Genomic DNA, 66,668 nt, shown 5'->3' with positions numbered 1-66,668 from the left:
CATGCTCAGCATGTCCTGCAGGAACATCATGGCTTCCTTTTTACCTCACTGTCAGAACACAGTCCAAGAATGTGAGAATTCTGAGCGCTTGTGAGAAAACTCCAAGAAAACAACAACAGTCTTGCGACCCCAGTTTCTTGCACACGTGGATTGGTCTGGAATGTGCTTTCGTGTTCCTCCCAGGGTTAGAGGATAGGAGTGAGTTTACTCAGCTGTAATTCATGTCCCCCTATGGAAACATGTGTGGCCACGTGTGTCCTCCGGATTATACAAAGTACTCAAGTCAGTCTTCTTAACCCTCAGAGTATAAATTGTCCGATGCTCTGAATAAAGTTTCCTATTGCATGAGATTTTAGTTGGCCTCATTTTTAGAGCCCACTCTTGCTGTTTCATACCGCCAACGACAGCGGTAAACACTGCACCTTGAATCTTTCCGCTTCTCTCCATTTATATTCATTCACACCAGAAAAGCTTTCATTACTCTCTCAATTATAGGCTTATATTTTATTTTAAAAACTATGTATATGCCTAGCATATAATTCTTTCTAATACAATGTTTTAAATTATGTTCTTTGCTTTAAAAAAAAAATCTGTTACCTTAGTGAGTTAGCCAGAGTTACATAGAGAGACCCTATTTCAAAATAAATCATTTTTTAAAAATCTGTTAGAATGTTTTGTTAATCATACACTATCAGTCTTTTAACTTGGCAATTTAGGTCTTCTAGAAACTTTGATATATTTTAAAAACGTGTTTAGTTCACTAGTAATCCATAGGCTCATCTAAAGACATGGGCTCGTCTAAAACAGCTGTCAAGATGGCTCAGCAGGTAGAACACCTGCTGAATAAGCATGGATGCCCCGGACCCACGTAAATGTGGAAGGAGAGACCAGCACACGGACTTGTCCTCTGTCTTCCTAACTCTTGCCATGGCCTATGGACACCCAATCCACATCCACATAGCACAAACACAAACCAAATTATCATCACCACGGTCACCACCGTCCTCCTCCTCATCATCTTCATCATCATTATTGAGGCTGGGTCCCAATAATGATATCATAGGCCTCCCATCTCTGCCTCCCATCTCTGCCTCCCAAATGTTGCAGTGTCTCCTTCAAATCCCATCATACCTTAGTTGAGCATTTTCTTCATATAAACAGATTTAGGAAATTTAAAATGTCTTCTTTTTAAAGAGTGGTACACTTATGTTGTGAGCATTTTTTCTTAACAAAAAAAAATTGAGGACACTTCCTTAGGAAATATCTGCATCTTAAGAGTGATTCCATGGTTATTCCTTAATATTTAAATTTATCATATTTTATTTAATCAATTGCTTGTGATAGTTTGAAATTTTCAAAGTTTTATGATAAGCAACACTGCAATAAATATTTGTATACATTTGCTTTCTGAATTGTTTGAATTATGTTCAATTCATACCATTTAGATTTTGAGTTACTGGGTGAAAACCTGCAATCCTACTAGGCTCGGGCTGTCAAGAAAGGAAGACTCTAAGATGCAGAAATTGAGATCAGGAACGAAGCTGTGTTCTCTGGACCTGGCAGGATTGCCGCACTCTCAAAGCCCGCAGCTGTGCTTGCCTGCACAAAACCTGTGCAAGACCAAGCCAGTCGGCTTCCCACACAAAGGAAGAGGGGTTCACAAGCTCCCACCCTGGCTACAGAGGACAGTTGATGTTTTCTGGGGAGAGGAAATTCACTTCTCTTTAAGGATATGGCCTTGGATGACTATACTTCACTGCCTGACCCCACACTCATGAGTATACGGTCAGCACAAGATGGATATGGGCAATTGTCTGTCTGTCTGTCTGTCTGTCTGTCTGTCTATATCTATTTATTTGAGACAGGGTCTCTCTATGTAGCTGGCTGTCCTAGAACTCACTATGTAAGCCAGGCTGGCCTCAAAGTCAGAGACCTATCAGCCTACCTCTACATCCTGAGTACTGAGATTTAAGGCCTGTGCCACTACGCCCAAGTGGTGGATGATTGTTTAGAAATGCAAGGTTTAGTATGGTGGTACAGGGCTTTAATCTTGGCACTCAGGAGATAGAGGCACATGGAACTCTGTGAACTTGAAGCCAGCCTGGTCTACTTTCCAAGACCAGCAGAGCTACCTATCGACGACAAGCAAACAAACAAGTCGGGAGTCAACGGATATGGGGTGATGGGATACATCTTCGAGGAGTTAGCGGGAGAAGTGAAGGGTGAATAGGTCCAATATACTGTATGCACTTATGAAATAAAAATTAAGTTTTTTGTTTTTAATAAAAAAATAAAGTCTTGGGTTCAGTCACAAATTAAAAGCAAAACCCTCCATGAAAAGCTACACTGTAGTGTTTGCTTAGTGTGATTGTTAATATAAACTCTGAATTTGACAGGGTAGAAAATCACCTAAGGAGCTAGCCTCTGGGCACACCTGTGGGGGATTATCATGATGCAGTTAACTGATGTGGAAAGATCCATCCTGACTGTACGAAAAATTATTTTCTGGAGATAGGATCCTGGACCATATAAGAAACCTAGTTCTGCAGAAGCTTCCTGATTGCAGATGTGATGTGTATGACGAGATGATGATGATGATGAGGAGGAGGAGGAGGAGGAGGAGGAGGAGGGGGGAGGAGGAGGAGGGGGGAGGAGGAGGAAGGGGGAGGAGGAGGAGGAAACACCAGAGTGCATGGCACATACCTGCAGGTCCCTGGGGCTTGCTGACCACCCTGCCTCAGCTAATTGTGCAGCTCCAGGTCCCAGTGTCTCAAAACACAAGCTTCTGAGGAAAGATGAGGCTTTAGTCAAAGATAGATTGCATAAGCACTGGGGGTCCTGCAGGGTAATGGAATTGAAAAATTCCATTGACCCAGTGACATCACACCAGTTGCAATACTGTATTGTGACACAGTCTTCATGTGTTTGCACTGATGCTGTGTAAACAAACCTATGGGCTGTGGATCATATAGAAACACACTTACATCAGTGTATAGAGTACCTAATACTTAGCAATGTGGCTTTGTAATGGGACTGTATAGGCACTGTACTTCCTATCACTGGATTAGAATGTACTCCTACTTATAAAACAAACTCAGCTAAGCTGTAATGCCAGCACTCAAAAGGCTGAGGCAGGAGGATATCAAATCCAGCTGAGCTAGATTGCAAGAAACTCCATTCCAATTAAACGGGGCAGGGTGCTGGGGAAAGAACTGGTGGTAAAGTTCTTACTGAGCACCCATGGAATCATCGTTTGATCTTCAGTACTGAGACAAAACTATTTTTTTAAAAACTTCTAAAATAGCCCTCAGGTTCATCCTCCATCAAAGATCTTAGAAGAACATGTTGTCCTGCTAGGACAAGACACCTCTGTAAATGTTGCTGCCCCTGATCCAGGGATATCTTCCAGTAGGTTGAGGTGCAGAGGTGGTAGGCAAGGAACCTGATAATCCTGACCCTGTACAGGCCTAGGCCTCTGTGTGTGCATGTGCTTGAGTGTTTGTGTGTATGTATTGAGTTTTTAAGTTTAAGGAGGACATAAAAGATTATAGAATAAAGATGTAAGCAATTTTGTACAAATGTACAATGTGTTTGAGTCTTAAGGTATCACTCCACGTTTCTTAAGGGCTGGAGCAGTGGCTCTGTAGGTAAGAGCCCTTGCTGCTCTTCCAGAGGACCTGGGTTCAGTTTTCAGCACACACATAATGACTCACAACTGTCTGTAACTCTAGTCCCCAAGGGTAAGATGGCCTCTCCTGGCCTCCTTGGGCAGCACTAACACGGTACACAGAAGTACATGCAGGCAAAACATTAATATACACAACAATAAGTAAACAAACTTTTTTTTTTATTAACTTGAGTATTTCTTATATACATTTCGAGTGTCATTCCCTTTCCCGGTTTCCGGGCAAACATCCCCCTCCCACCTCCCCTTCCTTTTGGGTGTTCCCCTCCCCATCCTCGCCCCCTTGCCACCCTCCCCCCAACAATCTAGTTCACTGGGGGTTCAGTCTTAGCAGGACCCAGGGCTTCCCCTTCCACTGGTGCTCTTACTAGGATATTCATTGCTACCTATGGGGTCAGAGTCCAGGGTCAGTCCATGTATAGTCTTTAGGTAGTGGCTTAGTCCCTGGAAGCTCTGGTTGCTTGGCATTGTTGTACATATGGGGTCTCGAGCCCCTTCAAGCTCTTCCAGTTCTTTCTCTGATTCCTTCAGCGGGGGTCCTATTCTCAGTTCAGTGGTTTGCTGCTGGCATACGCCTCTGTGTTTGCTGTATTCTGGCTGTGTCTCTCGGGAGAGATCTACATCCAGCTCCTGTCGGCCTGCACTTCTTTGCTTCATCCATCTTGTCTAATTGGATGGCTGTATATGTATGGGCCACATGTGGGGCAGGCTCTGAATGGGTGTTCCTTCTGTGTCTGTTTTAATCTTTGCCTCTCTCTTCCCTGCCAAGGGTATTCTTGTCCCCCTTTTAAAGAAGGAGTGAAGCATTCACATTTTGATCATCCGTCTTGAGTTTCATTTGTTCTAGGCATCTAGGGTAAATCAAGCATTTGGGTTAATAGCCACTAATCAATGAGTGCATACCATGTGTGTTTTTCTGTGATTGGGTTACCTCACTCAGGATGATATTTTCCAGTTCCGACCATTTGCCTACAAAATTTCATAAAGTCATTGTTTTTGATAGCTGAGTAATATTCCATTGTGTAGATATACCACATTTTCTGTATCCATTCCTCTGTTGAAGGGCATCTGGGTTCTTTCCAGCTTCTGGCTATTATAAATAAGGCTGCGATGAACATAGTGGAGCACGTGTCTTTTTTATATGTTGGGGCATCTTTTGGGTATATGCCCAAGAGAGGTATAGCTGGATCCTCAGGCAGTTCAATGTCCAATTTTCTGAGGAACCTCCAGACTGATTTCCAGAATGGTTGTACCAGTCCGCAATCCCACCAAAAATGGAGGAGTGTTCCTCTTTCTCCGCATCCTCGCCAGTATCTGCTGTCACCTGAGTTTTTGATCTTAGCCATTCTCACTGGTGTGAGGTGAAATCTCAGGGTTGTTTTGATTTGCATTTCCCTTATGACTAAAGATGTTGAACATTTCTTTAGGTGTGTCTCAGCCATTCGGCATTCCTCAGCTGTGAATTCTTTGTTTAGCTCTGAACCCCATTTTTAATAGGGTTATTTGTCTCCCTGCGGTCTAACTTCTTGAGTTCTTTGTATATTTTGGATATAAGGCCTCTATCTGTTGTAGGATTGGTAAAGATCTTTTCCCAATCTGTTGGTTGCCGTTTTGTCCTAACCACAGTGTCCTTTGCCTTACAGAAGCTTTGCAGTTTTATGAGATCCCATTTGTCGATTCTTGATCTTAGAGCATAAGCCATTGGTGTTTTGTTCAGGAAATTTTTTCCAGTGCCCATGTGTTCGAGATGCTGCCCTAGTTTTTTCTTCTATTAGTTTGAGTGTATCTGGTTTGATGTGGAGGTCCTTGATCCACTTGGACTTAAGCTTTGTACAGGGTGATAAGCATGGATCGATCTGCATTCTTCTACATGTTGACCTCCAGTTGAACCAGCACCATTTGCTGAAAATGCTATCTTTTTTCCATTTGATGGTTTTGGCTCCTTTGTCAAAAATCAAGTGACCATAGGTGTGTGGGTTCATTTCTGGGTCTTCAATTCTGTTCCATTGGTCTATCTGTCTGTCTCTGTACCAATACCATGCAGTTTTTATCACTATTGCTCTGTAATACTGCTTGAGTTCAGGGATAGTGATTCCCCCTGAAGTCCTTTTATTGTTGAGGATAGTTTTAGCTATCCTGGGTTTTTTGTTATTCCAGATGAATTTGCAAATTGTTCTGTCTAACTCTTTGAAGAATTGGATTGGTATTTTGATGGGGATTGCATTGAATCTGTAGATCGCTTTTGGTAAAATGGCCATTTTTACTATATTAATCCTGCCAATCCATGAGCATGGGAGATCTTTCCATCTTCTGAAGTCTTCTTCAATTTCTTTCTTCAGAGTCTTGAAGTTCTTATTGTACAAATCTTTTACTTGCTTGGTTAAAGTCACACCGAGGTACTTTATATTATTTGGGTCTATTATGAAGGGTGTCGTTTCCCTAATTTCTTTCTCGGCTTGTAAACAAACTTTCTAGGCTTTTAAAAATTGACCTTATAAAAGATAGCGAAGTTAAACAGATGCAGCATAGTCTGCTCCCTCCACTGGTCTGCAGCTAGAGAGCAGTCCCACGGGTACCACATCCCACTAACCAAGGGCAAACATGGCCTGGAAACGTCAGGAATAAAGACATAGGCAAGTACTCGTCACTCGCCTCAGAACAATCTTTCTTTCCCAGCTAGTTTCCCATTTGTACCAGTTTGCCAAGTCTTAGATGGCTTCAAGGACTAAGCTGGCTAAGGGATGTGCGAGAATAAAAGACAGACAGACAGACAGCTGGGGTTGGTGGTCTAGGCCTCTAGTTGGAGAAGCAGCATCATGGAGGAACTTCTGTGTGCCTATTCCACAGAGCTGAGTAGATGTGTCTAGCTAATCTCATTAGGTGCAGTCTCTGTAAGGGAATGGCTTTTTTAAGTTTAAGAAAGACTCAAAAAGATTATGGGGTAGGTAGAAGGGTCACCTGGGTATTTAGCCAACTTTCAAAGCAGTTATATACAATTCTGCCCTAATTGTACTTGGCCTTGGGAGAATCTCAGGGAAGGGCTAGAGGAGGGGGCTCCGTCTGTGCAGCCACAGGGAAGCCATTGCACCTGCTAGTGCAGACTTTCCAGGGTGACTGTTTTAAGGTCGCCTATACCCCTGCCCATAATCCCTCACCCAGTGCTCTGCAATAAACTCATGAACTCTGGTGAAACTGAACTTTGGTTTGTCATTGTGGTCTTATTTGAGCTGGACATCGTCCAGCCCTCCCCAAAGGGCAAATATTTCTCCAATAGATGACTAAGTAGGTTTTTGTCACTAAGCCTGATCACCTGAGTTTGATCCCTGGAATCCATGTGGTAAAAGTTGAGAGCTGGTTCCGCAAGTTCTCTTCTGACCTCTGTGCTGTGGAGGGAAAAATATGAACTCACGTGCATCTTGAAATCAAATTCAAAAGACCAGGCCAGTGAACTTACTGCATATGCCAAACCAAAGAAGGACGCAGTGCTCTTGCCAGACCTCATAAAGAGGAGGACACCGAGTGCTGTAACAGCAAAGGCTACAACCAACTGACCAACTGGCTTGTGCATCAACAGAAGGAGAAACAGAAACTCTCAACTGCCCCTTGGACTCAGCTCAGCCACAGCTGTGGACACAGTACAGTTAAATCCCATCTGCACATCTGTTTATCCATCTGGACAGTTCCTGTACCCCCCCTCCTTGGTCCTGTACTCCACTATCTTGGCACCTGATATCACTGCCACATTTTGATTCAATCCTAAGGCCCAGCTCAACTTTGCAACTCTGCCTGATTCTTTCTGAGATAGTCCCAGCATCCCTCCAATGGGGTTCATTACCCAGCAGTGACTGCTCCTGAGACGTTGCAGACAGGAGTCTTGGTGCTCTGACGCTGTCTCTCTCTGCTCTCTCTGACCCTTTTTTTCCTGGTCTCCTCCCCAGCGACTCTGGGTTTTACCCAGTACTGTGCTTCTGAGTTCTCAGAAACATTTAAGACCTAGGCTCCTGTGCTCAGGTCCTCTGTCTATCTTCCCTTCACCAACCCAGTTCCAACACCTCTCATGCCAGAACCTTCCAGTGGCACAGAAGCTGCACACTTGACTTTTCCTTGAGCTACCAAGTGTTGAGGGACCAGGGAGTGCATCAGGCTGACCTCCAGCAAGATGCTCAGCCTGATCTCCCTGCTACAAGGATGGCAACTCCAAATTTATTCTCATAGACCATCCCCTGGGAGCACTTCATGAATGCCTGCTATTTCTCCAGCTTTGATTTCTTGTAGATTTTACACAGAATTCATTCCTACTTGGGTCTTCCCAGGCCTAAGAAACAAGATATCTTCACTCCTAGTTGTTTTCTAGTTAGAGGCAATAGGACCTAGAGAGCCAATAAATGAGGTGGACAAAAGTCTCACACAGTAGCCAGGTTTATTCAGAGCATCAGACAATTTATACTTTGAGGGGTAAGTAGGGTCCCATGAGTAGATCATACAATCACAAGAACAAGCTTCAAGTGGTGAGTAAGCAGCCTGCAGAAGACCACACATGTGGTGGACAAGCTACAGGTGGAAGTCACGTGAGGCAAAAACCACGTTTTCCCCTAGAGGCAAATAACTCCAATAGCCAGCTGTAACAAGTAATCAGAAGTAAACTCGATCCTACCCTCATATCCAGAAGGAACACAAGCACATTCCAAGAACAATTTCATGTTTTTGAAGAAACTCAGGTCATAAGACTCATGTTGGAGTTTTCTCACAAGTACTCAGAATTCTCATATGACTCCATTCTTGGACTATGTAGGCTGTGGACACCCAGGCCTCAGTCTTTGCAGACATTCAACTTGGCAGAGTCAACTCTGAGACTTGGGTTTTTAAAAAAGTGTTTGGTGCTGTATTTGTTGCTTCTGTTGTTACTATGTCCATATATTTGAGGAAAGGAGAGCCAAGAAACGAAGGGTGTGGCCTGGCTTACAGTCGAAGGAGAGACAGTCTATCACCCCTGTGTTCTGGTTGGCTGTTCTGTTGCTGTGATAGTCATGACCAAGTGCATCTGGGGAGTAAGGGACTATTTGGCTTACATGCTACAGTCTGTCACTGAGGGAAACTGGAACAGGAACTGAATGAAGCAAGGACCAGAGGAGCTCTGCTTACTGCCTTGCTCGGTTTAGGTTTTTATCCCACCCAGAGCCTCCTGCCCAGGATGGCACTGCCAACAGTGGCTGAGCTCTCCCACACCAATCATCAATCATCAATCAACAAAATGCCCCACGGACTTGCCCACAGACTTAACTGATGAAGACAATTCCTCAGCTGAGTCTCTTCCCAAACGACTCCAGCCTATGTCAAGTTGAAAATACAAAACGAAACAATACAAAAAATAAAAAACAAAAACAAATACAACAGCCAGCACATACATTTGTTTGTTTGTTTGTTTGTTTGTTTATTTGGCTCACCATTCCAGGTTATAGTCCATCATGGTAGGGAGCTCATCAAGGCCAAGCTTGAGGGAGCTGGTCACTTTGCATCAGTAGTTAAGAAGCAGAGAGTGCCCAGTTCATGCTTCCTAGTGGTCAGCAGCCTCTTTTCACTTCTGACAGTTGTGGGGAGGTTCCTAGCCACATAAGGGTACTATCCACACTTCATAGGTCTTTCCACCTTACTCAACCATCAAAATGCCCCCTCTCCAGGCATGCTCAGGGGCCCATCCCCCAGGTGATTCTAGATCTTACCATATTGATAACAAACACTAACCTTCCCATGGTTCTTATGTACCTATGTTGGCCAGTGTGTATCCCCAGGTAACACCAATCTAAAGGCTACGTACTTGTAGTCATAGACTTCTGCTCCCACAAAGCCCCTTGGAGTCACCCCCTCACCTAGGTGTCTCATGACTGCTCTGGATTTTCTTGTAGGCAAATAGGCAAATGCTTTCTGGCTGAGCTTGAAGGGGATGGAGGATGGGGGGGGGGGTTGCTGCTTCCAGACACTCAGGTGGATACTTTTCCGCTTCTCTAGTCAAAAGTCAGCAAAGGCTGATCTTAAAGCCACTCAGGATACACATCCCACAAGGTGCCTCCTTAGGCTTCCAGACAGTTCTGGCCAAGACCCTCCACATAGCCCACAAGGGTATCCAAACTTTCCTGCAGGCCTACCTCTGTGCACTCCTGAGAACTTCCTTCAGTTCTCTCCTTTGTATGTAGCCTGCCAAACCTCTACTTCCTATCAGTTCTTCCCCTCTACTGAAGCTGCTACATCCTGTGGAAAAAGATGTAGTGAAAAGATTGCTTGGTAAAGCATTTGGGAGACCGAGGCAGGAGCGTTGTGTTTTATAAAAAGATAAGAAACCAGAGATATGTTTGGTGGTGGCTCAGTATGGTGTGGGGGAAGGGCGTGCCTCTGCGGGTCCATGCTGAGGTATCCCTTCCCCCAGAGGGACTAGCCATACAGCAGCGGTATAGTATAGAATAGAGTTTATTTAGGGCATGGGAAGGAGAGTTGAGGGAGTAGAGAAAGGCAAAGAGAGTTGGGAGGAGAGAGAGAGAGAGAGAGAGAGAGAGAGAGAGAGAGAGAGAGAGGAGAGAGAGAGAGAGAGAGAGGAGAGAAGAGAGTGAAGAGTAGAAGCCAACCATGAGCACGTGAAGAGAGAGGGAAAAGGGAATGGGAGACAGGGGGTAAGGGCCAAGAGGACAGAGCAAGAAAGAGAGAAGGGAACAAGCAGCCCCTTTTATAGTGAATCAGGTACATCTGGCTATCACCATGTAACTGTGGGGTGGAGCCTAGACTAAATGCCAACAGGAGGATCACCACAGATTCAAGGCCAGCCTAAGCTACATGAGTGCCAAGTCAGCCTCCACTATAGGGTCAGGCTGTCTCAAAACCAAAACCAAAAAAGCCAAGAAACCAGGAACCTGCCTTTTCCCAGTGAGGAGCACCATGGTTCAAGCCATCGAGTGTTGCCTGGTTCCCTGGGTCTATCTCCTCTTTCCTCGTCTCTACCAGGTGCCCTTCCCCACTGCCTCTGATCAGGTCCCATTCCTGCATATAAGTCACTCTAGACTTTCAGAGACATCTATTCCATAACTAGCCCATCTCTCCCAATAGCTCGAATGGGCAATGAGGCAGCATAGCTTGGTTGAATAATATTAGTAAAGCGTTCTCTTTATCTTAAAAAAAAAGTGTCACCGACAGAATATTGGCACACACACTATTCTCACGTGGGAAAAGGGGTAAATGTGGACGCATAAAACTGTGTTTCCTCTTTGTGCCCGCAAGTATTACATTTGTTTCAAATACCAAGCTTATAGTCTCTCTACTTGCAGAGAACTGGTCTATGCAGTCCAGCTGGAAGCACACGCAGTTCCGCTGCGAGGTAGGTTGACTGGATGTAGGAGGGCACTTTGCTTGGAGTCTCCTAAAGCAGGCTCCCGGGAAAACCTGCGCCCTGTGACCAGGTGAGGTACTAGACAGGCGCCTGGGGAATCCAGCCTGGACTCCTCGCTGGGGCTTGGCTCCTCAGGTCATCATCTAATACCCTACCCTCTTTAGAGGTGTCTCCCAGGGATCAAGCCAGGCTGCCAACGGTTCCTTTTTTGTTTCTCACCTTTGCCAGGGACGAAGTAACTAGCGATGTCCGGAAGGTGGCGCTGGGCGCACGGGGACGCGTGCTGTGCGGCAGCAATAGCAGCAGCAGTTTAGACGGGTGCAGATGCTTCCTGGGATTCCTGGTGTCCGTGCGTCCAAAGTTAGGTTAATTCAGCAGTTTTGTCCGTGCGTCCAAAGTTAGGTTAATTCAGCAGTTCCTCGGAAAGGGACTCTCGGCAGGAAACTCCAAGGCTGAAGTTTTGCAGGTGGAGCGGACTCACCTTCAAGGCCAAGTAGACCCAAAGCAGGTCCCATAGCTTCCGGGGATACCTACTCCTGGGGTACTGTCTGATGGGCTGAAACAAAGCTCAGACAATGAATCAGATGACGTGGATACTGGTTTCTCATCCGTTCTATTCATGTCTGTGAGTTCTACCACAGAACGCTGAGATCAAAGGAAGGCCTCCCCTTCTCTTTTTAATACCAGTGCAACTAGATTAACTGGGAAACTTCAAGTTCTGGAATCCAAGAAAGACACTGACAGGGAGGGGACACCACCATGGTGGCAGGGAAGCAAAGGAAGGAGAGACATATCCTCCTGCTACCTGGGCACCCTGTCCCTTTCTCAGAACACCTGCTCACCTAATTCTAGCCTGCCTAACCCCTGCCATCATCCGGAGGAAACTCCAAAGCACACACATAGATATTGCTGCCCCATGCTAAAGCCTGGTCAATACAAACTCTGTTGATACTGGGCCTATTCAGGACACAACTCTTGAGTGTCTGCCTATTCTTGGGTGCATGTGAGGGGTTATCTGACTGGACTAAGACTGTTCCTGGTTGTGGACTTCCTGCCATGGGGACAAGGGTTCTAGTTAAATAAGCCTGTAGGAGGAGCAGGTACTGAGAGTGCACACTTTGAGACCCTCAGGATTTTTTAACCAGTGGGAAGCCCCTTAAGACTCAGGAAATAAACAAATCAGTAGCTTCAGGAAGTCCCTGAAACTGAACAGATTCACTAGGCCCTTCCCTCCTAAACCTAATATAAACAGTGGGGAATTATTAAAAGACACTCTCAGACTAGACCAGCTTCCCAGAAGAGGCTAAATCAAGCCGAGCTACCAGAAAAAAAACTCTCTCCAACCTCTCTAGCTGCCTGCAAGTTGAGCAATGAATTCCATGAGCTGTCAGAATGTACTTTTTTTTTTAAAGATTTATTTATTTATTATATATAAGTACACTGTAGCTGTCTTCAGATACACCAGAAGAGAGCATCAGAACTCTTTACAGATGGTTGTGAGCCACCATGTGGTTGCTGGGAATTGAACTCGTGACCTCTGGAAGAGCAGTCAGGTGCTCTTAACCGCTGAGCCATCTCTCCAGCCCCCGGAATGTACTTTTGATAATGCATCTACCTTTGAGTCATTTCTGCTCCTGTAGGATCTCTCCCCACCCCCATATCCTATAACCCCAGTGAAATTCATTGGTTCAAGTTGGACTTTGGTAGTACTCTTACCTTGCTTTGTCATTGATTCCCTGTTTGGCATGAATAGAGAGTTGTTCACATTTTCCCAAGTATACATCACATAGCAGTGTGAGACACTCCCTCTTCCCACCAACTTCAAGTTTATATAGGAATCCTGCTGGCTCATCCACTATCTTACTCATTTTAGGAAGCCTTTTTCGTTTCTTTTAGGATTTTTGCCTGGGCTCCATTCTCTTCCACACTTTGTACAAGGTCAATGCCTTTTAACATTGAAGAGATGTCCCGTGTATCCCTTTCCTCCTACATGGCTCAAGTGAGAAAATCTCAAGTCCTTCTCTTACTTGCTAACACAGGCAGCCTTTCTGCAGAAGGAGAATTGCATATCGTATCTCCCTCCTATCTTTCTTCCCACAGTACGAGTGAATCACACCAGATTCAGTTCCACAAAGGTCATAATAGAAGTTTCTTCCTGCGAGGGAAGATGGGAAGCAAAGGTGTATCTGTTGGGCTGGAGAGGTGGCTGAGGGGTTAAGAGCACAGGCTGTTCTTCAGAGGACCAGGATTTGATTCTCAGCACCCACATGCTGGCTCGTACCATCTGAAACTCCAGTTCCAGGGGCTCCAATTGTAGATTGGTGTCTATATGCAGGTGGGGGCAGGCACAAGATAAGGCGAGGCCTGTGATTGGGCAGTGAAAAGGTAAGGTGGGCACAGAGTTTTGGAGAGAGGAGAGAGGGGAGAGAGAGGAGGAGGGAGGAGGAAGGATCAAGATGGAGGCAGAGGATGACCCAGATCCGTGTGGCTTTAAATGGCCACAGGTAAATGGCCACAGGTAAATGGCCACAGGTAAAAATGAATATTTCATAAGGGAATGGTTCTTACAGGACAGTTTGTCTTATCTAGGTGGGCAGTTTACATCATTATCAATTGGCTCTGAGTTTATTGTGTGGACGTTTTGTGGGGTGAGAATTTATTGATATAAACATGATTGATAAATTACAAGCTTCTAGAGTTTTGATTTTACTGGGATACCGGGAATTGTGACAATAACCACAGGGGGCACATGCTGGGAATGTGAGCAAAGTTCTCAACAAGAGAGCCACGAGACAGTGGTTTCTGTATGCGACTGGTGTGACAGCAACCCACCTTGGGAACTAGACGGATGCCAGCTGGAGAGACCGCCAGAGATAGAGAGTAACAGGAGGTAGCCTGGTGTGGCGCTTGGTGCCCTTGCTCCATTTTAATAAATATTGGCTACAACATCCAATGACCGCTTCTGGCCTCTGAGGGCACTGCATGTATGTGATGCATAGACAGACAGTCACAACACACGCATGCCTGGGCACCTGCACACACATACACAATTAATCAATTAAAGTTAAATCTAGGTGTAACTGGGTCTGGGGAAGCCAGGTGTGTCAGTCTAGGTGGACAATGCCTTAGTGTTTCTCATGTAATAGGACATTACTCACTATCATTCTGAGAATTTTTGTCTATTATTATACTTTGCTTATTGGAAATATGAGTTCTGTGTGTTTTTTTATAACTTCCTGGCAGAAGGCAATGAAGTGGCTTGTTCTTAAGAGAGTTAGTGATTTTCGTTTTGTTTTTGCTTGGTTTTTAAAAGATTTATTTGTTTGTTTGTTTAATGTGAGTATGCTGTCTACATGGACACCCACGTGCCACAAGGGGGCATCAGACTCCATTGTAGATGGTTGTGAGCCACCATGTGGTTGCTGGGAATCGAACTCATTACCTCTGGAAGAGCAGCCAGAGCTTTTAATCACTGAGTCATCTCTCCAGCTCCAGGTTTTGGTTATTTTGAGACTGGGTATCACTATGCATTCCTGGATGGTTTGAACTTGCTATGTAGAGCAAGCAGTCTTGAACTCACAGAGATTCACCTGCCTCTGCCTTCTGAGTGCTAAGATTAAAAGCATGTAGTTTCGTGTATTTTGTTGTGCTTCTATGCAAAGGAAAACCATCCATAGTCAAAACCAACAGAAGATATAATAGCACTTAAAAAATGAATTCTGGACAAGAAGTTTGTTTTTCTTTTTAGTGACAGGATCTAACTATGTAGCCTGGGCTGACCTAGAATTTAATATGTAGATGAGGCTGACCTCAAACTCACAGAGATCCACTTGCCTCTGCCTCCTGAGTTCTGGAATTAAAAACGCGTGCCACTATGCCCAGCTAAGAAACTGCTTTTCTAGTCCTTACTTATATTGACAGGTAAGTATGTATTTCAAAACTCTGTGTGTGTGTGTGTGTGTGTGTGTGTGTGTGTGTGTGCGCGCGCGCGCACGAGTGTGCATGATAGGGCATGGTGTGTGCCATGGTGCATGGTGTGCATGGTGGGGGTCAGGGGGAACTTTGTAGAATCCAGTCTAGTCTCTCTTTCTGTCTATGCCTGGGTTCTGGTATCAATCTCATGTTGTCAGGCTTGCATGGAAAACTTCTTTACCTGCCAAACCATCTTACTACCTGGCAAATATATAATTAAAATAAAAATCAAAGGCCTACTGTTAGCTATGCACTTGGTAATTTAGTATTTCCTACACCTTTGATAGAATGCTCTGTGTGCTGTATGCAAAAGGTATTACCAAGTGTTGAATTGAAGTCTACAAAAATTTTATTGTGAATCATTATCAAGCAATTCACAGAACAAATTATGTAATCACAAATAAGAAATTAGCAATTGATGATATACCTGTATAATACAAAATGCTCATTATTATTATTGTCCTGCTATTAACAATATCCACTGTTTATTAATTAATTGTGTAATCATTACCATGTTATTAAATTAAACATTTTGTATATTATGTACATGTAAGTTCTCAGATAAAATGCTATCTACTCTGTTTTGTTGTTCTGAGACTCAGATCTTTTTAAATTAATTTCAGAATCAGATAAGAGAGGAATAAATGAAAAAATAACAAACTAAACCATTGGCTACAATTTTTCAGAAAATGGGTGGGATGGGAGGCAAAGAGTACTGAGCTAGGAGAGGATTGGCTGCTAGCGTTTGTGCCAAGTATAACTTAAGAGAAAGCAGGAAAGCAAGCAGCCGACTGGATTTCTTTCTGCACAAGTACTTAACAATTGAGTTTATCTATAAAACATTGTCTCTGAAATGTAAGCCTTTGAGGCTGGGGCTGTGGTTCAGTTAGTAAAATGTTTGCCTGGAATGCATGAAGCCCTAGATTTGATCCTTGCCATCAAATAAATCAGATGCAGTAGCCCACTAACTGAAAATTGCATGCCTGTTATTCAGGGTGGAGGCAGGGGGATCAAAAGTTGGAGGTCATCTTCAGCAATGTATGGAGTTGAAGGCCACCCTGGGCTAAATAAGATCTTGTCAGAGAGACTTGTCAGAGAGAGAGAGAGAGAGAGAGAGAGAGAGAGAGAGAGAGAGAGAGAGAGGCAGGCAGACAGACTTAATTTTTCATCAAACTTATAGTCTTCAAATTTAACTACTATGAGTACAAGGCATTCGTAATTCTTACCACTGTGAAACACTTCTCCCATTATCATTTGACCTTAATAATTACTCTATATGTTCTCTATATTCTAAAGTCTCTAGGATAGAAAAATCTATCAACTAAAGAAACAACAGTAAGGCCTGGCAGTATTTATCACACAGTAGATAAACAGCAGGCAAGGAGCATCCCAATGGCATGTAAAGAAATCAAGGTTGAAATATGACATAATATTCATAGATAGGGACAAACATAATAGATGTGGGAATGAGAAATGGCATCGTGGGCACATCAGACATGATTCAGCGTCGACAAGGAAACCTCTAGGGAGAAGATTATCCAGGAAGCAGGACAGTGGTGCACATTGTCTTCTTTTATGACACCCATCCAACATTTGACAACATAATGGCACATTGACACCAATGAATACTACATTCATTTTTTATTTTTATTTTTTCATCTAATGTATATGGAAGTTTTACCTACCTGCATGTCTGTGCACCATGTATGTGCCTGGTACCCACAGACGTCAGAGGAGAACATCATATCCCTTGGAACTGGAGTTACAGACTTTTTAAGCTGCCATGTGGGTGCTGGGAATCAAATGTGGATCCATTGAAAGAGCAGTCAACGCTCTTAGCAACTGAGCCATCTCTTCAGCCCCTACACTGCACATTTTAAAGGATTGAAATATAAAAACAGATTATGGCAGAGGCAATACAATACAGAAGCGAATTTTGAAAATGGCAAGAAATGCTACGTTATTCTTAATTATTTTAGACCTGCATCCTGGGGGAAACCATATAAAATATAAAACTATGACACTTGTGAGCAGGACACAATGGTACACACTGTAATACCAGCACCTTCTCCCCAGAGGAAGGAGGGTAGAGAGTTTGAGTCCAGTCTCAAAACAAGAATGAGAATGGCCCCCGAGGCTCCTGTGTTTGAGTGCTTGGTGGAACTGTTTGGAAAGGATTAGGAGGTGTGTCACTGGGGGCAGGCTTGGCGTTTTCCAATGCCCACAACAGCTTTCCCTTGGCCTCGCTCATGTTTATGGATCAAGACATGAGCCCTCAGCTGTAGGGGGTTGAGATCTAGGGTGGAGTGGTCATTGGCCACTTTCTCAACTGGCTCTGGGGTGGCAGCCAAGAGCTTAGAGGCCCAACTGAGCTGAGAACAGATTTAGGGTGCTGAGCTAGGACTAAAGGTAACTAAACAACTGAGCTGTCAGCAGAATTAGAGGTGTTGAGCTGGGAGTGAGAAGGGCAGGCTAGCCTAGAGATGTTGGGAGCGATACCCTTGAAGCCCTCCATTATTGATGTTATTATTATGGTTAGAATTAAGTATGACTGGTCTCATGGAAAATCCCCAGCCAGCTGCAGAAGACTAATTCAAATCTGGTGGTAAAGATGAATAATAATATGATAAAGTTCTCTTGCTGAGAAATATATCTGACGTCAAGACACCCAATGTGATGATCTATAACCTTTCTGAAAAACCAACATCCTGCTGACTAATAGATATGACAAACCCGTGACCTTTCTGACATCCTGTCAACATCAGCCTATTCCCTGACCACACGAATATCGTGTCCTTGGCCTGCTAAATGTTTCTTACTTCCCCCTTACCCCTGTTATGGTATAAATTCAGCCTTGGAGAAAAATAAAATTGTCGCCTTGAACAGACTCTTGTCTTGGCGTCCTTCTTCGTGTCTCTTGTCCCCCATTCTCTTCCAGGTACACCCAGCACCCTGTTGTTGACATAGAGAGGCTTGGAAGAGCCTGGCCACTGAGCTAAAGTACATTAAAAATAAGTTAATGATTGTGTGTCTTTCATCCACTGATTAGAGGGAGCCTGGTCAAGGCTCTGTCCACCTGGAGCTTAAAGTGGGGTAGTAGGAACTACATGCTACACTCAACTACTGCTCCAGCACCATGCCTGTCTGCCACCTGCCATGCTCCCCATGTACCCTAACTCTGTGATACCAAAAGTTCCAGATTAAATCATTTCTTTTATAGGTTGCCTCAGTCATAGTATTTTTTATCATGGCAACAGAAAAGTAACTAAAACAGATGGTCAAGTGCTCACTGCACAATAAGAGGTCATCCGTTTGATCTTCAGAACCCATGTGGGGTGGGGCGCACGTGCAATCGTAGTGCTTCTATGACAAAAGGTGAAGAAATGAGACCTCTGGAAGCTCAGGGACCAGGTAGCCTGACCCTGTCGTAAACAAGAAGGCAAAGACTGAAGCTTGAAGTTGTTCTCTGAGCTCCACATTCATACCACTATGGCGTATGTATGTCCCCATTCTCATGCACGCCCGCGTACACACGCACACGCACACACACACACACACACGCACATACAGAGAGAGAGAGAACAAAACAGCCAAAATGAACAAAAACAAAGCAGTAGAATTGTGAAGCCCATTTGTGGGAAAGAGATGACATGGTAAATAAAAGAGTATAGACAAATGTTTAGAAAACTTGCAGAAATGCATCTAAAACCAAAGTTACATACAGCAACACCACACATATGGCAAATAAGGTAAGAGACTGCAGCAGACGAGCTTTTAAGACTCCAGGCTATTCTGGGGAGGGGGGCTACTGGGAGGAGACGAGGGAGGGGAAACTGCAGTCAAGATGTTAAAAAGATAATTAAAAAAATTAAAAAGAAAATTCTAGGCTATTCTATACTTCCTGTTTCAGTCTTTAAATTTGGTATTAGATGATGTAGCAAAATTATATTTTGGTAATAATGATTTTTTTATACCATCCAAGAAATTATATGACAACTCTTTTTTGCTGCAGCCAAATGTTGTAGTATATTGGAAAGGCATTATGGAACATAAAATTTTAAGTCACTGTTAGGCACAGGCTGGGAGAATTGAGTGGATGCCATCTTGCTGGTAAAACGCAATTAGTGGGAGTATGCATGCATGCTGATGATAGAAAAATACAGCCTCCAAAATGGAAAGTCAGAGGCACACTTCTGAAAAATGTTCCCCTTAAAGGGCCTTGCTCAGTACTGATGAAGAGTGATTGTAAAATTAATGTTTTGAGCAAAATTGGAAACACAAAGTGAGCGTATGGCATTCCCTTGAAAACCCAATGGTTTAGAAACACACAAAAAATTAACTTACGGTAACTACAAAAAGATCCCTTGCTGAACAAATTGCTAGGGTTCTTGACGCTGGAGCTGGAGAGCTGGCTCAGTTGTTCCGTGAGCTTGCTGCTCTTTCAGAGAACAGAGGTCCCATGTCAAGCAGTTCACAGCTGCCTGCAACTTGGGCTGCTGAGGACCTGTCACCTCTGACCTCCCAGTCACCTCCAAGGGCCCCTGCATTCACATGCACATGCCCCCCTCATAGACACACAAGTACACGTAATTTTTTAAAATGAAAACAAATCTTTAAAAAAAAACTAAACAAAACAGATTCTTAACCCAACTTCTCTAGCATCAAATCTCCAGAGAGAAAGGGAGGAACATTTTAGGTATTATTCCATGCTCCGTCTATCAAAAGCTAGAAGTCTAGAATCCTTGCTCTCAAATGGCCTTTCAGCCTCAGCTTTCTGAGGAGCTGGGATGGCAGTTGAGTACTCCCTCACTGACTTGAAAAGAAAATATTTTTATGGCTGCCAGAAGCTTGTACCCTCTCCAATATCTTTGATCAATATTTCTCAAATTCCCATGTTGTATGAAGAGCACGGGGCATCCACTAAGTGCAAAACCTGACTGATGGCCTGACGGCCCGCTGCCCAATGCTCGCAGTAGTAACATTCTAACTATGTCACATACACAAGGGATTACTCTCATTACCTGCCAGTGGCAGGTCAAAATGCACAGTTTAGGGGACTGGTTTGTAGCTCAGTGGTAAAGCACCTGCCTAACACAAGAATAAGGTTCATACACCATCCAGCAGCCCGCAATGCCCTAAGAACTTAAAGCTTACCTTTAAGAATGTAAGATCTAAAAAAAAAAAAAGAAAAGTAGTATCTAGGACTGGAGAGGACTGAGTAGTTAAGAACACTGGCTGACTGCTCTCCCAGAAGACCTGAGTTCAATTCCCAGAACCCAGACGAATCTGACAGTCTCTCCCAGCCTCTGTGGGCATCAGGCATGCATTTGATGCAAATATGTTCATGTAGACAATACACCCATACACATAAAGTAAATGAATAATTTTTAAAAATATAATATCCTCCTGTCAGAATACTATATTTTGTGACAATAATTTATCAGTTCAGTTTCCAAATAACTTTATACCTTCCCAGGTACAACTAAATTTTTCAGTATCTTACCAGTGAAAAACGTAGCTTATCGCCTTGTCTCCCTTGCAGTTGGTTTTCTTTGCAGCAGCACCTACCCCCTTTCTCTGCCGAATCGCCATGGCGGATGGGGCTCTGTACACAGACTCTGAAAACTGCAGGGTCTTCCACTTCCACTTTGGCCAAACCAACCGCATCCCTGAATTTCTTCAAAAATTTCCTGCCAGCAAGGTTCCAGCATTTGAGGGTGATGACAGATTCTGTGTGTTTGAGAGCAATGCCATGGCCTATTATATAGGCAACGAGGAGCTGCAGGGAAGTACGCCAGAGGCAACAGCTTACGTGGTGCAGTGGGTAAGCTTTGCTGACAGTGACATCGTCCCTCCAGCTAGCACCTGGGTGTTCCCCACCTTAGGCATTGTGCACCATAACAAACAGGCCACTGAAAACGCAAATGAGGAGGTGAAGTGAATCTTGGGGCTGCTGGACACTCACCTGAAGACACGGACTATCTGAAAAATTAAAATTAAATCCATTAAAGCCAAGCCTGGGGATATAGGTTAAAGGTAAAACTCTCACCTGGTATATACGAAGACCTAGGCTCAATGCCCAGTACTGACATAAACACAATGGTTTGTCAGGTGGTGCTGAGTTACTACCTGTCCATTGCTTCTTCATATGAACTCAATAGGTCTGTTTTCTTACTATAAATAGACAAATAAATAAATAAATAAATAAATAAATAAAGGTCAGTGAGATGGCTCAGTGGGTTAAAGTAGTTGTCACCAACTCTGACAACCTGAGTTCTATCCCTGCGACCCACATTGCGGAAGGCGAGAACTGTCTTTTCTGCAAGCTGTCATCTGACCTCCACAGGCATGCACCACACATGCACGCATAATAAATAAAACCATTGTAAGGAAACAAAAATAATTTGATTTTCTTGAGGATATATGTCCATTTATTGTACGGCATGTAGTAGCTACAAGTGACTCTGAATTTTAACACTAGAGTAAATCACTTAAATTGTCCATTATTTAAAAATGAATTATCTATTTGTATAATTTAATATTAAAGTGTTGTCTTTTTTCCTTATTTTAAAAAAATTTTTTTTTACATTTTTATTTATTTATGTTTGCGTGCACACCAGAAGAGGGCACCGGTTCCCATTATAGATGGTTGTGAGACACCATGTGGTTGTAGGGAATTGAACTACTCTGGAAGAGCAGTCAACGCTCTTAACTGCTAAGCCACCTCTCCAGCCCCTAAGGGATGTCTTTTTAAAAAGATTGTTTTTATTTCTTGTCTACATATGTGTATGTGCACTATGTGTGTGCACCGTGTGTGCACCATGTGTGTGCCTGGTGCCCAGTGAGGCCAGAGCAGGGCGTCTGATGCCTGTGACAGAGTTAGAGACAGTGGTAAGCTGACATGGGTGCTGGGGATCCAAGCCCCAGTCTCTGCAAAAGGAGCGAGTGATGTAAACCACTGTGCAGTCTCACCAGCCCAATCTTTATATTTTTAAATCATGTATGTGTGAGGGGATATGTGCATGTAAGTCCAGGTGTCTGTGGTTGCCAGGGCATCTCTTGCAGCTAGAATTGCAGGTGGTTATTAACTGTCTAACTTGGCTGCAGGGAGCCAAACTCCTGTCTTCCATAAAAACAGTACAGGCTCTTAGGACTAAGCCATCTCTCCAGTCTGTAACAGTGATGTCTTTCGCAATTGTGTGTGTAAATTTAAGAAATAAATAATATGGGTAACTTTTATCAAATTTATACAGAACACCACAGGGCTGATGGTAGCCCTGGGTTACATGATATACTTAAAAGGGGTATAAAATTACCCCTGGGAACCTGTGGTAATTTTACCTGATTTGGGGCTCTTGGTATGTTGAAAGCCCTGTTTCATGCCGTGGTCTGAGTCTGGAGGAGATTTTACTGAACTCCAGAGAGTAACAAGTATGACTATGCAGACACAGGACGACCTTGTGGGGAAAGGAAACTGGTTCTGCTCTGTAGGGCTTGGAATTACTGGGCAGGAAGCTCACCCAGGGTCTATAACGGTTCAGGATCACGTGTATCTCCTCCTCATTTGGCCAGCTAAGGAATTAATTCTCTCCTTCCTTTCTTCTTTGTCTTTTTTTCCCCATGCCTGTGTGTGCTCTCTGGACAGCTAGACTCATAACAGAGAATCCAAGTGGGTGAATAAAGCCTTTTCCACTTCTGCAGGACTCTCTAAACCGGAACCCCTGCCTTGCAGAGGCTATCTCTTGGAACAGCTCTGCTGCCCAGGGGCTGATGGGTGAGAGCTTTCCTCGGATTCTATGGGAATCTGGGATGACTAGATAATAAAACTTTAAAAAAACAATCTTTTTCATCTAAAAACATCCCTGGTAGAAGTTATTTTTACAAATAGCATTTTTTTTCTTAAAAAGGCTTGACACCTGCTTGGTTTAGAAAATAAAAAGGTAAAGACTAATCGCCACTTCACTTGCTACATTCTCTTCTAATTAAATATGTTTATGTGCATGTTTATGTGTATATGTATAATATAATATATTAAAGTTTGGGATTGTAGGACATTTGCGTTTTCCCCTATTTATGTTGTGAAAATTTTCCTTTCTTTCTTTTTTTTTTTTCCCCGGAGCTGGGGACCGAACCCAGGGCCTTGCGCTCGCTAGGCAAGTGCTCTACCGCTGAGCTAAATCCCCAACCCGTGAAAATTTTCCTAAACCCATAAAAACAATTCTTCAAAAATTCTCCTGGATACTGGAAGAGCAGGAGTTCAAGGCCAGCCTCTACTACATAATGACTCGTGCCTCTGTCCCTAATAAAAGAAACACAAAGACAAAACATAAATTAAAAAAAAAAAGAAGGAAGGAAAGAGTAGGAGGAAGAAAAGAAGCAGAAAGTTAAGGAAGACCTAGAGGGAAGGAGAAAATCTCATATTTAAATGAGATGGGCTACCCTGGGCCTCCTGCTGTGGGAGGACCATTGTCTAATTTAACCAGATTTCATCTGCATGAAAATACAGGAAGGGTGGCTAAACGGACAGTTGCAGCCGGGCTGAGGACAAAGAGTTGGAATCTGTCTGTGTCTAGTATTCTCCTGGCAGCGGGACTCGAGCCCTAAAAAAAAAAAAAAAATGTTCAGCGAGGTGGACAACCTGAGCCAAGATTTGGAACACATGTTTATGGGAAGAAACTGGCCGCAAAGGGTTACAAGATTAGAGAGCGAAGCCACGGGGCCTCACCTGGAGGCAGGCCCGCAAGCTGAATTTACAACAGGGACCTGGGAGTCGTATAAATGACTAATGCTGGCTTCCTGATGCTCTTTTCCAAGCAAGCTGCAAAAATTGGCAGGGGCCCTTCAGTGTGCTGTCGATGTGTCTCGAATTCAAATAGTATGATGCGAGATGCCATGACAATGGGAAGCAAGGCTTTACCTGGAGAAAATGATGCGGACATGGTTGCTGCAACCCATACTCACACATGGGGACCTGCGCAACCGCTCTCCAGCGGTCTCCATCATGCCTGGCTGCGACTGCCCTTACTCAAGGGCATTAAATTAAAAAGTAATGTAGCCAGTGATTCTTTTCCCCCCTATTTCCCCCATCCAGGCAGTGAAGAATGGGGAGAATAAAATAAAAACCTTGACTGCAACTGATATGTCTGTTTTTTAAAAAATGATGCTGATATTAGCCACAGCTCAGGAGAGCACAATTTGAATATCGGTGGTATTGTGCGGGGCTGCAGTCCTCACCTCCCCCTCCTTTAGATCTGTCTTTGCTGGCTGCACGCCTTAATATTCTTCCGAGGTGTAATAGCTGGGAGGATTCCATCAGTAATAACCAGAGATCCCGTGAGCCGGTTCTGTTATCCTGAGAATCGAGAGGCATTTTTGCCTTGCTGGCTGTCATTTCCATTAGTAGAGCTGATAAGCAGATTCTGAGTTTATTATTTGTCCAAATAGAGTGCTCTTGCTCCTGGGGGTGTTGAGTCGTTCCGAAGCGCTTTATTATTTTAAGTCTTTGTACCCAGGGCTGTGAGCTGGAGAACCTTGGACAGGTACTGACTGTTAGCTATTCCTTCTGCTATCAGGCTTTCCGTCTTGACTTGGTTTTTCTGGCTTTCCTGCTCTCCATCTGGAAAAAGAAACACTCTTCCAGGTCCCCTTCCAGGACCCCAGTTCTTTGCTTCCGTTATTTTGGGTAACAACTTAGGTCTGACAATAATGTACGCCAAAGTCCCAGGTGTCTGTAGTCTATCTTTCCTACAAAAATACTCTGTCCTTTTAAAATGATTTGAGTACATTTAGCACTTGGCTTTTCTTTAACCTAATGATTAATTCTTAGGGTGTGAACGTGTATACAATAAGCCATCCCTCGGTATCTGTGGGGATTGGCTTTACAGCTCCATTCACATGCCAAAAATCAGTGAGTGTTCAAGCACTTTATGTAAAACAGCATAGTGTTTGCATATAACTTCTACGCACGCTCCTGTATAAATCATCTCTAGGTTGCTGACAATATCTAGTACAATGTGAGCACTATATGAAGAGTTATTATACTCTACTAGAGCCAATTACAAGAAAAGGTCTGTGCATGGGCCATATAGATACAGGTTTTTAAAGGCTTATTTATTTTTATGTATATGGATGTTTTGCCTCTGTGTGTGTGTGTGTGTGTGTGTGTGTGTGTGTGTGATTTGTGTGTATATGTGTGCCATTTGTGTGTAGTGCTCTTGGAGGTCAGAAGAGGGCATTGGCTCTCCTGACATAGAGTTACTGATGTGAGCTACCATGTGGGTACTAGGAACTGGGACCCGGATCCTCTTCAAGAACAGCAAATGCTCTTAACTACTGAGCCATCTCTATTGTCTACATAGAGTCAGGATTTTAGAAAATATGTTTTTGGTCTGTGGTTGTTCACATCTTTGTACGTATGGAGGGCAGACTGCATAGCATTTACTGTGTGACAGGTTGTTACTGACATCAACAAATCTCTGCTGTGTGTGGGTTGGAAGAAGTGATTATTTTATTTTATACATTTTTAACTATGTGTATATGTCTGTCTGTCTCTCTCTCTCTCCCTCTCTGTGTGTGCGTGTGTGCGTGTGTGTGTGTGTGTGTGTGTGTGTGTGTGTGTGTGTGTGTACACCATACATGACTTTTGGGGAGTTACTCTTTCTACCTTGTGTTTGAGGCAGAGTTTCTCTTGTCTCTGCTGAGGCAACCAAAGCTGGCTTCTAGTTCTCTCCGCCATCTTTCTTTCATCTTAACACCAAAGCAGTGGATTCTGGGGATTGAAGTCAACTTGGGTCCTCTGGAAAAGCAACAAGTGATGTTAACCACTGAACCATCTCTCCAGTCCCCAAACACTCTGTCTTCATGGGTTACCTTAAGATTTCAATTCTGTCCTTTCCTTCATAAAATAAGTGTAATTTCTAGCAGTCAGAGGAAACATATCACTTTTGTTATATAAAATGAAGTTTATTGAGTACAAATGCAGGAAAGAAACCAAATGCCAGACAGTGAGTCTGGAATCAGATGGCCAGAGTTAGTTTAAAATATCTGTTCTACACCAAAGCTCAATTTTCTCTTCTGTGAGATTGGGTTGGAAATACCTGCTGAGCAGGGATGCTGTAGAGACCATAAATACCGGGACAGGCACTTCCATGGCAAGTACGCAGAGAGAGGCACATTTAGTAACATTGATTGTAACAACACTGCCAAGAATCAGAAGTTTATTGCGGAAAAACGATAAGAGACAATTTATCACTGAATGGGAGGTTAGACCAGATAATTTTAAAAGCCTTTCAACTTCCCACAAAGATCGTACCGTTCGGATCAATGCTTTCAAACTCACTGTGGAATGGGGCCAATTATTTTTTAATTCTTCAATCTACCATTTACTGATGCTTTTGTACAATACCATAAAAACTGGATGACAAGGAACATACAATTTTAAAGAGGCGTACAAAATAAAAAGCCCCAGATTTTTATCATTGGAGTCATTTAGATGTAAAATTGTTCCATCAAATTGCCATAAAAGTTACTAAATGTGTTTTAATTATAGCTTGCACTTTAGTTGCTTTTCACATTGCTATGGCAAAATACCTGGCAGAAGGAAGGATTTGTATAGGCTTACAATTTGAGGATACAGTCCATCTTGGTGGGGAGGGCATAGCATTAGGAGCAAGGGTAAGTCGGTACATTGTATCCAGTCAGGAAGCAGAAAGAGGTAAACACTGCTACTCTACTTGCTGCCTCCCCAACCCATGGAATGGTGCCATTCACACTCGGAGTAAGTCTTCCCTTTTTCTACTTCAATCTCACAGACACACCCAGAGGTCAAGCTGACAGCTGGGGTTAAGCATCTCCCTTCCATACACTTCAAATCATGACAAAACTCAGCGCCTCTTTTTTTTTTTTTTCTTTTCTTTTTCTTTTTTTTCCGGAGCTGGGGCCCGAACCCAGGGCCTTGCTAGGGCCTTGCTCCTGCTAGGCAAGTGCTCTACCACTGAGCTAAATCCCCAACCCCAAATGCTTGTTTTTTTTTTTTTTGTTTTTTTTTTTTTTTTGTTTTGGTTCTTTTTTTCGGAGCTGGGGACCGAACCCAGGGCCTTGTGCTTCCTAGGTAAGCGCTCTACCACTGAGCTAAATCCCCAGCCCCCAAAACTCAGCGCCTCTTAAGAATGCTCTAGGTTACACACCTGTGGGTCAGAATTCAGGGGAAGCTTAGTTCATTGATATAGAAAGTGCTGGAAATTTATGTCCAAGACACAAACTGGGACTACAGTCACCTGACAGTTTGTCTGGGAAAGAGGATGAACTTCCTAGGTAGCTCATTTCCAAGACTAGTAAATGAATGTTGGCTGAGCAGGGAGCACTCTCCACAGACATGGATTTTCATGTGGGGCTTTAGAAGGTCTCTATGACATGACAGTTCCAGAATGACACAGCAGATGACAGTGTTCAAGCCACACAGTCTTTGCGAACAGGTCTTCAAAGTCATAGTTCATCAACTTTTCGATATCTTTGACATATTATCCTTATTTGATGTGGGCAGAGACTCTGCTTAAACCCAGGAAACAAAAATCTTTAGGGCATCTTGCAGAGCAACTGCCAGCAAATGCTTGCTCCTCGTTTGAATATTTGTCTGTCTGTAAAGCAAATTCTGAGCACTAGGGGCTGGAGAGACGCCTCAGTGGTTAAGAGTGTTTGTTGCTCTTCCAAAGGACCTGCCTGGGTTTGATTCCCAGCACCCACATGGTGGCTACAACCAATCTGTAACTCCAGTTCCAGGAGACCTATTGACCTCTTCTGGCCTCTTCACTCACCAGGTTCCAACATGGAGCACAAACATACATGAAGCCAAAACACCCATTCACATAGAATAAAATAATACTTTTTTAAAAATTTGAAAACCAGATTCCCTAAAGATGATCCGAATTCCTCAATGTGCAAATGAGGAAACAGGGCTGGTGGCCTCATTAGTGGCAACACCAGGATTCTTGATTTCAGTGTTGTTTCTATTACATTGACTACAAATCTCTTTTAGCTACTACATAATGAAAAGGGAGTGTTTGCCTGGAGCTGCTCATTAAACAACTAAGAGGAATGGGACAGGATGAGACATCGAGCCACAGAGAGGCTCCTGAGGCTCAGAGTCACCAACAAAACCATCTTCAAGGTGGCCATCCAACAGGCTAATTCAATAAGCCAAGTTCAAAGACATCCCAGTTCAACAATGAAAATTGGCTTCATTGAGCTTCAAAGATTCTATTAGCTTGTAGGAATAATTTTTTCCACAAGAATTAATTCATAGCCACTGGTAGAGAGCAGCCTCCGCCAGCGCTGTGAAACTTCTTTTTAAGTCTTAGACACACAAGCAAAGGTGGTGCTCATGATCTTGCCTAATACACACCTTTCAAGAGTCAAATAGTGGAATTCTGATCCTAATTACAAAGGAAATACGAAAATTTTAGCAAGTTCGTTTCATAAGAAATAACCTGCCTCAGAAACAGGCACTAAATGAATCCTCCTAAAGACACCATGGTCACTGTGTGCGGTGGTGGCAAGCATTGGTGGGAACATTTGCTTTCGTTAGCTGTGCTTGGGTTGTTTCACTGTAGCTCACATTGACCTCAAACTCACAGCAATCCTCCTGCCTCAGCCACTCATTCCTGGCACAGATCATTTCTAAAGTCAAGTATACATTGAAATTGTGATGAATGAACGTTGTCGAGCCACTGGATTTCAAACTGGGATTTTTTTTTTCTGGTGCTTTTGTTTTTCTCCCAATTGAACCAGAAGCCCAAACAAGAAAAAGTTAACATTCCTGAATTAAAAACAAAGCAAAACTTTTTATTTGGTCATCCCAGTCATAGAAAAAAAATCTCAAGAATAAAAATAGCACACTCAGCTGTCATTTGCTAGATTAACCTTTTTGTCAACGTTCCTCCTCCTGTTGACTTATCATTTCCTCTCTATCTCTATATACACATTCAGATTCTCTTTCTCTCATATATACATACACATGTATGTTTTTCCAACCATTTGGAAATAAATCAGATATATTATGGCCCTTCACTCCTAGATATTTCAGTATGTTTTTGCTCTTTTATACCCACAATATACTATCAACTTGAATAGATCATTGATGAGACATTTTTCAATAATATGCCTCTTCACATTCCAACTTTCTCGTCTAACCCAATGATGTCTTAGGGGTATACATGTGTGTAAAAGGGTCACACATGCACATGCATGTCGAGGCCCAAGACTGAAGCTGGGTTTCTTAGAGTTTCTATTGCTGTGACAAAACACAATGACAAAAAGCAACTTGGAGAGGAAAGGGTTTACTTGGCTTACATATCCTGGGTCACAGTTCACTGAGGGAAGCCAAGGCAGGGACTCAAGTCAGAAACCTGAAGGCAGGAGCTGATGCAGAGGCCATGGAGGAGTGCTGCTTACTTGCTTGCTCCTCATGACTTGCTCAGCCTGCTGTCTTATAGATCCCCAAACCATCAGCCCAGGGTGGTACCACCCACAATAGGCTGGGCCCTCCTACATCATTTACTAATAAGAAAATGCTCTCCTGGCTTGCCTATGACCTGATCTCATGGAAGCATTTTCTCAATTGAGGATTCTGACTCTCAGGTGACTCTAGCCTGGGTCAAGGTGCATTAAACTAGTCAGCACATCAGATGACTTCCTTCTTCACTCTCTACTTGAGTGTTTAGTCAGGTCCCTCTTGAACCTGGAGTTTATTGTTAGCTAATTTGGCTAGGTAGCTTGCTCTGAGAACTCTCCTGCCTCTGCCTCCCATGCACTGAGATACAGGGAAGCCACTATACCCTCCCAGCTTTTACACAGGTTCTTAAGAACCAAGTTCGGGACTCAGAACCATGTGGTAACTAACAACTGTTTCCCCAGTCCCCAATGATGTGTTGTTGTTATTTGTTTGTTTAATTGTATTTATTTATTCGTGGTATTGCTTACTCAAGACTACTGAGTTCAGGACAGAGCTGCAGTAGTCAGGTCTTTGGAGCCTTCTTTAGTCTGAACATTTCACAGACTTTCACTATCTTTCAAAGTTTTTAGATGTTCAAAGAATAAGATTTTCCACACCCCTTTTGAAAATAGAACATGGGCCATGGAGATGGCTCAGTGGGTAACAGCGCTTCCTGCTAAGCCTGACCCAGGACCTACATGGTGGAAGGGGAGAACTAGCTCCAACAAGTTGACTTCTTACTTACACGTGAACAGTGTGGCATATGTGTGTATACGTGCACGTGCACACACCCATAATACATAAATCTAGTTAATTTAATTACAGAAAAGCCCATCGTCCCTATAAATTGTCTCACCAGCTGCCCTTCTCTGCACACCATAAACATTTACTCCTTTCCACATGTGTTAACTCCGGCCTGTGGTGTCAGTGAAGAGCTAGGAACTGTGTAAATATAAACTCAAAAACACATAAGAGCCCTCTGTGGTCCTTTCTACTTATTGTGCTTACTGAGTGCTAGCATTTCTTCTAGGCCCGGCCCCACAGTTGCCTGGCAACAGCCATTTTGCCCTTGTTCTTCTTACTCCCTTCCTCTCTTCCCTCTCTGTCCCTTCTCTCCCCATTCCCCCCTGCCCCCTCTCTCCATGTGTTCATAGCCGGCCTCTGCTCCTCTCCTCTCTCCTCTCCTCCTCTCTCTCTCTCTCTCTCTCTCTCTCTCTCTCTGCCTTTCTCTCTTTTACTACCCCCTCAACTCCCCTCGCCATGCCCTAAATAAACTCTATTCTATACTATACCCTCCTGTGGCTGGTATCTCAGGGGAAAAGGATGGCTCAAGCACGGGCACACAGAGGTACCCCCTTCCCCTGCACCTACTGCACCTCTACCAAACATATTCCTGGCTTTTTTCATATATATATAACACTGAGGAACCTGAGACAAATTTGCTTGTCTGAGGCCCAGCAGCTAGTGAATGACAGAGTGAGTGACCTTAACCCTGAGTTCTGCTATCAGGAGAGAGGGCCTTCCTCCCAAATGAACTGGGTTTTGTTGTTTTTAAACTTATTTTTCTTTCATGTACATTGGTGTTTTTGCCTGCATGTATGTCTGTGTGAGGGTATCAGATCCCTAGAACTAGTGTATTAGATAGTTGTGAGCTGTCTGTCACGTGGGTGAGCTGTCATGTGGGTGCTGGGGATCGAACCTGGGTCCTCTGAAACAGAAGTCAGTGCTCTTAACCACTGGGCTATCTCTCCAGCCCTCCCAAATGAAGTTTGAATTAGGGAAAATAAAAGAGAAAACATGCTAGGCAGTAAATGCTGTGGAAGCTTAGAGAGTGAAAAGTCATGTCAATAACCTCAACACGTAGCTTGTCAGGTGGGTGATCTAAAAACATCACCAGGATAAAAGAAGACTGCTCTAGCCTTCAGGGGGCTTCAGGGTCTTCCCCAGTACCTCGCAGGTAGCTGAGGGCAGAAGCCTTAAGGAGGGCTCAGTGAATTGAAGGAGTTAATTGTTATGGAGATCTGGCCCAGGAAGTGCAGTGCAGAAGATTACTAAACAGTCCTGCATCTGTAATTAAAACCCAAGACTTTGGCTGCTAAACCACCCTCCTGGTGTTCTAGTCCGGCTCCCTGGGAGTCCAAGCTTTCCAGAGAAGCACGGGCTGAGTTATGGTGCAGTGGAAGAAGATGCTTCAGAGCTGAGGAAACAACTGAGGGGAGAGGAAATAACACAACCAGGAAACTGATGGATCAAGGCCAGGGAAGAGACAATGCCCAGCTGGGTTCGGACAAAACAGTAACACCTTCAGGCTGGATACCAGGGGAAGAAGGTCCGGGAGTTGGCCTCTCTTGTCCCTTCCTCTGCAGTCACTTAGGCGTTAGATATTGGAGCCCTTGGGATGGTTTTCTGCAAACACTCTGCTTAGGTCCCCATAAGAAACAATAAAATGTTTCAGTGGGTGCATGGACTGGCCCAATGACCTGAGTTCCTTCCAGATCCTTCAAGGAGGCAAAAGAAAACTGACTCCCCAGAGTTGTCCTCTCCCCTCCTAATGTGGCACCAGAGCACGAACACACACACACACACACACACACACACACACACACACACACACACACAAATAAATAAACACAGTTAAAAAGAAAGATGGAGGGAAGGAAGGAGAGAGAAGAGGTGGCATCAGTGATCCCTTTGTAAGGATGGTGGAGGTCTGGGCTAATTACCTCTTAAATCTTAACATGAGCTGTACTATTATAGTTGGGGTTAGCAATAAAGTTTATACGACCCAGGCAGAGATCATTTTATTTTTATTTAATACTGGGTGTAGCCGGGTGTGGTGGTGCGTGACTGTTACTAGAACTCAGGAGTAAGAAGAGGGAGCGTTGCAAGTTCAGAGCCAGCCAGGGTTACATAGTGAGCTCTGGGCTATCCTAGGCGATAGGGAGACTCTGTCTCAAACAAAATCAAAGAAAAATGATTACATAGCAATGATACGATTACTGTCACTGCTGGAGTGGTTAAAACATCAGACTGACCCCTATAGCATCTGCGTAGCTCGCATGAAGGCTTTGGTTCAATTTTAAATGTCATTAAAATCATTTTGGAACACACACACACATATTTGCCCAAAGTATAACAAAACAGCTATTTTACAGATTAAAAATGTTTGTACACGCTCAAATGGAAATCCTTGCTAGAGTACAGTGGACTCATCTTGGTAATTTATGTGTTGTATGGAAGGACATACAAATCACATACCGGCAGCAGCTTGTGGCTTAGGATGGGGTTAAATATAAAAGGCTGGTTCTGCATTAGCTTCAGTCACAACAGACACACGGTTCAGCTCATCGGGATGCGCCTGACTACGCATGTGCCAATACTGTGTTTAGCTCTCCAGGTGAAGTGAGAACCTCTTATATTTTAGTCTTTGCATATGAATCCTTCATTCTTGTGATCTCACTGCCATATACGACTAGATATAATTGAACAGAAGAGCATGGGTAAGGAAATGTTAGACTGAATTGTGATGAAGTATTAGCCAGCTGTTAGCTGTTTTGTTCTGTTAGTGTCCTGTTTCGGGCCCTTTGGTGAGCAGTGTTTGCCTACACGTGTGGACTCCTCAGTGGTTAACCTTCACGTCACGAACTGAATACTAACAATTTAGATTGCGTGCTGCTGCTAGCTGGGAGAGGATGTAAATTGGCCATTTTTAAACTTCAGAGCATGAGTCAGAGTAGCCCCCAGGGTCTGTTCCGGGACAGGCAGCCCCCTGCTGAGTTTCTGCTTCTCTGTGTGCTTAGTGGGCAGGGTCCCTGAGTCTGCTTCCAGCAAGTTCATGGTGACGCTGATAACCAGGCTCAGGGACTGCGACTTGAGAACTGCTGAGTTAGAGCAAACATTCCCTCTGAGGGAGCACCTGCAGGCCACCTAGGCTGCGGTACGATATAATTGGATTTGTTTTAAATAGGCCACCTTAAGCAGTCAGATCTCCCAACCTCTTTGAGCATTTTACAGGCCAAGAAAGCCACTGCTCATTATTCCTTCTCTAGAATTAAAGGGGGGGGTGCGAGTTCGATGACAGAGACGTCCAAGTACTTTCAAGTTAATTATCATAGCTTTAGCTGCATGCTTCTGACATCTTGATAATTAAACACATCTAGACTCGCTGGTGTTTGCCAACGTTTTTACGAAATAATTAAAAGTACATCCTTCGTTGAGGTTTGTCATTCCCTGAGACACCCTTGGCGAGTGGGTTGAGGAATGACCAGCAGGTGGCGCTTGAAGTCAGATAACGTCCCCCAATAGGGGCGCAGGAACCCACAAGCCAAGGTGCCAGCTTTAAATCCTCAAAGTAAGGCCTTCTTAACCACTTGTCATAAAACACCCTGAGACACACATCTTGGAAAATAGAAATGTCAAGCTCAGCATCTTTGCCACATTTCAAGCCAGGTAATTACCTTCTCTCCCAAAGGGAATCTATTTTATGTATTTGTGTGCTTTCTAGGTTACAAGTTTCCCAAAGGCAATGATCTCGCTGCCTCCCCCTCACTCCACACAATGCCAAAGTGAAATGCACATTTTACAATAACAACTTAATTATTCTATATCCCTCTGAGCTACGTGATGGCCTGTTATATAATTGCCGGTAATACAGAAACCTATATAAACCTCATATAAACCCTCGCAATAAATGGAAGCTTTTATTTGACCTAGAAATAAACCACGAATTTACTTCATCTTTCCAAAAGGAGAAAAAAAAGAAAAGCAAACCATTTCCCTGCTAGCCCAAATTGTAAGTCATTTCACATCAACAACAGCACTGCCTTTTACCTGGTCATTTTTATTAAGCTTTCAGAATCGAGGTGTTTTTTTTTTTTTAATGACACACAACAAATACTTTGATATAATCTAAGATAATAAAATAGTTGAACAACTTTGACTTCTTTTTTTAAGATTTACATTTGTATAGAAACAATCTGTGGGGCGCCTCACCTCAAATGAAGGTGTCTAAAAACAGTGATTCATCAACACTGCTATAAATATTTGTCTGGTTGAAAGATGTATATTTCATTCCCAACTGAAATGTACCTCCTTGCAGTTTCCCTTGGCTCCAGAGCTGTAGGCCACGGGAAGATGACCAAGGAAAAAAAGAAAGAAAAAAAAAAGCGACTATTTCTTCTCTCTTTCCTTTCCTAGTGTGAAGGACGGTGACTAGAACAGGGTAGTTACCAAAGCCAGGAAGAAATTAATTCCACAACTCTAGTCCATGAACACCAAGGTCACATCTAATCTTTACCCAAGACTGCCTATCTGGGAAATGTTATCATGATGGCACAGTGGCATGCTGGTTCTCAAAGATTTCCTCCACTAACCTTGTCAGTTACTATAGCTAGCCTGTGACCATAAATTCTCTCCTAGGGCTGGTCCTTTTCATCACTGAAGCCTCGGCCTCTGCATTATGTCATGTGATTGCTATGTCTTTAGTGCCCAGGAAGAGTCCATAGTCTCCTAAGAAATGCCTCACCCACCCTCAGGTTCCCAAAGTGCCTAAGCACGAAGACCGCGGAGCCAGCGTCTCCACTGAACACCTCCCCACAGGTGCCTGGGACTCTGGCCTAGATGATCCCATTGATCTTGGTCCACTCGTAGATGTCTTGTTCACACACTATGTCGGAGTTGATGAGAAGGTATCTGTCACCTACACAGAAATGCTTCTGGCAGGCAGCGCACTTGAAACACTCCAGGTGATACACTTTGTCTTTCACGCGCATCGTCATCTCATAGGCACGGATCCGCTTGTCACAGGAAGCACAGAGGCCATCTTGTCCAAAAAGCCTGGCATGAAAAGAAAAGGACACTAAGAGACAGGGGCAGAGGGGCGGGGGTTGGCAATGACAGATTGATGTGAACCCACCTATCAGGATTCCAGGCAACGCTGCATCTAGTCAGATACAGTGGTAGGAAGATGGCAAGGTCCAAGCAGGACTGAGATACACAGTAATATACTATCTAAACATAAACATATGTAAGCAAGACAGCAGGACCCGATAATAGCCCATGAATCCTTCCCTGAAAACAAAATGACTCCGTGACATTTTGTTGCTGTTATTCCTCTTTCCCTAAATTTCCCCTGCTTTTATCCATGCCTCTAGGCTGTGTAGACCTGCCATGGAAGCTTCCATGCAGCTGAAATGGCCTGTGAGGAGTTAGGCATGCAATATGTCTCCCTCCTAGAGGAACTTTGACTGTAGAAGAGGAGCTGGGCCAGCCCTCGGAGGGGTAAGTCACCAGGAATGCACTAAAATGGGTATCACTACGAGGCACCCGGTTCTACCACATTCATTCATTCACAGCCATGAATTTCACCCACTGGGGAGTGTGCCTGGAGTCACCCCCCCCCACCCCTCGAGCTGTAAACTCCATGTCCACATGACCATTCACCGGAGCCCCAGCTGCCAGGAGACAGAGTATCCCGGGAGACAAATAGTGCCACTAATCATGCCTCAGAGACCCAGAGGACAAACAGGATCTCTCCATGATGCACAGAGCTCTTCATTCATGCTCCTCTTGCCCACTTAGCATGACTCTGGAGAGACAACTTTTCTCACAGCTAAATCAAGTTTCTCCCTAGCCTCGGTGCATCAGCCACTTAATCAAGCAACACTTAGTGTTGAGGTGTGAGAAGCAACTTAGGAGTCAGGGCGACGGTTTGAAATGAGCTGGTCAGGGACTGGCAGCATCAGCACCATCCAGGAACCTGTTAGAAACAGAAATTCTCAACTGTCCCTATACCTGACAGGGACACATAAGAGAAGGCGCAGCAGACTGTGCGCTGATCGTCTAATGATGGCTAAACTTTGAAAATGAACCTGCCTGTAAGAATAACATTAGGACAAGGACCAGAAGATGATTTGGCCCTCCTGTCATCTACCTTGCTTAGATGTTAGTGCAACACCTAGGGCACGTCAGAGCGTCAGAGGTCAGTGACTGAGCCGACACTGGCTATGTGTCCCAGGTGTGCTCTCAACTGCTGCTGCAGGGTCCCTTTTTTTGTAACCTAGCATGTCAGCATGTAGCTTCCACATAAAATCTTTATTTCCAGCTAGTCCTTGGTCTCATTAGAAGTCCATACCAACTTATGAGATGAGAGAATCGACTGGTGTGCATCCAAAGAGGATGGAGGAGAGGTAAAGACAGCCACCAAGGCCTGCGACATTTGGCCAGAATGGACGGCCTGTAAGCGAGGACTGTGAGCAGAGAGCAAGCCCACTGCAGCAGGGTCAGAGGTCATCCGATTCTGGGTCCCACTTTCTGTGCTGGAAGCAGACTCACCAATGGGGGAGAACAGTTTAACTTGCCAGAGCAGATGGTGGAGCTGTAGGTAACTGCCATGTTGGAGGTCACAGAGCAGAAAGAGCGTGCTGGCGTCCTCACCGTTCAGTAAGTTAAGATTTGGGACTGAGCAGAGACACACGACTGAGAAAACTGTGCAGCAAATGAGTCTAACTGCCTGAGGTCTGAGACCTTAAGAAAGTGGGAGCTTATTAAAGGGAAATCAGGGGGCAAATTACCACACCAGGCAGCTAATGGGAGGACAAAGACTAATGTTTGGGAGGTAAGTTCAGGTGCCAGAACCAACTCTAAGTAGGTAACTGACCTGAGCAAATGACATCCTCTCCTGGCTTCTGTGCCTTACACTGTAAGCCCAAGGCTGGAGGCAGAGGCTTTGGCCACGCCCTCTAATAACTCGGGTCCTCAGAAATGCTAACAGTAATGAAAACGAGCCAGGACTTGGCAGTTACTGTGTGCATTAACCTCTGGCTCACAGAATCCTCCTCTCAGCTGGATATCCCAGAAACAGACCACAGGGAGGATTTATGTTCAAGTGGTTTATGATGTCCTCGGGGTAAGTGAGAAAGAGGGGAGGGGTCAAGTAGCAATCTCACATGCACAGCCTTGGAGGGAGCTTTGGCCCTATGTTCGGAGACTCCTGATGTATAAGTCCGGTCTCCAAGTGGCCTTGGCTCCCCTCTAAGCTGCAGGGATTGGGGACTCCCCTGAAGCATAGGTTTTTAGCACCAGGGTCTGGTGAGATGGCATAGTTTTGGTTATAACAGGTGCTGGCTAGGCGTAGGTACCAGCTGTTGAAATAGAACCATAGGCTAGAGGGGATTGCCCTACATAAAAGTTCATGAAAACCGGATCTGAGGGGATCCAGGCTGGGTACCCAACACAGTGTAACAGCAGCAGGTTTGAGTTATAGAAGAGAGAGGGAGATGGGGGTGGAGGTGGGTGCTGGTGTGGGTCTTGCATATTTGAGGGTGAATGTCTCAAAAAGACCAGAAGAGAGCTGGCTGTTCAAGATCCTCATGGAGAGAGGCTGCTCTGGGGAGAAGGACTGAACCTGTCTGGAGGACCCTGAGTCACTCTGAACCCATCCTGTTAAAATAGCTCTGGATATGCCAAAGAACCGAGGCAAAGAAGTCCATGGCTGAAGGAAATAAAAATCCCTCCTCGGTCAAGAGGTGTCAGCGCCTTAAGCTTTCTGCTGCCCATTTTAATAACAATAATATAAATATTAAAGGGTGGCTGGGAACGCCGCACTAATGCAGAGTTAATTAACATGTTGCCTGGGAATGTAGCAGGGAAAAGAATTATTTCGTGTCACCAAGACACAAGTTAATTAACACTGGGCTCTCCCAGACTATTTTTTTTCTTCTCCTTTTTGAAAATGGAAAAGATTAACAGGCCCAGGCAGCGCTGCCTTTCTTCCTGAATGTTCTATAAAGCCGGGGAGATAGGGAGGAATCGGCTCTTTGACCTTACTGTATCTGACTTCGTTTAATAAGATTCAAATGATTCAACAGGGAGGGAAGCAGGAGCCCAGTGGGAATCATTTACCCAGCTGCTTTCTGATGGATTTGGCAGACCTGGGGTGAGTAAAACCAGGTCTGCATTTATCTCCATTCTATTTTCTTAGGACTTAAAAAAAGAAAGAAAGAAATTCAACAAAATTACAGTTAGACCTACTTACTCTCTCCTCCCATTTGCCCCAAAACCACTACATCTGCAATGATTTCAATCAAAGACTGCAGGCATGTAAAAGCTGCTTTGGTCTTTGCGTGGACGGATAAGCTTCCTCTGACTTCGGAACGACCCGCGGTTTTGTTTTTATTTCCCATGTGCAGTGCCCTGAGAGCACACATAGGAGGAAGAGCCTTCCTAGCAGCCAAGGGTACTGGAGTCGAAAAGAGCTTCTTGCCACCGGCTAGATGGTCCTAATGAATGGGGGCTGCGTGCTCAGTGGACCCTCTGCCACAGGAGGATGGTGAAGAACTGAGCTGAACAGCTGACCAGATCTAGCAGTTCGGGGCAGAGTTACCTCTGGTGAAGCTAATACAGAAGCTAGAGGTGCTCGAACATGCCAGGCAGAGACACTCACCGGGTGCCAGGACACTCTCATTCAGAAATGCTTCTGTCTCATGTGGTCTGGTACACTTCCTATCTCACCCTTCCACGCTACCATCCCCTTGTCCATTATAGCGGAAAATAATTTGTGATGCCCCCACGACACCTGTCAGTTATAAAGTCAGCCACCACCTACTTCTTAAGTCATGTACCAAGTCAAGTACTTCATTCTAACCTTACAGTTACTATACCCATTTTACAGGCAGGAAATCGAGGTTTTGTCTAAGGCCAGTACTAGGAAGCAATGGAGTAGTGAGTAAGTGCCTCAAACCTCCCGACTCCAGTGTCTTCACCTTTGTAACTGCTGAATGCTAGCCTCCTGCTAGGAAACTCAGTGCTCAGGGCTCAAGAACAGAATGCTATTTTAAAAGTTCTCATCAACAATATTGGAGTCATGCAAAGGAATGTCTACATATATGCATACGTTCATTGAGTATCAAATGAGAACCCACTCCCAAACTTATAAGCGAATTCCCTCTCTTCCCTTAGTTCCCCTGATATTTCCCTACGTATACTTCTCCAAACCCTATCCTGCCCCCACGGAATTTTGTCCTTATTCTGAATTCCGTGTTTATTCTTCTCTTACCTTTAAAAACCTCAGTGATTTACCATGCAGGGATGTGTCTCTGCAAACATGGCCACAGCAAAGGAAGAGCTCACGGCTTCTCTGAAGAGGCAGTGGAGGTTCAGCCTCCACAGCCTAGCCTCCTTAGGCAGACACCTCAGAGCCAAAGCGGGAGCCAGAGACTATGTGTCCAAACCCAGATGTGCCCAGAAGTGTGAGGGATTTACCTGAGATAGTCTCGCCTGCACAGCTTCCGTCCCAGCTTGTAGTAGAGGCGCCGGCCCACCTCTCCCAGCCGACACCCACAGAGGTCACAGCTGAGGCAATCCTCGTGCCAGTACTGGTCGATGGCTTTCAGGAAGTAGCGGTCCCCTATGTTCTGCTGGCAGCCACCACATGTCAGCAGGGATGGGGGGATCTGCAGCACCTCATCCACGGGTTCCCTGGGGAGGGGGCCAAGCATTAGGAAAAGCTCACCAAAGGGAGACAAGCACAAGGTCTCAGGAATTGCTCCATGCTCAGGGTTCTGTGGGGAACCTCACTACATTTCCTTCCAGGAAATAAGGATAAAAGACTCCCTAACTCAGACTGCACAGACACAGGCAACCTTGGATAAAATGGGAATGGGATAGAGAGATCTTAGCATCTGAAAAATTGAAGACAGAATACCAGGAGGTGTCCAAGGCCCTGCAGATAGTGTTGGTCCCTTGCCTCGTCGGCACCTCTGATCCTGTCTGCTTCTTCCACCTTCCCTTCCTGCTCTGCTCCGTCTTCCCAGCCCTCCCTCCCTTTCTTCTTTGGAACTGCCAAATCCTAAGAATATACTTTGGGACCAAAGGAGCTGCTCATAGTCAAAGCATCTGATGACCCAGTGTGCTAAAACCTACAGATAATCTGTTGGATTCACCCTACTGAAGCCCTTCCCATTGCACAGAATCAAAGGAAGAGAAAGAAGAAGAAAGCCACCGAGATTACATCAGGTTGCTGTCTCTTTCCAAAACCGAAAGTTCCATCCATATCTAATTATTCCAACTGAAGTTTTTTGCATTCTTTCTTACATTCTGCATGAATCTTTGGCTAGAGATGAGCTTCATAGGTAGAGGGATGGCCTAACCTATCAGAGGCCCAACGGTCACCTCTCCAGTGCCATGGAAAGTGGGGACATAATCCCAGCGCATCCTGAGGCGGAACCTGGAGGAGCAGGATTTCATCAGCATCATCCAGAGGCTCAGGGCTACACTAGACACCGTCTCGAAGAATACTAGATCCGAACGAATCTTTGGGAGGAAATCTAGGTTACGGTGTGATTCTTAACAGATAGCAGACATAGTTGTTTTTTCTTTCTTCATACTTTTTCAGGGTAGCAAAAGTAGTGTGAATAAAATTAAATTAGTAAAGAGAGTGGAAGAGGGGACCACACGATGGACCTAAAGGAGTGGAAAGCGATTAAACTGATACCAAAGTCACTCTGTTCTCACAGTGATTCTGAGGGATGTGTTCTTGGATTTAAGAAGTTGTATGCTGGGAATCACAAGCTGCTTATGAGGTTAGAGTGCTTGTCGCCAAGCCTGATGATCTGATGTGGTCCTCAGGACACACACGGTGGAAAGAAAGCGCCAGCAGGTTGTTCTATATATAACCATACATATAGATATACACACAAGCAAGCGAGAGCAAGTGCATGTGCTCACACACACACACACACACACACACACACACACACACACACACACGAACAGTAAAAACTATTTTAAAGATACACATACATAGGGCCCTCTGCTTGCTCTGCCTTCCTAGAACCTGAATACTTTTGTTTTACATGTAAGAAGAAATAACTTTTCTGAGGGAAAATGGCACGGGAGAAAGGATTGTGATAGCAAATAGGAGACAGAGACACTTAATGCTTGTTGACTTGTAATAATTAATGTGCTCCTGGAACATTATTCAAATAAAACCTACTTTTAAAAAAAATCTAGTGGTTTTTTTTTTTTCAAATTAAAATTAGCTTTCATTCCTTTGATGGAATGTCCGATGGCGTTTCCTCTTGGGTACCCTGGGCGACACGTCTGTGCCTCTGATCTTTATTTGGCACATTTCCCAAGTGACCTTGTGGCCCAATTGGCCTGTGCCCATGAGGCTCAGCAGCATTACAGTTGGGGACAGTGAGACTCGGGGAATGGCTGTGCACAGGGCACTCCAGCATCTTCAGGTGACCCATCCGTTGTAAATATGTAGCTAAATACTAATGCCAAATCCACCATTATAGCACAAAATATAAGATTACCTTCTTTAAGAACCAGGAAGTTCGAAGCTCAGTTTCTTTGAGAAAAACAATGATCAAGTCAAGTGTTAGGTGTCGTTTGTTGTTTCGGTGTTGACGATCAAACCCGGGTCCCTCGTCACTTTAGGTAAGTGATCTTCACTGTGATTCCTTTCTCCATTCTTTTTGTTTGCATTGTTCTTAAGGATTTAATTTTATTTTTAATTGTATGTATGTGTGTGGGTACATATACACAAGGGCAGGTGCCCCAGAAGGCCATAGGCATCAGATACCCTGGCAATGGAGTCACAGAGGGTTGTGAGCCACCCAATATGGGTGCTAAGCATCCAACTTGGGTCTCCTATAAGAGTAGGAGATGCTCTTAGCCCCTGAACTGCCGGTTCTCTCTCCACCAAGTGGGTTCTAGGGATCAAACTCAGGTCATCAGACACAGGGCAAGCACCATTAGCAGCTGAGGCAGCTCACACGTCCTTTCTGTCCCTTTAAATTTTAAGACAAGATCTCACTAGGCCCAGGCTGGTCTGGAACAGTTCTTCTGCCTCAGCCTCTCATGTATATAGAGTTACGGGTGACGTGGGCTAAGACCTTAAATAGTTTAAATAATACACTAGAAGTTGCCGGGTTGCCGGGCAGTGGAGGCACACATCTTTAAATCCCAGCATTCTTGAGGCAGAGGCAGGCAGATCTCTGAGTCTGAGGCCAGCCTGGGTTACAGAGTGAGTTCCAGGACAGCCAGGGCAAGAAAGAGAATCCCTGTTGGTGTGTGTATGGGGGGGGGGGCACTAGAGTCTTTTTTTTCTATAGGGTATACATAAGGGCTTCCAGCCTCATATTCTCATATCTGAAAGTTAACCAAGATCCTTGGCCTGTTCAAGTGCACCAGTTCAGAATCAAATCTCTTCCCTTTGCATAGCTCAAGGTTTTACATTGGGCTTTCAGAATCACCCACAGGTCTTCCATCATGTTTGATGCCTAGATGGCTGATGTTATTACCAGCCAACTTTGAAAAGGAAGAATTTGCACTTAGCTAGAACAAAGCCCTCCAGAATTAAGATGATCCGAAGGGATCACCAACTGCATGGTGAAGGAAATCTCTGTGCATGAGTTCTGGCTTCCTGTGCACATGATACCTTTGCACAAGCCTAGGCAAGGGCTGACCTGCATCTGGAGATGCGATGGTGAAGATCCAAGCTGGCTTCGAGCAAGCACTCGGTGAGGCCGCTGGCAAGAGAGTGAGATACAGGAGAACGAGACATGCCGGTCTGAGGACAGATATGGACAGGACCAGACTCTGACTCAGTTTACCTTTCTATAATTAATGACATGCCATTCTCTCTGGTGAACAATTCAAGCCAAAGACTGAATGAGATTTACCTTAAGTTAATATTTGATATCCTTCTACCAGCCTGTCCTAAATAGGACACCTGAGTGTCCCTTTAGCTTTGATTTCTGGTAAAATTTCTCAAAAATTTCCCAGACAGAGGGGAAATGTTCCACAGACATTTCCCACAGGGCTTGCCCATCTTCAGTTACAGCCTTCCTTTTCTGGGCACATTCTGTAGGACGGATGAACTACTAGAGGACCTCATGAACTGGGTGCTCACTATTACAGCTGTGAGATACCTTTCAGGTTTCTAGTCTGGGGCAAAAAAGACACAAACTTTAGTCAGAGTGAACTTCCTTTACAGAACCCAATCCTCAGGCTGGAGAGAAGGCTTGGCAGTTAAGGATGTTTTCTGTTCTCCCAAAGGACCCAGGAGTCTCCACAAGCAAAACAGGTGAGTGCTAGTATCTGTGACTCCTGTTCTAGGAGACTCATCACCTCTAGCCTCCAGAGCACCTGCGCTCAGGTGCACACACACATCCATGCAGTTAGTATTTTTTTTTAAGGTACCAAACTCTGTAGACTCAATGTCTAATATAGGATTCATAGTGAAATTGTGCTGATAGGAAAGCAGTAAACACCAGTTCGCCAGACCCACTCCCTTACTGTGTAATCTTATGTCTCGTCCAATCTCTGAAAACTCGGGGCTCAGATGTAATTTTAAATGTATTTTTAAAAGGGAACAAGCTACAGACACCGACTCTTTTTTTTAAAGGGTTGTTGTTTTTCCTGAGATTTTAAGGAAGCTGGTCTTTATGTCAACAAACCTAGCTCCTTTCTGAGCTGTGTGTCTTAACCTTCAAGACTGAAGAGTGATGTTTATATTCTCGTTGGATCGTGGGACTTCCTGTATTTTATGAGAACACGCTGGGTTTTTATGCTGCTGACTGAGGGTAAAGCCCAGGTAAATAAACACCACACAAGACTGAAATTGAAGGGGGGGAGGCGAGTAGGAAAACTTCAGCAGGAAAGCACAATTCTTTTAAAGCAGGAAAAGAAAAGGAGGAAAAAACCCCACCAAAACAAATGCGTCTTAAAAGCCCAAATGGACAAGTCATTAACCAGCTCCTTTGGTCTTGTGTTAACAAATCCCTTCAAAGGATTAGATGAGGACTTCAAAGGAATAAAAACTCAAAACCAGACAGCTAATGATTCTTAAAAGGGCATTTGTGTGGACATGAAAAAAAAAAAACCAACAAAAAACAAAACAAAAAAAACCCCCAACACCTTCATTCTTGGCTCCCCTTGTTAAATCTAGAGAATGGGCTAGGGTACAGGCTGTGGAATGGGGGTGTTCTTTGCAAACCAGCGCAAAGCTCAGAGCATAAGACAGTACATACTCATACAACTCTTGGTTCGCTGACCCCAAGCCCTTCTGAAAGTTTGATGAGATTCTGTTCCCTAGGAAAACACACTGGAACAAAAAAAAAAAAAAAAAAGAACCAACTTTCGAGGTTCACATGCCCACAATAGGAGACTCATGGGAGGGGTGAACATGCACCCGGAGGAACTCCGGATTAGCAATTCTAGAAGTCTCTGGAGGCCAGAACCAGTCCCCAGATGGACAGGCGGACCTCATCGACTATCTGCTCTACTCCGGGCCTGGCAGTAGACTGTCAGAGACACCAGGGACGTTCTGGTTGGGATGCCCCTCTTTCCAAAGCCAAATAGACAAAAAGGAAGGGAATCTGGAGAGGGTGGGACGAAAGGGGAGAAGGCAGAATCTCGTCCTCCACTTTCCCTGCCCTGCACCTGTGCCTCGGAGCTCCGGGTGCCTGCTCCTGGGCAAACTTTCTGGCCCTTGTGAAGGTTTGGGGAGCTTTCTAGATAGCCCGGAGCGGTCCGCGGGGTTGATCCCAGTTTACAGCTTCCTCCAGTTCCGCCCAGCCCCTCTCGGTGTCTCCAGAGTCACCCGCGAGGAAAGAGAACCCCTGCGACACCGAGGGACCAAGGGCATGCTGCGGGCGCGCACCTGAAGTCAGCCCCTCGCGCCTTGCCTGGGACCCGGTGTGGGGTGCGGGGAGAGAAGCGCCACACTTACTCAGACGGGTCCAGGCTCTTCCTTTCGATGGCCGAGGACATTGGGGAGGGGGGAGGCGTGCCGGGCGGCGGGGGCGCTCCCTTTGTGGCGCGTGGCTGGCTAGCTGCCTGGACTCGGACCCCCTCGGGTGCTCGGGCGCCGCCGCTCCTGCGCCTCCTCTTGCTCGGTCGCTCGGCCGGCGAGCTCGCCCCTCCACGCTCAAGGACAGTCACCGCGCTCCCTTCAAACGCCAAAGAGAGAGAGCGAATCACCCAGCTGCCCCGCGCGCGGCGGCCGAGGCAGGGGGCCGGGGAGCAGCCCGGCCTCCCTCCGGCGGCTGCGACAGCTGCCGCTGCTCAAGACTTAACCTTCCATCCCGGTCCCGCTGCCGTCACCACAGCCGCCGCCGCCGCCGCCCGGTCCCGATCGCGCGCAGTCGCCGGCTCCGCCCGGCCGCCCCGAACCCCTCGCACCTTCGCTGGGGTCGGGGCGCCGAGGGCAGAGAGGGGGCGGCGGCCTGGGGGCGGGGAGCGGACCGCGCGGCTCTCCCCGGGCTCCCTCCTCTCTCGCGAAGGTCTATTTTCGCTCAGCTTCCCTCTGTCTCTGGTTTCATTTCCTTTTTCCTGATCACGATTCAAATACAATAGAAGGAAATCACATTTAAAGAGACAGCTGCCCGCCCCCTCCCCCTTTTTTTCTTCCTTTAAAAAAAAAAAACGGGGCTCCTGGGGATTAGGAATCCAAACAGCAGCGGCGGCAGCAGCAGCAGCAGCGACGGCGGCAGCCCCGACTTGGCTTCTTAAAGGGACCCGTGGCAGAGACCGAGAGTCTTCCCTGAGCACCACTCCTGGGGCAAGAAGCCCGCTGCCACTAAACCGTCCTTTTCAGAGTTCCCCTTCTGCCCTTTCCCTTTGGTTTCAGGCTGAAAGTAACCACCTGGCGGTTCCAGCAGGAAAGAAATGCAAGCGTTGCTAGTGGCTGGCTAGCGAGCGCTCGTCTCGGGTTCGAGGTCCCAAGACCACGGTCGTGGTGCTCTACGAAGCCTGAGACAGTGCGGCTCTGCTGGCAGCAAGCTCGTAGCTGCGACTGCGCTCCAGAGAGGGGACGCAAGCTGTATGACCAGGGACCTCACGCGCTAGGTGCGCCTGAGCAGAGCTGGGGGCAGCTAATCCCGCAGGGAGGGTGGCTGGGAGGGACCACGTTGTCCGGGTCTCCTCTCCATCTGCTGGCGGCAGAATTCCCTCCCTCAGCATCTTTCAAAGAGCGAACTCCAGCGGTTAGGCTGGCCCTCTCTGCAAAGTATCAGCAATACTTGGACCGGAGGAAGTTCCTTGCCAATAATCAAGGACCTTACAGTTGTTACTTACTATTATTTTGCCCTATATAAAGCAAAGAAAAGGACAGGTTTCTCCTTCAGGCTTGAAGGCAAGTTCTAGAAGGACAAAGAAATGCAGAAGGGAAAGAAGAGGACTCTAGCTAGCTAGTTTTGCAGGGAGAAAAACCTAGGTTCTCCCGGGCCTCGAGTTCCTTGAAACTGAGTTCAGAAATGATCGTTCAAGTCCCGTTAGCTTATGATGAGGACAGTCTTCAGGTTTGTGAAGAGGAAAATTCCGAGTGCCTTCAGAATCCATCGTTAGTAAGAACAGCCTGGATCAAGGACGTAGGCATTTCAGTCCCATTTTAAAGACGGCTTTAATAGCCTGAAGATGATTGTTGAAGTCAGAACAGAAATCCTGGGTTCCTGGTACAGAGCAAAATCCTCACTGATTTCTCCTTAGCACTAACCTGAACCACACCCACAGATTCCTGTCATTTTCTTGCCTCCACGTCCTGAAATTTATACTGAAGGGGAATAATTAAAATCTGTGTCTGTGCGCATACCCTCGGGTTGGTCCAAAACCCACCTCCAGTATATAAAAAGACATTTTCCTATTTAAGTCCTTGTTCTTTAAATTAAGAAAACAAACATCTTTACAATGTCTACACAAGCCTAAATTATATGATAAATACATAACTTGTTATTCTGCTTTCATTTCTATCTGAAGTGAAAATAAACATTGTTTGTGGTAGCACAGGCCAGTAATCCCAGGAAGGGGCAGGAGCATTAGGAACTAATTCAAGGTCATCCTCCCCTACAAAGTTAGTTAAAGGCCAGTCCGGGCTACAGGAGCCAGTGTCTCAAAACCAAAACCAAAAGAAGAAAAGGAAACAGTGAAAACACACGGGTTGTGATTAGCAGTATGTCTATTTAATACTGATGTTCCAATGCTGAGCCACTAGAACCATACTTCCTGGGGTTGATTTAGGCTCTTAGCAGCTCATGTGACCAGGAAAACTACCCTCAAGGTACAGCGTGGAGAAAGTGGCTGAGGATTCTGCCTGTGCTGTGGCCTCCCTTTACCATCATGTGAACTGGGCCCAACAAGGAGAGTTTATCAGCATCCTTGTTAGTAAAATGGGAATAATGGGACTTACTAACTGGTATAAGTTGGTGTAAGGATTGGCTGAACTGTGCATTCAACATGTGGTACATGGATTTGTAATGAAATGAGAATATATATATATATATATATATATATATATATATATATATATATATAAAACCTAGCATGTGACCCATGGATCTGTAATGAAATGGATATATACAGAATATATATATATATATATATATGTGTGTGTGTGTGTGTGTGTGTGTGTGTGTGTGTGTGTGTGTGTGTGTGTATGTGTATTCGATAGCATTGGGGTTAGTTACTAAAATAAATATCTCCCTGGACTCCAAGAGGTAACTTTGGAATGGCCAAGTCTAGGGCATAAAGATTCCTTTATGCTTTGATCTGAATGTGTTAAAGGGAGGGGAGAAGGGAGAGGGAGAGGGAGAGCTTGCATGACTTTGGGTCAATTTCTTGTCTTTCACAACTCTTTGGGGAGAGCCCTTCTTTCAGAAGGTGCGCCTTTGATATGATGATATCTTAAGATTTCAATTTCACACACCACGGCTGTAAGAAATTACTGCCTACTGGTGGGACTTCATTCCCTTTCTATGGGCAATTAAGTCGCCCAAATTTAAGTATAACGTTTAGAATCAAGTCTCAAAATGTGCTTTTTATGTCTTTTTATTATGAATGATTTTAAAGCAATCATGGCCTTATGGTGTCTTCCCATAGCATCCAGTAACTGCCATGTATGGAGTAGCTTCAGCTACTCTGAGGTGATTTGAATGTGTAAAAAAAACGAGAGCTAAAGGAATCCTTGCTTGACCCCTACCCAGCAGGACTAATCTGTAATTTCTCCCCCACCCTCACAAATATATTAAATACCCTGAAGTTTAGGCATTCCCAAGTTTTCCTTCTGAAATAAGAATGTCAGAAGTCTGAGTCAGTCTGCATGATAAATGTTCCTCCCTGGAATCCACCAACACCTCCCCCTCCTCTGTTTTTTTTTTTTTTTTTCTCCTTAGTACATTTACACTTATTTTCCTGGGAAAAAGTGTCCGATGTGACTATGATTACATGTCTTTGCTAAAGTGAGCTTCTGCTATGAGTGAAGCGTCACGGGGGGGGGGGGGGCAACGACAATTTACTTTTGTTGCTGTTGTATCCACTGAAGCTGAGTTGTGATGTACGTCTTGGTAGTTGTGACAGTCACAGAAGTAAAGATCTCTTTTCATATGGTTTCAGCTCAGTTGTTGTGGGCATCTGACTTCTAGCCAATCAAGACCTCCAGAGACCCCTGAGACTGGGGTGCTGTGGGAGGAGCTGAGGTGAGAAAGACTCCAGCATTTGCCTACTCATTTGGGAACTTCTCAGGGCCAGTTTGTTCTGTTACTAACTTTAGCCGTAGACAAATCAGGTTTTGTAGGAAAGAGTATCAAATTAATCTTTTCCTCCTCTTTTATCTGAGTCTTAGGAACATGGACATAGGAATTACGTAGACAGAACTCTGGTGTGTGATTTGGGGGAAGTTATTTCACCTCTGAACCTCGATTTCTCTATCTGTCACACTGAGGTTCTTAAAAGAAGTCTGATGGGGGCTGGAGCAGGGCCGATATCACTGGGTTGCTGTTCATCTTATAGGGGTTGTCGGAGGGATAATATGTGCAAAACTGCTTTGCACAATGGCGGTGCCTAGAAAACGCTCAGAAATGATAGCTGTTGCTATTACTCCATCTTTCAGAAGCAATCATCACCACATCAAGAAGCAGCAATCTTCCAGCCAATCAAGACATCCGCTAGAGACGGCTGAGACTGGGGTGCCTCAGGAAGAGCTGAAGTGAGAGAGAATCCAGTATTTGCAAATCTCCAGGCTTAGCGATCCTCATATTTCAGACAGTAACCTAGAACTGTGCCCATCGGGCCTGAGGGAGCTGCAGGCAATACCACTGCTTCCTGCAACACAGCGTGCTCCCACCACATCCAGATTTTATTCACTGACTTTCTGCATCTCAGCCACTTACAGAGTACTCTTTGAGAAGTGAGAGGCCAGTGGCTGGAGATTTGGATCTGTTAGCAAAGTGCTTGCCACAAAAGCATGAGAACCTGGGTTCTTATCCCCGGCACCCTTGCAAAAACTTGGCAGCTTCTATAATCCCAGGGCTGCAGAGACAGGGATCCTAGGTACTTGTAACCAGCCAGAGTAGGCAATGAGTGAGTTGCATGTTCCTGGAGAGACCCTGACTCAAAAGAGGAGGTAAAGAGCAATAAAGAGAATATGCTGACCTCTGTGACCTCTGGCCTTCACAAGATCAAATGTGTAGGCGTGGTGTGTGACAGAGAAGGGGAGGGAGAGAGGGGAGAGGAAGCCAAGACTGCTATAGACTTGGGCCTGTTCTGAAATGTCCATTCAACATATAGCAGAGTATAAATTGTGGCTGTCCCTGCTGGAAGGGGCCTGAGAAATGCAGGGACATTTCATCTCCTCCTTGTTGCAGGTGGAGTTCGAAGGCTTCCCTCCCGGTGAGCCTGCCCATGCTTCACCCACAGTGCCTCTGCCTTCCTTGACCTTTGGCTTGTGGTCTGGCTTCTTCCTTCCTTTGCTTCCACATCTGTACACTGGGACGTTCAGAGCACTGTCTCCTACTGCCTTTATAGGACTCAGCAAAATGAAACAGATAGACGCTTGGAGAGGAAACCAGTGCGTAGTAGTTCCTGTAGAACTTTTGCCCACTGATCATCGTCATCTTCAATAGAATGTATAAAAACCAAGTCTGCCTTCAAGACAGTTTTGAGTGTACACGGATGGTTCAAATGCTTTAACAGACTGAGCAAGTGAGAGTCAGCTGCTTCTTCTTCCACTGTGGCTGACTCTCCCAACTTGAGTACTGGACCCTGAGTTCCTAGGCTGCTTCAAGCTCGAGGTAAAGCAGAGGTGGGTAAAGAGACTCTCAGAGCTGGCATTGTGGTCTGTTTCCGGGAACTCGCTTCTCGGCAGCTGTAGAGGCAGCTCCAGCTAAGTAACACAGTGTAAGGAATCCAGTTCACCACATTAGTAATCCAGATTCCCGGTGTGTGCCTGACATCTACTATACCCATGACCTTGTACCTCTCAGTCTTTGTGCATGGATCACATCAGCTGGCTCCAACTGGGGGCTCTTGCACTGCTCTCTTCTCTGCCTAAAATGTTCTTTCTTTCCTCCCTCTCTGCCTGCCCACGTGTGTGTGTGTGTGTGCGTGTGCATGTGTGTGTGTGTGTGTGTGTGTGTGTGTGTGTGTGTGAGAGAGAGAGAGAGAGAGAGAGAGAGAGAGAGAGAGAGAGAGAGAGAGAGGTAGCCTGGCTGCTTAATCTTGGCTCACTAAGTAGCTGATGAGAATCTTGAATTTCTGATCCTCCCCTTTGCCTCCAAAGTGCTTGGATTCCAGTTGTCTCACCACACCCAGCTTCTGAGCTGCTCTTTCTCCCATCATCCTGTAGGGCTCATGAACTTCATTAAGTTCTCTGTTAAAACATTTTATTCTCGGAAGGGGCATTTAAAATGTAACTTTACGGGGAGAGATGGTTCAGTGGTTAAGAACACCTAGTAGTCTTCCCAAGGACACCATTCAGTTCCCCATACCCACATCAGATAGCTCACAATTACCTGTGACCACAGTTCCAGGGGATCCAATACCCTCTGGTCTCCGGGAATACTCACATATACTCATGCAGTCATACATACACACTCACATGCACACTCACACACATACACATAAAGATAAATGAACGGATCTTTAAAAATAAAGTCCAACTTTTCACCCCTCCCAAGCTCCATCACCCTGCTGCATCCTCACTCATTTCTCTGCAGCAGGAACCGCTGTTCTTGCTGTGTTTGGCCAGGGTGCTCTCTCCCCAACCCCCAGCCTCTTTCCTAGGAAGAATGGAAGTTCTACAAAGGAAGAAACTGTTTCTGACTTGTTCTTAACTCTGTCTTTAGCACTGATCATGTGACAGCTCATGGCAAGTTCTTGATAAATTAAATCGAATCAATAAATGATAAATGTGCCAATGGCAGATCTGCGGCTCCCCCTTGGCCCAAGTATGCTCCCACCATCAGTGTTTTCTGAGCAAAAGTAGACAAGGAACTTGAAGTGCAGGTCTCTGCCTCTGTCTGTGTCTGTCTTTTTCTGCTTCTGTGTGTGTGTGTGTGTGTGTGTGTGTGTGTGTGTGTGTGTGTGTGTCTGCGCATACGTTTGTGTTAAACAGGGTTTGCTTTATTAAAAGATATGTTTAAGCATAAGGGTTAAGAGAAAAAGCACTCAGGAAGTAAGACACACCCAGACCATGGGTGTGCACTTCTCAAGAAGGCTCACCCCCTCTTGTCTTTCTTGAGTATAATTTTAGAATGAAGAATTCAGGCATAGATACCATTAATATTTGGGGCCAATAGTTTAAAGGCCGTTTCATATTCATTTATTTCTGAGACAGGGTCTCACTACTGGAACCAGGCTAACCTTGAACTCATGAACTTAAGCAACCCACAAACCTCCGTGTCCCAAGTTTCTAGGACCATAGTTAAGCACTCGAGCCTGTATTTGTATGAGAGTTTTATTTTTGAAAGACAGAAACCTTTTGGCTCCCAGGAACTCTGAGACCCAGGTGGCACCAGCAAACAAGGCACCCTGATGTGTGAGCTGCCACTGTGGGATCCCCACTCTGACAGGGACCTTCGCAGAGAGCCCAGTGAGTCCCAGGCATTGGAGATGCACTGGCTCATGCTCGAGTCCTGGCTCCCTCACAGGTTTTTAGGCAAATTATGTAACAGGGCTGAGCTTCAATTTCATCATGTGCAAAATAGGGACAATACCATCTTCATCATGGGGTTGTAGGGATAAAATGAGATCGTGCCTGCCAAATACTTAGCACGGTGATCATCCCGGAGCAAGAACTCAATGGCAGCAGCTATTACTAGAATTAATTAAGCAGAGAGAATTTTAGAGGAATCAGTCAGAGGGCTCTTTTTGGCTGGAGATAGATGGATAACAAATTCTGCCTCATGAGAGCTTAGCCCACGTGGGGTAGTCTGTAGCCGTGCTGGGGGCACATGCCTGCCTTGAAGGACTTCTGGGATAGAATCACAAGGCCCTGGCCCAGCCTCAGGCTCGGGGAAAGCAACAAGGAGGAAGAAAAAGGACCCAGCCATGGTCGTGGCTCCCTGGTCTGAGAGCCTGTATCCTAGATGTACCTTCCACTGGAAGAAGGGATGGGGGACCTGAGACCAGGGTGCTGATGGGGAAGTGTACAGGGCCCGGCAGGGGAAGGAGATTCTGATGATACCCACTCTGACAGCCTGGCCTCATGTCTCTCGGAGTTACAAACCATAGAGAGAAGCAGAACTAGGCTTGTGTCTGTGGTGGGCCCAGCTATAGGAGACCTCTTACAGAGGGAAGTGCTCTTCAGGAAGCACTAGGCACAGGGTTTCTTCCTGCCAGCTCTCTCTACTTCTCTTGATTACCCTTCATCTCCTCATGGCTAACCTGGCCTATCTGGAATTCTATTTTCTTCACCATCCTGTGCCAGAATTTACAATGGCCGGTGGTCATCTATGCTTCAACCAGTCTTTGGGGCTTCACTTGTCTCATTTTTCTAGAGGAAAGAAGTGAACTGATGGTTAGAGTTGGTGTTTCTGGGTGTGATTCTGTCATTTTTACAAATCAGGATCAAATTCTTCTATACTTTTGTGAAGGTGCTTCAGCCTTGTCCACTCCTCCACCCAACCTTCTATCCCACAAACTGAGACTCTGACCCCTCCCACTCAGCCTGCTACGGTCTCAAACACCCCGTTTGTATGCATGGTCTGTGCACTGTCTACTCTTTTTAAAAAGAAAAGATTTATTTATTTTATGTATATAAGTACACTGTAGCTGTCTTCAGACATACCAGAAGAGGGCATCAGATTCCATTACAGATGGTTGTGAGCCACCATGTGGGTGCTGAGAATTAAACTCAGAACCTCTGGAAGAGCAGTCGGGTGCTCCTAACCGCTGAGCCATCTCCCCAGCCCCCACCTATCTTCTCTTTTATCCCTATCTGGAGTATCTGCCCCTGCTTCAAAGCTCTGGGGCTAAAAGAGAATGACTAAGCCTAGAGGTGTTAATACAAATAAACCTAATTTTGAGCCTCTGCTTCTCAACTTACTATCAGGGTAAACAAAAGCAAGTCCCATTGATAAAATAGAAGCAGTGGTAAATACAGGGTTAGGAATAGTAACTGGGATACCATGTATGATGGACAGAGCCCAGTGCCAGCATAAAGTAAGTGTTCAGTAAACACCAATGACTCCTGTGGCTAGTATAGAAACTCTCCTAGTTCTATCTGCCTGGCACTGCTCCAGATATGTGTTTATCCTAAAGGTCTCCCTACCTCTGAATCTTCGAGTGATAACCTTCCTGAGTTCCTGCCTTCCTTAGCTCTAAGCCTTGGCACATGCCTTGTTTGTTAGCCTTTGTGATTTTGTGGATGCAGCATCTCGTCCCCTCAAAAGAGGTGTCTTGCCTTAAGTTCTTGGAAAAGAGAGAGAATTATTTTCATTTACTAGCTTCCTGCATAGCGACCTCAGTTTGGAGCTGATCAATAACTTGTTTTAAACTGAAGACTTTATATCATGTCCGTGTTATCAACTGTCCACCTTCGAGATTCATGAGGCTGCAGTAATTGGAGGGTCACTGTGTCGGGAGGAAGTGCTCCTCAGAATCATCATGTTGGGAGCTAAAACGTATGTCTCTTAGAAGAACGAAGGGGGATGCTTCATGAGATTGGAGTTAGCAGTGAAATCTTGGGTACCACGCTAAGGACAAAGGCAACAAAATTAAAACTAGGCAAAGTGGACTACATCAAAACCAAGGGATTTGGGACATCAGAGGGACCGATCAATCGAGTAGAAAGTAGCACAATCCTGGAATAGCATAATGTACAAACGATCTGCCTGCTTGGACCTGAGGAGCCAGAGCATAAAACAGTTCAACAAAACCAAAACAAGCAACCCAATCTAAAAGCGAGCAAAGACTTCGCATCCAGGTGTCTCCAAAGAGGTATCCACGTACCCAGTAAGCACACAAGCATGCTCACTCGTCGTCAGAGACCTGAAAATCCAACCCGAGAGCAGACACCACTCCATAGCTGTTGGAGTTGGCTTCTGTCAGAAAGGAGGTGTGAGAGCAGAAGATAGTGCTTAGCACAAGAGTGCACATGCGCTTAGCCACGGTTGCTCAGGGTAGGCGAGACCCTGCCTTCCATCTCTGGCATCGAAACTGAGAACAAAGATAAAAGTAACGGAAAATATCAAGTGTTGACAAAGTTCTGAAGAAATTGGAATACTTAGACATTGCTGATAGTAATGTGAAGCAGTAGAGCCATTATGAAAACGGTATGGCAGCCTCCTCTGGATCTGTCCCTCCAATCACTGGAAGCAAGGCCGCCAACAGACTGTCTGTGTACTTGTATCCATACAGTAGTCTTCTCGGTAGACATTTGTATGCTCAATTCCATGCAGTAGTTAGTGTTCACGGCAGACAGAGTGGAGGCGCCCAAGTGCTCACTGACAGATGAGCAGAACAGAAGGTAGAACCTTGAACGCACAGTGCCATAGTGTGTCGTCGCAAAGGTGGAGGCAATTCTGACTCACAGCGAAATGTGGATGGATCCTAAAGACATTATGCTAAGTGGAGTAAGCCGATGGGTCACTACGGCCAGAGGCTATGACTTCACTCTTAGGAGGTCCTTAGAGGAGCCAAATTCATAAAGCCAGACAATAGCATGGTACTGGGATGTTGAGTTATTGTTTAATAGATCCATCATTTCACTCGGGGAAGATTAAAAAAGAACAGGCCCTGGAGATAGATGGGGGTGAGGATTGCACGGTAGCGAGAATGTGTCCAGTATCACCGAAGTACGCACTTGGGAGTGTTTAGGCGGTAGATTTTGTGGATATTTACCATAAAATTTTATATGTGTTTTACTACACACACAAAGAAGCCTGGTGGAAGTGAATGGCCAGTCCCTGGCTGCACATCTGTCCCAAGAGCAGAATTTGACTTACGGTGTTAGAGAGCCCACAGCCTTCTCAGGCTCATCCGTGATCCCTTATCACATCCCCCGTTCTACAGTAAAGCCAGACCCATGAGCTGTGAGACACCCTTCAGATATCTCAGTGGTCTCCCCTGGCCTTACAGGCCTCTAGCATCTGTATCAGTTCCCTCAGAGCCTGCCTCGTGGAAGCCTGCTTGGCTCCAAGGCCAGAGAATGGGCGCATTGGTCATTATGCACAACCATTCATTCCATAACCCAACACTCTTCTGTCATTTGCTGGTTCTGAGGACCTAAGAGTGGCGGTTTCATGGCTGTGGATTTTGGGGAGAGGAGGGACTCCTATACATGAATAATTGTTTTTAATTTAATTTTTACTTATTCACTTTATATCCCACTCACTGCCCTGCTCCGCTCCCGTTCTACCCCCTCACTGTCCCCCATCCCAGTCCCTCCTCCTCCCCTTCTCCTCTGGGTGGGTACGCCCACCCCTCCACTCCTCCCAACCCCCCACCCCAGTATCTCCCTCACCCTGGCACTTCACATCTTTGTGAGGCTAGGTGCTTATATGAATAATTTTTAAAGACTGGTCAGGCCACAGCAGGGCTGAAGTGGGCCATCTCCACTCCCCACACTTTCAGGCTCCTGCAGGAGGAGTCTGGAATCAGATCTCACAAAAAAAGAACCATCAAAAAGTATCCCACTTGTTATTTAGGCCCTCCATCAGGAAATATCTTTATCTGGCAACTTTTGCAAAGCAGATTGAACTTTGAAGGAGGCCCCTCCAGGTTTTCCCTGGCTTCACTCTCACTACAGTGAGCAAGCCATTTTCATCTTAATCTTCAGGAGGTGGTGCCTGCAGTGGTGACTCTGTGGGAAACAGGGCCAGCATGAAGCAGCAGCCGTCTTTGGAAATGTGAGGCATCTTTAACCCCCAAACAGCCGCACGGAAAGCAAGAATTAAGTCTGGCTGATTTCTGCACACACTCCCCTTCAACTCAAACATTACTTCCTTAGGGAAGTCCTCTCCATACCATACTGCCTCTCCCTTCCCCCTCCGACCCCAGGACCAATGGGATCAGAGCTTGCCTTTGCGGGATTGAGCTACAAATGCAGATCTCACTTTGTACATTTCCATGTTAGGGTCACTAGGCTGTGCCTGGTGCCCCAGTGCTATTCAGAATTGAATTTAAGAGCATCTGGTGGTATGTGGCACTCAGAAAATACCGTTGAAGGAACAAATTAATTGGCTACTCAAACATGGCTTACCTGCCTCTCCACAGGTCACTGCACATCCAGGTAGAAATGCCCTCTTTCCAGAAAACGTCAGGAACTCAGTTTAAGCAGTCAGGAGAGAAGAGTATGCATTTGTGTGAGTGGTGGTGTTTGTGTGGGTGGTGGTGGCCGGGGAATCCTTATCTTCAGTTGGAGAAATGTTTCCTCGGGTCCTTGATAAAGCAGGGAACAGTGTCCTCAGGGCTTCTGATAGCAGACAAGTGTCCTTGACAGAGAATAGGGGCTGGGTGCGGCAGGTCAGGAGAGGGATTCTAACGGTCTCTTTGCTGTTAAAAGGCTGCTTCCTGCCCAGTTTTCCCCCCCTCCTACCAGCTTGTTAAAGGAGAGGTGCACTCTTCAAGCGCCCAGGCGTCCAGGGGGGATGTTCCGGGCCTGGAGAAGCCAATGCTCTGTCTCTTCTATCCTTTGCATGCGCAGAGATCCTCCAGGAGTTGAAAAGTCAGTTCCGATCTAACAGGAGAAGAAACTGGGACAAAACCCTTCTGAAAATCTTAAGTCTTCCTCAACTTGAGAGTCACAGGATGGTTGTTCACCAGACTCTGGTATTCTGGCTTACAGGTCTTTAAAAAAAATGTGTGTGTTGTCTTAGTTTCTTTTCAGGTTACAGTGTTTAAACGCCATGCTGAAAACAAGTTAAGGGAGAAAGGCTCCTTTAACTCAGAGTTCCAGGTTACAGCCCTTCCCAGTGGTAAAGTCAGGGAAGCAGGGCTTGTAGCGGCTAGCTATATTCCATATCAAGTAAGAAGACAGGAGCAGTGTCCACATACATGGGACTCAGTGCTTATCCATTTATACAGTTCAGGATCCCAGTCAACCAGGCAACGACTCCAGCCGCATGGGATTGATACAATGATACATACCCATTGATGCAATAAAGGCAAGCCTCCACAGGCTTGCCCAGTAGCCCATGGTTCTGTCAAGTTGACAACACTAACATGTTTACAGATGCCCATGTAAGCCAGAGGTTGAAGGTGGGTATCTTCCTCTATCACTCTGCCCACCCCACTGCTCTTAATCTGAGACAAGGAGTCTCAATGAACTGGGCTCGTCAATTGACTAGACTGACTGGCATCCTGTCTCCCCTCTCTGGGATTATAGGCATCTGCTACCACACCTGGTTTACATGACGGATATTGGGTGTCGTTTTAAACGAGTTCTCGCTGACCATCTCCCCAATCCACAAGGAAGTCTTTTGAGAATTTACTTTTCAAGAGGAAGGGATTCATGAAATTAAACCCAACAAAGAGGCCATATTATCTAGGACGTGGCGTTTGACATGGGTTCAGCCATTGCCTTTGAGGACTTCAGGCAAAAGATGGCAGTTACAGAAACATTTACCTATGATTACAAACAATTGCTACATTCTTTTAATTGAGAAGATACTGTGTGCCAAATTATGCTTTCTTTTCTTAATCCCTAATGGTCTTGTGAAATCAGTGGTAGTCTTATTCCAACTGTGTAGACAGGAAAACTGAGAGTAAGAAAATTTTGCTAACAGAGGCCCAGAATTGCAGTTGTGAATGTGGGCGAGGAGTCCCCTGGTAAGAGGGTTTCCTGACATTTGGAAGAGTATAGGGCGTAGAGGAATCACTGAGTGAATGTGTAAGAAGCTCTTGAAATCCCAAGTGAATGTGTATATTGTTGACATAATACAACAATATCAAGTACCTGGAGCGTCAGACCCAATGGAATGGCAAAGCCTGTTCCTGGTGTGATGAAACCATATTTTTGTATATGCTCAGCCCAGGGAGTGGCACTATTAGAAGGTGCAGCCCTGTCAGAGTAGTGTGGCCTTGTTGGGGTAGATGTGTCGCTGTGGTTGTGAGCTTTAAGACCCTCATCCTAGCTGCCTGGAAGCCAGTATTCTTCTAGCAGCCTTCAGATGAAGATGTAGAATTCTCAGCTCTGCCTGCACCATGTCTGCCTGGATGCTGCCATGTTCCCACCTTGATGATAATGGACTGAACCTCTGAACCTGCAAGCCAGCCCCAATTAAATGTTGTTCTTATAAGAATTGCCTTGGTCACGGTGTCTGTTCACAGCAGTAAAACCCTAACTGAGACACCTGGTAAGGCTCAGCGGGGCAGCAATGCCTTCCTCTGGTCTGACTGTGAATGTTGGCAGTGTGTGCAAATACTGTCAGTCGTCTCTTCCTCATAGGAGCTCTATCAGCAGGAGCACAGCCCACCTGGGCCCACCTTCTCTGTACGTGTGTGTCTGTGTGTCTGTCTTTCTTCATTCCCTTGACGCCCCTGCCAGGGTTTCAGATCTGACTGTGAATGTTGGCAGTGTATGCACCAACTATCAACTATGGCTTCCTCTTCCCGAATGACCACAACATGGGACTGCTAACCTGCAGGAACCCGTTGACACCAACTAACCCTTTTCCCTGTGTGGGACATAAGAGCTGTGAGGTTCCACGGTCTTGTTGCATGGCAGACACATTCCATCAGCAGGAGCACAGCCCGCCTGAGCTTTCCTGTACATGGGTGTGTGATCTTCATTCACTCGACGCCCCTACCAAGTTGTCAGGAGAGAGGGGAAGCCTAGCCTTGGTGGTACAGATAACAGACAGGAATGTATGCCCTGAACAAGGCTGAGGTCAGGGGAGGGACGCAGATTAACTTCAGACGATCTGTTCTGGAGGGAGGCTAAGCTAGGCCTGGAGCCATGGCTCAGAGCTTCAGATCCTTCGCTCTTACAGAGCACCCAGGTTTAGTTTCCAGCACCCACATGGTGGCTCGCAAGTGTCGGTAACTCCAGGTCTGGGGGGACTCAGCATTGCAAACACACATAGTACAAAATGAAAACCAGGAAAGGCAAAAGAAAAGAAGAAGGCTGAGTATCTTGGGCAAGACTTTCTAGTTACAACAGAACTGAAGCAGGAGCAGCCGACGGTTTCTACCCCAGTGAGTGTTAGCAGTTTGGAGTTGCCATCTTGCTGGGAGCAGCTCCGTGCACTCAACTCGATTTCTCTGCAGTTGACTCTCTAACATTCGGCTCAGTGAGCCACAGTTCTTGCTAATACAACTTATATAGAGATGGTAGCAATGTCAGGTAGCCATCTTAGGATGTGAAATCTACCTGTAGGCAGGAGGGCCCCTATAACAGTGCCGTGCTGGGTGGCCAAGGACATCCAAACCTTAGGGAGTTCAAAGTACACGGCGGAAAATTTGCCTTTGATTTCGTAGTGCTCCTATTGGGCTCTGTAGATCTTTGCCTACAAACTTCATCCGTGTACAGAAGGATGTGCTATGCCCTTTGAGGGCAGGTGCTCTTCCCCGGACGGTCATCTGCAGCCACCATATTTGGGGTCTTTGATGCCACTCTCTTTGTCATGCGCGGTGACAGAACTTTCGGCTTCTCTGCCAGTTCCCTTCCATATCACAAGTCCTTAGTGGTTCCCTTCTGACCCACACTGAGATTCAGAGCAATGGGGAGGAGATGGGTTATGGCCCTCTGAGACTTTGGTATTGCGGCAGTGCATTTCACTTTCAAACTGTCAAAGCAATGTTAAGGCACTTGTCAGAGTTAGCTGTGTGTAGTGTGAGTTGGAGCAGTGGAGACCTCAGGGGGAGATAGCTGGGCAGACTGCACAGGTGAACCGGCTTCCTCCGGGACTCCAACCTCTTATGTTTGTTTCAACTTCGGGACTCAATACCATCAGCTGCACTCATCAAGCTGAGGAAGACACAAACACCGGCGTGTACACTGGATAGATACACAACCAGGACTCAGAGTTAGGGGCCAGATTGTAGCAAAGTCCTACCAGTCTGGCCCAGCATAGAAGGGCAGAGTCTAGCTGACTATATCAATTGGCCCTTGGTTTTGATGGTTTGTGGTACAATAAGGGAACAGCTTGCTTTTTTTTTTTTTTTTTGTAGGGTGGTAGAGGGTTAGAGAAGGGAGAACAGGCCCGATGCTGCATTAAGTCCAATCCTTTGTGTATAGCTCTAGCCATATGTACACACCTAGGGTAGCCTAAAGCAGTGGGACTTGCTTTGGGAGACCTGGCAAAGGAAGTTTTGTGGAGAATAGAATGGGGTACCTTGTGCTCACCGTGTTTAGGGGAAGAAGTCACAGCTCGGATGGTCTGTCGAGTGCGAACACTGTTTTGGTATACCATACTCACAGCAGCCCCAGAGGAGTAGCTGTTTGTGCCCTGGTACAGACACCTTGGCATATCATGTGGATTACTGGACAGCTGGGCAGATGTTGTATTCATCCGGGGTGCAGAGGTGTAAACTGGACACCTGCATCATGGCTGGTACAGCCAGTGTGCTGGGCCAGCATAACCATGAAGTCAGACTTGGGTCACAAAGGCATGCAAAGATGCACAAAGGAGAATGGACACTTGACACAGTTCTATCCTGGGCTCCCAAATGGGCACCATAATTCCGATAAAAAATAGCTGGAAGGCAAAGATGGAGAGGGCGTGTCCAAAAGCTCAAAAGTATGCCTTTTGGGCTGGGGATTTAGCTCAGTGGTAGAGCGCCTACCTAGGAAGCGCAAGGCCCTGGGTTCGGTCCCCAGCTCCGAAAAAAAGAACCAAAAAAAAAAAAAAAGTATGCCTTTTGTTTATCCTCATAGCCACTCAGGATAATAGAATGCTTCTGGCCTGCGATGCTGTAGCAGAAGCCTTATATATTCTGCACAGACATGAATGATTGACACTGTGCATCCGATGGTGCCCAGGTGTCCTGGCACTGAGACGAGAAAACAGTGCCCCAGACACAGCTGTCATCCATGTCAGGCAGGGCTGGGCAGTGAGAACTCAAAGGTCTCACAGTCACATGTTCACGTTGTAAGGTTCCATAACAGCATTTGTGCCCACCCACTCACAAGAACGGGGACATCTGTGTCCCCCAGCTTTGTACAGCTTCCATGCTTTGGCATGTGTGGTCGAGGAAAGCTAGCCCCAGGCGTGCTATTTTCAACCACTCGGGTTGGGCACCAGGTTCTCTTTGTCTTCTCCAACGTCTATATAGTGGTGGGTGTCGCTCCTGGAGCCAATCTCTCAGTCCCTCTGTGAGAGAAGTTAGCCAGCCTGTAAATCCATCATAACCAGTGGCTGTTTTAGGGGAGGCAATGTCTGGCTTCCAGGTTGGTAGAAATATACTGTCATGGATTTGGCTGTTCTCCCCGTAGCCAGCAGGTCCTAGTTATTATCTGCCCTCCAGTCTGGCACTCATCCTCTGTGAAGTGAGCCACGTTGGAAAGGGACAGCCGAACAGGAGCACTTGAGGCAGGAAAGCCATGACTTGGAGCCTGGGTCTCTCTCAGAACCAGTAAAGGCATAACGAGGGTGTTTTGTTATGGGTTAGGGCCCCCCCACAAGCAGGAGCCAATGGAGAGGAGAGTAATAAAAGGAAATTAACTTGGGAAACTTCACACCATTTTGGGCCTTTAAGAAAAGATTCATGATTGTTGTATCTATGATAACATAATGGGAGAAGAGAGGTAGAAATGGCCAGGGATGTGTGTCCACTGTGGGCAGGGCATATGGATAAGGGCTTGTGAAGACTGGATTTTCATCGCCAGTGCAGTTTCCTCTGTGATTCTGATTGGAGTCACACGTTGTGTCCAGCTCTGCTCATCTCCAAGGTAGTAGTAGCAATGGGTTGGAAAAACATCACATTGCAGGAGTCCCTGAGGACCAGCCTTTCTGATGTGATTTAAGGAGCCATTAGTCCATCAGGGACTTGAGAGGATGTTCATGATGCTGCATTTCAGTTCAACTGGCAGAGGAGGAGGAGGTGAAGCTGTCACAATGGGGAGCATCATCAGGGAAGGCTTGAAGGAAGGAACCATAAGGCCAAAGATTAGTGAGTGGACGAGGGCAGGTGGCACCGTGCATGGAGGTCACATGAGAACTGAGGCAGCCTGGACCACCGGCTGTGATCTCTAGCCGCCACTGTGGCTTAAACATTAACTTCTGCCAGACTTAGCCAAGCCCACACACGCAGCATCCCGTGTGTTCCTTACACTGAGCCTGCAGAGTATGTGTGACTGGTCTCGTTGTATATGACGCCCACACTGCCCGTTTTCCATCCCCTATGCTGCTGCCAAGGTGACTCTTTATAACTCATGTCAGATAATCTCACACCTCTGTTTGAATCCCTCCAAAGCTTTTACTTGTTCAGCCAGAGCAAAAGCCAGACTCCCCCACGTTTCCATGTGGTTGACTCAAACAGCTCTGCACCCTTGTCTTTGTTCCTTTTCATGGCTTTAGTCACATGGACACCTTGCCAACCCTGAACTCTAGGGCCTTCACTCTTTCCCTTTTTTCCCAGAACATTCTTCCTAAGATGCCAGTCCTCCTCACAAAGGTCTTCTCTTGTCACGTGAAATGGACACTCACGGCCCTGACTCTATCCCTTCTCCCTCAGTCCATTTGTGTCTCCTCCACAGTGTGGAAGGACCACCTGGTATGGCCCTCATTCTGCTTGTTTTCTCAATGTCTCGACCGGTGCTGATTTGTAAGCTCTGTCAGGTGAGAGTGATGTTTGCCTCATTGACATCGATGTATTCCCTCTGCCTGGAACGCTCCCACCATGTATTAGATGCCCAGTAAGTGCTGGTTGAATGAATCAGTAAAGTTTCTGGTGTGATCCTTACTTGCTGTTAGGAGAGCTGAGGCTGGAGAAGGCCAAGCAACTTGACCAGGCAGGATGGTTAGTGGTTGACCAAGCCAAATGCAATCCTAAAATATTCTGACCACCAAGTCAGGCAGTGTCCCATGCTACTGAGTAATTTTAGATGCTTGTGACTGAGAAAGGGGGTCATTCATAAACAGAAATGGAGGCAGGGAACAGGTTTGGCTGATGCAGAGGGTGGATGACAAATTTACTTGAGACTCTGCTTCTCTTTGAAGTCAAGCATAGCCACTAGAGCTCCTCGTTTGTGTCAGCTACTGTGCTGGGTACTAGGGACTTTAAATGAATTAGAAATGGTCCCTGCCCTTAGAAGCACTCAGCTCATCTACAGGTTAATTATCAAGGATACACCCACCAGACTACTGCCACCCTGGATCCTGGTGATATAGCCAGACCATCCTAGCCAGTATGACCATTCTGGCCAGACAGCAGCATCTAACTGTGTGTGCATTGTATCAACAGTCTGTGAGCAGTTACATTGTGTCTGAACAGAAATAGATAAGTCAAGAACCCATAGATACAATGAGAAAGATGCAGGCAGAGGGCTACATTAATGTTTAGGCAACATATATAGCAGGCCTAAGATTACAAAAGAGATGGAAACATCTTCTTGTTTGTTTTGGTTTGTTGTTTTGTTTTGATTTGGGACAGGGTCTCACTTTTATATAGCTCTAGGTGGCCTGGAACTCACTGTGTAGAACAGACTAGCCTCAAACTCACAGCAATCTACCTGCCTTGGTCTTCTCAGTGCTATAAAGGCATGTGGTGCCATGCCTGGCTAAACAAAAATTTCTTATTGCCTACCAGTCTGTGTTAAGCTGTGTTATTACAGAAGAGCCATAAGGTTTGAAAAATGTAAAGTGTTCCAAGTTGATGCTATAATAAGATAAGGCTTGTTCTTTTCAGGAAAGAATTCTATTTTATTTTTATGTATATAAATGTTTTGCCTGTGTATATGTCTGTGTACCAAGTACATCCCTGGTGCCCTCAGAGATCAGAGGAGGGCATCAAATCCCTTAGAACTGGAATCATGGAGAATGGTCATAAGCTATCCTAGGAGTGCTGGAGACTAAACCAGGATCTTCTGTAAGAGCAGCAAGTGCTCTTAACTGCTGACCCATCTCTCCAGCCTTAAGAGAGAATAAAAACAAAACAAAACAAAAAAATTTAGCATAGCCTAAGATACCGGCTTTAGGAAGTCTAGAGGGGCACACAGCAACATCCTGGGTCTCACACACATGCATCCCTCACTCACCAATAGCGGGAGCCTGATACAGGTACACTGGCCTTCATCTTCAATTACTCCATGGTTTTAACATCTCTGTATTTAGATACAGAGACCACTGTGCTGGAAACACAGTTTTCAGCATAGAAGCGTGAAACATAAGTTTGAAGCCTAGGAACACCAGGCTATACTTCTATCACCCTGGGTTTATGTGAGCACATCCAGTGTTTGCATGGGGACAAAATCACGTAGCTGTGCATTTCTGTGTTATCAATAGATGTGTGGCTGCTCTTCATTCATTTATTCCTTCACTTATCAGATCAAAATCAAATAGTTGTCATGGATCAAACCACTCTTAGGCTCTGGATATAAGACCATGAACAAAATAGACACTGTGCCTACAGCCAAGGAAGGCACTACCCGGGATGGCCAATCTCGGTTATCAACTTTATTAGATTTGGAATCAACTACCAGAAAAGCTGTTGGCATTCCTGCGGTGTGATTTTTATTTTTCATTTAAAAATAAAGATTTACTGTGTTTTAAATGATGTATATATGAATGCGAATGTGGGCTTTTGCCCACCAGTGTAGAGGCCTTCGGGAGACCAAATGCCTTGGGTTCCCCTGGAGCTAGAGTTATAGGTGGTTGTGAGCCATCAGATGTGAGCACTGGGAACAGAACTCAAGTCCTTGCACGTGTGGTTTGTACTCTTCGCTGCCCAGCCATCTCTCCGGTCCCTGTCAAGGTGTGTCTGACCAGTCATCTGAAGCAGGGAAAGCCACCCTCGATGTCGGAGCACCTTCTGCTGGCAGCCTAGACCACAGATGGAGAAGAGAACAGTTTTGCTTCTTACCTGCCGGCCTTCATTCTCGCTGGCAGGTGCATGTACCGCCTTCCTTCACTGACTGTAGAACCCTGCCAGGGCCCCCACCACAGACTGAAGAGCAATGGCTTTGCAGGAACCCTCCAGGCCCCTCCAGGCCTGATGGGCACTGCTACACCCAGCTGTGTGGACCCAGCAACTTACAGGTTCTTGGCTGCTCTAGTGTGAGACAGATATGGCTGGGCTACCCTGACCATAGCATGTGAGGCAAACTAATAAACCCTCTTCCCTCTTTCACTCTATCCATCTGTTGGTTCTCTTCCTCTAGAGACCCATGACTAATGCACGGCCTAGTGTGAAGTAATTACAATATTAAGTGATGTTATTATTGTGAGATTATTAACGTGAATGACTAATGCGGAATAAGTGCCAGCGTGTGTCCAGACACTTCTGTGGTTTTTCTCACTAATTCTCATCATAGCTAGTGAGTTCCCACAATGTATTACAGACAAGGAGACAGAGGCCTCAGAGAGTGTAAAATGATTATCTGGAAGGACAGTGGTAAATTCCAATCACTTACTGATAAAGTCAGAAAGCCTTCTCATCATGATATAGTTTCTCAGAAGGTGCCTGAGGGAGGTTGAATATGTCTAAGCAGAAACACTGGGGCAACAATTTGGGATGATGAAGACAGAGGATCTTCTCCGTGGGGGAGGTGACCTGTGGGCAAGACAGGCTGTGTAAAATGCAAACTCACCATGTCTGGCAGGAGGTGGAGTCTCTCAAATGCACATTTCCTTTCACTGATCCTGTGTGGTAGGAGGAACATTTTCCCATCTGTCTTGGCGTTTATAGACAACCTTCAAATCCTGCAGACCAGCTCGCTAGCAAGGTTACTGTAAGTCCTTCTTTAAAACCCTTGTCTTCTACTTAGTATG

At 45.5% G+C, this 66,668-nt stretch overlaps 1 protein-coding gene, 3 long non-coding RNA genes and 1 pseudogene across 9 annotated transcripts in view; 3 read left to right on the top strand and 2 right to left on the bottom strand.

Moving 5' to 3' along the window:
* Nucleotides 1-20,619: 20,619 nt before the first annotated feature.
* On the top strand, nucleotides 20,620-24,072 carry LOC148006523 (elongation factor 1-gamma pseudogene; annotated as a pseudogene).
* A 10,310-nt stretch (nucleotides 24,073-34,382) lies between these two features.
* On the bottom strand, nucleotides 34,383-57,116 carry Lmo2 (LIM domain only 2). Of its 4 annotated transcripts, none has more exon segments than NM_001244779.1 (4): nucleotides 34,383-35,352; nucleotides 39,778-39,993; nucleotides 45,257-45,476; nucleotides 56,999-57,116. In NM_001244779.1, coding segments are annotated over 3 exon segments (477 nt in total). In that variant the 5' UTR covers nucleotides 45,298-45,476; nucleotides 56,999-57,116; the 3' UTR covers nucleotides 34,383-35,132.
* LOC102552075 (uncharacterized) lies at nucleotides 45,892-49,949 on the top strand. Its single transcript, XR_015684528.1, has 3 exons — nucleotides 45,892-46,374; nucleotides 48,913-48,995; nucleotides 49,409-49,949. It is a non-coding gene; the product is annotated as an uncharacterized LOC102552075 (long non-coding RNA).
* Nucleotides 57,117-64,936: 7,820 nt separating the features above from the next.
* LOC102551977 (uncharacterized) overlaps nucleotides 64,937-66,668 on the bottom strand; it is a 17,694-nt gene continuing 15,962 nt past the window's right edge. Inside the window, exons 2-3 of one of the 2 annotated variants that reach the window (XR_015684529.1) lie at nucleotides 66,311-66,450; nucleotides 64,937-65,720 (exon numbers count right to left, since the gene is read on the bottom strand). This is a non-coding gene — a long non-coding RNA (uncharacterized LOC102551977). The remainder of the gene's footprint in view (nucleotides 65,721-66,310; nucleotides 66,451-66,668) is intronic. The other variant, XR_015684530.1, reaches the window with a different exon arrangement.
* LOC120101615 (uncharacterized) overlaps nucleotides 66,528-66,668 on the top strand; it is an 11,937-nt gene continuing 11,796 nt past the window's right edge. The window contains exon 1 of one of the 2 annotated variants that reach the window (XR_015684531.1): nucleotides 66,528-66,628. This is a non-coding gene — a long non-coding RNA (uncharacterized LOC120101615). The remainder of the gene's footprint in view (nucleotides 66,629-66,668) is intronic. The other variant, XR_015684532.1, reaches the window with a different exon arrangement.

The sequence above is a fragment of the Rattus norvegicus genome, chromosome 3 (assembly GCF_021556685.1).
Source record: "Rattus norvegicus strain SHRSP/BbbUtx chromosome 3, alternate assembly SHRSP_T2T, whole genome shotgun sequence".
Taxonomy (NCBI): Eukaryota; Metazoa; Chordata; class Mammalia; order Rodentia; family Muridae; genus Rattus; species Rattus norvegicus.
The sequence above is the reverse complement of the archived record's forward strand: the minus strand, read 5'-3'. Positions and strand labels throughout refer to the sequence as shown.